The sequence below is a fragment of the Cupressus sempervirens genome, chromosome 5 (assembly GCF_028749045.1).
Source record: "Cupressus sempervirens isolate cs-2001-9-10 chromosome 5, ASM2874904v1, whole genome shotgun sequence".
Classification (NCBI taxonomy): Eukaryota; Viridiplantae; Streptophyta; class Pinopsida; order Cupressales; family Cupressaceae; genus Cupressus; species Cupressus sempervirens.
This window is the reverse complement of record NC_143122.1, coordinates 91,873,470-91,945,558: the sequence shown is the minus strand read 5'-3', so window position 1 is coordinate 91,945,558 and position 72,089 is coordinate 91,873,470.

The window sequence follows — 72,089 nt, the reverse complement described above, 5'->3', positions numbered from 1 at the left end:
CAGTAGTAAAGGGGTCTGGACCAATATTTGTCAGCCCATGTGCAGAGAGAATGGACCACCCATAATATTTCCTTTTAATTGAAGAATATCCAAATGTCTTTATCTTAATTTAAAATTCTAAGCATCTTTTTTACTATTGCATGGTTACACATCAGAAAGGATATAATGCGGTATATTCAAGTTGAGGGCGTTTCTAGTTCCTCAAATTGCACCCTTAATGTCAAAATTGGATTTCTATATATATTCGGCTCTGAAATAACCGCTTCAAATCTTCATCAACAATACTTTACAAAACAAGTCCTTGCACCCGTTTGGAATTTGGAGTCTCACTTTTAATCTTTGCGTACTAAAAAGGTAAAGCAGATTTAAAGATTCCTTGGTTTTGGCTGCTTTTCAGTACGTCCAAGGAAACTCGCTTGCGTACAAGAGAAGTAAATTAAGATTAAGACATTTGGATATTCTTAAATTAAATGGAAATAATATTACGGCATTTCTTTTATTAGAGTGAGATTGAACATCTGGATATTTGTTTAGGTCGGTTGTTGAAGTACATTGAAAAGTACTGAAAATGTACCATTCGATTTCCATTCCATAGAATTGTGGGAAACTCCCAAGATATTTCTGACCTTAAGATTGTGTCACTTTAGGCAAGTTTATAATTATTATTTATTTGTTTATTTATTCATTGTACTAATTAGGTAAATATACTAATTAAAAGTAATAATATAAACAAGTGTCACATAGTTGCATGTACTTGTCTTAAAATATATTGCAATAAAAATAGTTATAAAAATAGATGTATAATGTTTTTTTTTATGTATTATAACATTTTAATATTATAAAACATTTTATAAAAAATATAATATAACTTAGAAATATATCAGTTTGATATGTATTTTGTGAAATAAATATTTTTGTTTTTACCTTAGTAAAATATTTAATATCGACAAGAAATGGAAAGATTGACTTGGATTATGAGTGGTATTTCATTTTTTTAGCTCTGCTAGGGTTTTCTTGCTTCATGCAAATTTTTAGTTTTTTTTGCCTACGGCCCTTCGCCTGCACTCCCCTTCTGTCGGTACTTGTCATACCGCATTTACTGCGAAAGCTTTAGGTTAGGATATAATGGCTCCGGCCAGCGGTGAACCAATTGTTTCTGGTGTTCACGCCGCTGCTTCGGACTACCATGGCGCCGCCACCGAACAAACGCTCGCGCAAGTTTGTCCCGAAGGTTTTCCACGAGGTAATCCTGATATTGTCCTTCCTTTGCAAGAATTTGATGTTGCATGTGACTGGTTAGAACAACATACCTTGATAGGGTATTTTGTTGGTAGGACTCCCCCTGAAGCTATGCTCAGAGAATGGGTCAACAAAAGCTGGACTCCTCATGGAGTCCACCTTGACGCTGTGCAAAACCTTACCAAATTTTTTAATTTTATTTTGCTTTGCTAACCTGTCGCAAACAGATGTGATTTTTACCAACGGCCCTTGGTCTATGCATTCCTCTCTGCTTGTTTTTCAGAAATGGTCCCGAGACTTCTCTGTCTCGGATGATAAAAAGCTTAGGGTTCCTGTTTGGGTCAAATTCTCAGGTCTACCCTTGCCCTGCTGGTCTTTTATTGAGTCTATTGCCCAAGCCCTTGGCAAAGTTGTTACCAAGGAGCCAGAGAAATTTTTTAATGCTCGCCCTCAGCGGCGTGTTTGCATTGAAGTTGATCTTTCTAAAGATCTCAAGGATTCTGTGAAAATCCAGATTGGTGCTCAAACCTTCTCACAGAAGGTGCTTTACTTGAACCTACCTAACACCTGTTATAGGTGCCAGTCTACGGAACACAAGATCAGGGATTGCCCTTTGGCTACGCCTAGGGTCAAACCCCAGTCTAAAGCGACGCCTGTCAAACAGGTCGAAGGAAAAAAATAATAATGGGTTACTGTTGGGCGCAAGGGCAAGCCTACCTTGAATCCTTTGGCTCCCAAGCCAACCTATGCGGAAGTTACCGCAATTCCTCCTGTTTCCACCAAAGTGTCAGCGCCTGCTAGTGTGGAGATGCTAGTAGCTTCCATTGCATTTGTTCCGGTTTCGCAGGTTTCAAACCCTGCTGGTTCGTAGGGGATTAAGGCGACTGTCAGGGCCTCATCCTTGGCTGGGGCTCGTTCTCCTCTTACAGTCTCTTCCATAGTACCACCAGCAACAAGGCGTTCTCGTAGTCCTCCTGGACGTGCAGAGATATCAGGGGTAAAACGGCAGGCTGTAAGTCCAGAGGATTTCCCGTCTAACTTCCACCCGATTTTTACCTTTTTGCAGAATAGTTACTCCTCTCTAGAGGATGAGAATGATATGGAAGAGTTCTCATGAACTTCCTCTCTTGGAATGTTCGAGGTCTTACAGACCTCCCCAGAAAGTTCTATATTCGGGATACTCGTCATATATTTCGAAATTTAGATTTTCTTTGCCTGCAAGAAGTTAATATTTCTGGTTTCATGCCTTTTGCTGCATGTCGTGTCATTTGGCAAGATAGCATCATATTTTCTTCTTACTCTCCTGTCACCTCGCCTTCATTCTGCTATTATCTTACACAGTTCTGACCCCACACACCGTATTATTTGGCTTTTGCTTTCCATTAACAATCATTCTTTTGGAGTCATTAATGTTTATGCCTCCAATGATGCTGTGGAAAGGGCACAAATGTGGGTTTGGCTTGCTGACAACTTGCTGCCAGCTACATGGGTCCCGTGTGGGGACTTCAATATGGTTGAAGTGGCCTCTGATAAAGATGGCATTCTGCCTTTCTGTTGGACAGCTGGGGAAAGAGAAGCCTAGTTTTACATGCGTCATAAATTGGGCCTTTTTGATCCCAATACTAGCCGCTGCCATGATAGTGGGGCCTAGCACACTTGGTCCAATTTTCGAGCCAGTCCTGACCGCATATTGAAACGTCTTGATCATGCTATGATCTCGGTGCAATTTTTTTTTCTTTTTCTGAAGATCGTGATCTGCCTGTCATTCCCCTGACAGATGTGACGTTGTCAGACCACTATCGCATTTATTTTGGCATTTTTTGGTAAACAGCTATCCCCAAAGTGGCCAAGTCTCAATTCTTCCTCAACACATTTGTGTTGTTACATGCTTCCACCATCTCCCACATACAACGTGTCTGGAATTTGAAACCACGTCCACATTCCCATCGAGGTTGGATTCAATGGTGGAATGACGCCATTACCAGAACGACTCAATTTTTGCGCATCTACGGGCGTCAGCTGGCAATTTTCAAAAAACGGTCTTATGACGCCAACACCCTTGCCCTCAAAAAAGCCTCTGAAGCTCTCACCTTCAACCCCTTTGATGTGGATCTACAAATTCAGCTTACCAAGCTTCGCAATGAAAAGCAAATTGTTGATAACTATGTTGCCCAAGGAGCTCAAATCAAAGCCCATCTCCACTGGTTGGAGGTTGGTGACAAAGCCTCGAAGGAGTTCTTCCAGGCTCTCTGAGCCCGTCATACCAATGTTGGGATTAAAAAGATAAAATAGAGAACTGATGTTCTTTCCAGTCTGCCTGACATCTTGCAAGCTTTTGTTCTTCACTATCAGAACGTCTTTGCTTCGTAGGGCCATTCGGTTTCTCAGGAGGAGGCTCTCAGAAAGTGTATTACTGTTACTCCAAACCGCCTCGTGGTTGAGCAACGCGCTTTCTATGAGCAACTTCTTTCCCTCTAAGACCTTAAAGAGGCAGTTTGCTCCATGGTAGATCACAAATCCCCTGGGTGTGATGGATTTCCCTGTGAATTTTACAAACATCTTTGGGAGCAAATTGGTCCTGATCTGCACAAAGTCTATCTTGAAGCATACCATTCTAAAAGCTTAGGAGCGATCATAAATAAAGGCAATATTAAATTCATACCTAAAGCTGGTGATCCTGAGGACATCTGCAACTAGAGGCCCATCACCCTCCTGAATGTGTCTTATAAGATCATTGCTAAGGCGCTCTCTCTCAAAATCCGTCATAGGCTTCCTCTAATTGTGCGGCCTGAACAAACTGGCTTCATCAAATTCAGGTACATGCTTGACAACATCATTGCTCTATGGGAAGGTATGGAATGGGCCCGTAAGTCCAAGTAGCAGGCTATCTTTTTAAAGATAGATTTTGCTAAAGCCTATGATCGCATTGAATGGCCTTTCATTTTGGCTATGCTTCAGGCTCTAGGTTTTGGTCCCAATTTCCTTCAGTCCGTGGAGATGTTCTTTAGTGACGTTAATGCTTGCATCACCATCAATAATTCGCAATCTGAAGCTTTTCGACATTTTTCGTTCCATCAGACAAGGTTGTTCGATAGCTCCAGCGCTTTATGTCCTTGTTGCTGAAGGTTTTGGTTATTTACTTGCTCACTCTGTGTCTTTAGGACTAGTCCGTAGCATTTCCTTGCCTGATTCTTCCTCCCAGTTAGTCAATGGTCATTTTTCTGATGATTCTTTTCTTACTCTTCTTGAAGATGAAGAAAACATCAAAAATGCTTTAAATTGTCTAGACACTTTTTGTCAAGCCTCTGGCTCTGCCATTCAATGGCATAAAACGCTTTGCTACTGACAGTCTTTTTTGCCAACTCCACCTTGGCTCAACCAATTCCAATGGAAATGGGTTACTCATGGAGAAATCTTCCTCTTTCTTGGCATTCCCTTTGCTTTCCAAGCTTCCCCTGTGGAACTTTGGAATGTTGTGCTTACAAAGACTAGCAAAAAGCTTGATTATTGGATCACTAAGCCACTTTCTCTTGCTAGTAAATTTCAGATTTGTTCTAAGATTTTCGCTGCCACCCATGTGTATTATTCTTTTTGTTGGGCTCCCTCCAAAGCTTCCTATCTCAAAATAGAATGTTTGCTCAGAGATTTTTTTTGGGCCTCTGGTTCTGACCATCATGGTTTTCACAGAGTTGCTTGGGATTTCTGTTGTCTCCCAAGGGAATCTAGGGGTCTCAGCCTACTTTCCACTTGGAAGTAGGGCCTTACCCTCTATGCTAAGTGGATTATTAGAGCTATTTCTAGAGATGAAGCCTAGAAAATTCTTGTTAGGCATTGCATCTCTTTAGGCTTCCCCGCTAACAGACCGGCGTGGAAGGGGATTGGTTTTCAGACCCTTCTCACTATGCGTGAACCAGTGGTCATACAGGGCTCTTTTGTTATAAAGAGTATCTAGAAAGCCTAGGAAGCTGTTAAACCTTGGCTTCGTTGGGCTGGTGATGAGTTTCACAATGGGTTGTCCTTAAATCAACAGAATATTTGGTGGTCTCCCATATTTGCCTTCCATGGTACTCCTCTTGCCAAGACTCAAGGTGCCAGTGCTCTGCGTTTCTTTAAATGTGGCATCTGCACTACCAAGGACATTTTTTCAAGAGTCACCATGAATTTCAGGTCATGGGAGGATATGCAAGTTCAATACTGCCTTGTTCATGCCGATCGCCAGACTTATGACCTTCTGTTGTCTTCCATCCCTGTGCACTTACTTCATAAAGTGGGGATTCAGTTTGTTTGTCCTTGGTGGTATGACTGGAAGTGGTTTCCTGCCACTCCATTTACCAATTATAAGCCCAATATGGGATACAGATGGCTTTCGCCCGACCTTCTGATGGTGGAAACGCTTAATCAACTGTGGCATTTGCATTCTTCACTTTCTCAATGGAGAAAATAGTTCGACACCATTTGGAGTGCCATTATAGAACCTAAGATTGCACACTTTGCTTGGTGCCTTGCCTTCCAAGGTCTTCTCCTGGGGCCTCAGATCAAGCACATTAGGGTTCCTGATCCCAGATGCCCCTTCTGTGGCCAACCTGAGTCCTTTTTGCATATTTTTTGGTTTTGCAAGCGTGCTCAGAATTATTGACACTGGATTCATGATTTTCTCAAGCCTTTCAGGCCTGAACCTTTTTCATGACACGTGATCCTGCTGGGTGGTTCCCCCAAATTTCCTCGAAAGTTCTACCAGATTTGGCATACTTTCAAGATGGAAATTTTGTTTTCTCTATGGAAAGATAGGAATGCAGTTTTATTCACTCACAGTTTTTTGGATGTTAACATTGCAATGTACACTAAGGCATGCATTTGTAATAATGTCATTATGCAGATATAGGTGCAAGCTAATAAAGTTGCCCTGAAGGTTGCCAACTTACAAGAATTGTTAAATCATTAGGGCAATGCTCCTTGCACCATTTCTAGAGTGCCTCCAGATGCCTCGGTCGATGCCTCCTCGTCTCGCGGTCACCGTTCCCAACGCCAATCCTCTGGCCGCCATTCACACACGCCACGCTCTAAGGGTCCCCGCCACCACTCTCCCAGAGGTGGTCATGGCGGTTGGAGGCGCTGCTCCACTTCTCCACCACGTGGTGGTTCTAGCTGGTCCCCAACTCCCCCCCCCTGGGTGGGCTTCTAGCTGGTCTCCGACTCCTCCCCTTGGATGGGCACACTCTGGCAAGTTTTCTTGGCTGGCCTTGGCAATTTCTCCTCCGCGGCCAGACAAGAAGGATGCGGAGACTGCGACTACCCCAGATTCTGTTGATGCTGCTGACAGCTGGACTGTTCCCAGTCCGCCTCACAATCCCACTGATGTGTGGGGATTTCCTGATAAAGATGATCCTCCTCCCTCTGTTGGTACTGCCTTGTCAACCTGAGGTTGTTAAAAGTGTTTTTTTTTTTATGAATAGTTTATAGTTTCTGGCTGAGGCCATGTTGTTTATTCCGGCTTCGACCATTTGAACTCATTCGCGAGGTGATCCTATATCCCCCGGCCCCCTTTTTTGTGAATTGTAATCTTAGTAAATTTTATTAATTGAAAAGGACTATTCATAAAAAATAACAAAAAATAAAAATTTAATATCATATGTATTAAGAGTTAATAAGAAAATAAATTTTCATTGTAAAAGATAAAAGTAAGTAGAAGTAATCACTTCATTAGAAACATAAAATATTAAATACTAATAAATGTGTACTTTGTAAAATAAATATTTTTATTTTTTACTATGTATAATTTATATTAAAATATTATGATTAATGAAAAGAAAAATCATTATAATTGGTTAATAGTTTATAAATTAATTTATTGATTGTTAAAAGTAAATGCAATATAATAAATTATTAAAGAAATTTTTAAATATATTAAAAGTTAATAAAAAAGTAATTTCTAATAGTAAAAGATTAAAATAATTATATGTAAATGTATAAATAACTTCATTAAAAACATAGAAATATTAAATATTAATAAAACATAACAACCTAAAATATAGCCGAAAATAAATCAATATGGAGAGCATCCAAAAAAAAGGGGTCTTATAAGACCAAATCAAATGAGCCAATCATTTTTGAGAAAATTAGATTCAATAATAAATTATATTAATAAATTAATATATAAACTTTTTTTTAAAATTATAAATCGATTGATCAAAAAAGGAGTACAAAAGGAAGAGGGGGAAGCTTCACCCCATCAAGTTCACAGTAAATAGCCTACCAACTAAGGTATACAACCAACTTTAAGACACAATTATCAAGAGAAAATATACAAAAAGAGGAGATAACAACAGTCAATGAAGAACATCACTAAGAGCATCTATCTAGGAGATCCAACCTTGATCCCCCTCCATCCAAACAACATTCTTTCTTTCCAAGACATGAGCAAAGAAATCAAGTTGATCAAAGTAAGGTCCTCTAGTTTCTTTGATTTCATTAATCAGCTTCTTAAGAGCTTTATCAAAAGCACCCTAGTTATTTGCTATGTTGGCCCTCTGAAGACCATTCTTCATTTCATAGATAAACATGGAAGTGTGACCATCATGAAGAAACCTTTTCAACTTTCCTCTCTCAAGCCGCATCACATAGCAAACCTGCTAAATAATTTTAAAATGTATGAGGATCCAAAAAAAGGGGTCCTATAAGACCAAATCAAATGAGCCAATCATTGTTGAGAAAATTAGATTCAATAATAAATTATATTAATAAATTAATATACAAACTTTAGAAATGTTTGATTAATAAAAAATAATTCATTATGATTGGTCTATAGATTATAAATTAATTCACTAATCCTTCAAATTAAATGCAATAGTACTAGCCTACGACAAGTACAATAATAACAAGTGACATATAGTGGCTTGTATTTGCCATAGAATATAGATAATAAAAGTTTGATAAAGAATTATTTAAATAAAATGATTATGTAGGATTAAAATAAAGTTTAAAATAATTAAATTAATATAGAAGTATGTTATAATAGTGTTTTTATATATTAAATATAATTTTTTAAAAAATGATGAATTAGTGTTTAGAATATTATTTGTAGAAAAATTAATTTTTGAGTTTTAAAAAAATGAAATAGTTGAATAAAAAAATATGAACTAAGAATTTTTAAATGACTTTGTTAAGTTTTTTGTTAAGATACTTATTAATTACATGAATTAAATTTAAATTGGTAAAAATATTTAAATGAAGTGAGACAACATTATTTTGGAGATTAATATTTAGGATGTAGGACCTTTACTTCCTATTTAAATGGTTTTGGGACCTCTTTCTTTATTAATTTTTTGTTTTTTTTCTAAAATATCTATTTTTAAATTTTTTTTAATAGAATTGTAATTGTATTAACTATTTAAAAAATAATTATTTAATATTTCTAATATAAAAATAAAATAACTATCATTATTTTTAAATTGTTTTTTTTAAATTTAATTAAATATACAAATATTTATGTAAAAAAACTTTTATAACTAATATTTGAAAACAACAATTTATACGGTTTAAACATTATCTAAGTAATGGAAAACAAAGGTTCATGAGTTAGAGTTTTATAATATTTTAATCACTTAGATTTCAACATCTTTGATTGTTCACATTTCGATACCCAAGAGTAGGCATCTCTAAACATCCTGGGCTAGTAATAACATTGTCTTAAAATTTTGAAAGCTGTAACTGAAGATGAGAAATGTCCACCACACGCTTCATCATAAAAGGACCTCAACAACTTCTCTTGCTATTGTTTGTCTACACATCTGAGGAAAGTACCATCTATAGCTTTTTAAAACAATTTGTTATCCCAGATTACATATTTTGCAGCTTTCTGTATATGAGCAATGTTAGTACGCTAATAGAAACCAAATTTAAATAAAGCTTCTACAAACTAAACAAAATTCATAAACTTCAAGATAGACTAAGATGAGCTCTCAATTAAGAATATGAGTCATTAATGGGCTCTCTCAATAAGAAGCTCTCTTGTTGAGTGGCTTTGTCTAAATAGATAGGATGTATGCTCAAGCTTATGCTTCAAAAAGGGCTTCAAATGGAGTTGGAATTTGGGTGTGAGTGTATGGTTTTGATGTAAAATGGCTTCTTAAAATGGCATTATGACTTTACTTCATGGATTGTGTTATTTTGCAAAGGGGAAGGATCCAATTTATAGGCAAGAGGCTTGAGGGATTGAGGGCTAAGATGCAAGGATGGGAAAAAGCTCATGGAGGGTTTAGATTACATGAGAGGAGAGCACATGGATTGTGCTTCCTTACAGCCAATCAAGGAGTGACACATGTCATAGGGTGAGAGGATGGAGGAAAGGGGAAGGATGAGTCAACAAAGGAGGCTCAATGGGATAAAATTTTCATAAAGACCCTCATAATGACTTGTAAGAGCAATAAAAGGGCTTGGAAGAGTCATTTATGACCTAGTGGGCTTCATAAAGTTTTATGGTTGAGATATTTTGAGGGAGATGAGAGAAATTTTGACTTGGGCTTGATTAGGAGGGTTTTAAGCTTGCTTAGGATTGTGCAAATGATTAGAGGATGGATTAGGATGGTTTAGGATTAGCTTAGGGATAGGCAAGTGGATGGCATTTAATGAGGGTGGGTGAAGGAGGAGATATTTGTTAACTTTGGCTTGGGTTAGTAAGTCTTAACCCATGTTTAGAGAATGTGACAAGGTTAGGAGGGGATTAGGATTAGGTTTAAAGACATCTTCTAGAAGAGTTTAGACTTTGAATGAGGATAAAGACTTTCTAGAATAGTCTAAAATTTCCTAGGATGAGGATGAAGACTTTCTAGAAGAGTCTAGAACTTCTTAGGATGAGGGTAAATTAGATTTTTAGCAAATAAATAAAGTTTTATTTATTTCAGGGTTTGGGTTGAGGAGATATTTATTAAAACTTTTTTAATAAACATGAGGATTAATATTTAATCTTAATTAAATATTTTGAGTTGGGATTAGGGGTAGGAAATGATGAGATTAGCCTTTAATCAAAATTAAAGAAGGATTAGAAGATTTTGGAAGAGGTTAGTGGTCTTAAGGAAATTGGCCAAGTTTTGGGCAAAATTTTTTTTTTAAATTTATTTTGGGTTTTTTAGTCAATTTATTAATTAAATAATTAATAAATAAGGAAATAATGTTTAAATAAGATTTAAACATTTTTGGGAGGGATTCCTCAATTAAATATTTTTAATTAAGATAAAGGGATTTAATGGCATAAAAATAAATAAATAAATAAAATTATTAATTAATTAATAAATGATGATGTCATTAGGAATTTTTCAGAAAATAAAAATACTTTATTTTCTAAAAGTTTTTAGGTGTCTACATTTTGCCCCTCTTTGATGTGATGCCGCAAGTGGCATGTCATCAAAAATAAGAAAATAAGATGCCCAAGGCTAGAGCAGAAGAGGAGAGGATGGACTGTGAGATGCCCCCTCAAGAAGGCGACAGGGAGAGAAAGCGAGACTCGATGGCTTCTTGAAAAGTACAAGAATCTCGAATGAGCAAGGAAACTCAGATTGGAAAAGAGAAGGGGCTAAATTAGCTCAAAATCTCATTATGGGAGAATGATAAATTAGAATCAGATGCACAAGAGGAAGCAAGCTTAAGACTTTAGGGAAGGTGGAGGATGAAGGAGTGGAGCGCTATAAAAAGGAATCTAGGATAGGGAGCTGGATGAGGGGATTATAAAGCTGATGCAATAGGATTTTAAAGAGTCAGATTGGCGAAAGATGGGTTTCGGAGATCCCTAGGACTAGGATTGTGGATCTCAAAAGATGAGGCTTGGTGGATTGATTTGGATAGGTGGATCCCTAAGACTAGGATTGTGGATCCCTAAAGCTAAAGGTGAGGAGTGATTCAAAGAGATACTGATGCATAAGCTGGGGTAGGAGAGACGGATGCTGGATATGGATGGGGGATAATGGAGATGAAGGGAAACCATTGAAGCTTTTTTAAGCAGGGGGATACTTTAAAGAGAAGTACCACCATGTAGTTGAGCACTAGATTTGCTATAGGATTGTTGGTTAATTGCCAAGGTTACCAAGAACATCAAGGCCTTTTCACCAACTATCCAGAGGAGTGACAGACTAACTCAAAACAAACACACAAGGATTGCCCCAGTATCACACATGAATCCCAGAGGAAGCAGTGTGGAAACGACACTGGGTAACCCACAAGCAGAAAAAAAAACAAGCAAAAGACATGATCAAGACCCTACGCTCTGATTGCCCCATTCGTAGTATACCATGATATGGAAGATCGTGGCAACCTTGAGGAGGGAACAAGGAGATTGCTTGGAAAAGATATTTCAAGACCCAACAGGGAAGAGTCCAAATCAAAAGAAAGCGAAAACCCAAAAGAGAACCGTTTGCCAATGAGATGGGTAGGACGAGGTACTAACAGACCAAGATCAGACATGAGGAAAGCTATATCCTACAAGGATCTATCGGAGAGCACCTAAGCTGGTGGATCTGGATGAGTGATGCATCTGGCAAGCTGAACTAAGAAGGATAACACTTTGGTGACAGGAGATCTAGCTAAAGGATGCATTGGGATAGCTAACCAAGGGTTGTGCGATGTGTGCAAGATGCTGATCAAGGATGAACTGACACGAACGTTGGATAGATATAATGGTACTAAGCTAAAGAGGATGTACAAGCTGACAGACCAAGATATTTACAAGTGGGCTAATCAAGATATGGTACAAGCTAAGGAACCAATGATAGGTATGATATAGATGGATAAAAAGCTCAGGATGAGAGGATAGCGGGATGGCTCAAGTTGGTGCAAGAGGCAAAAGCTAAGGATGAGGTGATAACGAAAGATATGGATTTGAAAAGATGCGTCCAATGATGATGATGGTGACAATGCTAAGGTTGGTGGTAGCTGAATGGATAGATGGTGCTAGAGTGAATGGCTAATGAGAGGATGACATTGGATTTTCATGAGGATAGCCTAGAGCGGGATAATAATGACAAGGGAGGATGGACAAGACAAGATCTCCAAGGAATAAAGTGCCCCCATTCAGAAGATGACATGTGGAAGGAGGTCTTACGATGGATTTGATAGGATTCAAGCTAGGATGAAAAAGCGGAAGGCACTAGGGAGATGGATGATAGCTGGGATGATTGGCTGAAGCTGCAGAATATCAGTGGATAGTGATAGATAAAAGCTGGAGGATGAAAGATAGGTGGATAAATTGGAAGATGGAGCTGGATGGCAAGATGTGACCAAAAGCATGAGGATGATAGGCTAAGCTAGGGATGGATGGATTGCGTATGATGCTTGTTTGCCAAGTTTTCATCATGGTACTTGTCCAAGGCGCTTGAATTGCCAAGTTTTCACCAGTGGACGCTTTATTTTTCTTTACTTTTTTTTTTTTTTTGACTTTTTGACTTTGGACTTAGCTGGAATGATTTTGGCTTTCTTCAGCTATTTTTGGCTCATAGATGTTGGTAGGATGGATGAAAAAGGATTGGATTGAACAAGTGGAATGGTGGGTGGGAGTTTGACAGATAATGGATGCGAAGACATAAGGCTTATGGGTAAATGGATGAGGAAAATGGAAAGATCATCATTGGCACACACCTTGAGATTTGGATGAAGGATGGATGGATGAGGCTTTTTGAGTAGCATAAATGGATGCCAATTGAGATTTTTCTTTGAGATGCATTTCTTTTATGAGAATCTTGGGTATCCACATGATTTTTGACTTTTTTAGCTTGGGCTTTAGTGGCCTCTTGACTTTTTCTTTGATTGGGATTAAATGTTTCTTGTTTTGAACATGTATTTTAGAAGGGACATGTTGAGACTTGGATTTTTGTGGATTTTTGGATTTATGCTTTTGTATTTTGGCATCCAATATGCTTCTATTAGCCATGGGATGGGAACAAGAGCAGGGAGGAGATGGAGGGATAATTGATGGAGTGATAGGGTTTAAAGGTTGTAAGGGATTCAAGGGTGAGTGCCTTTGATGATCTAGCTGGTGGATTTGAGGGGATGGAAGGATAGATTGGAACATAGGATATGGATGGATATAATTTTCCAAAATGAATGGAGGGAAGGAAGGATATGGACCCAAAATAGATGGAAACGGGGAAGGTGTAGGTCCCAAAATAGATGGAGGGGATAAAGGATTCATATTAGGTATGCAAGGACCCAAAATGGATGGAAAGGGTGTGGGATTTAGATAAGGGATATATGGACCCAAAATGGAGGGTTAGAGATAAGGAGTAGGATGAGGGCCCAAAATAGATGTGGAATAAGCTGGATGGGAACTTTGGGGTGGAGATGGAAGGACTTGGGACCATGCAGGAATAGCGAGGATACCAACATATAGAAATACATTTTCATTTCTTTTTTCAATATGATGTTCTTTATTTGGAACACAAGATGTGAGTCCATTACTAGCTGAAGGAGTTGGAGCTTCGGATATGATAATTAGTTCTTTTTCAATGGATCTATCATCATGGATTATGGGAGATGTATGATCATGAAGCAGAGGAGATGGGAGGATGGGATCTTGAGTTGGGTGGGCTGAGGGAAAGGGATCTTGAGATGGAGTAAGTAAGATGGTAGGATTTAGATATGGAGGGGATGGTAAAAGTGGATCATGTAGGGGAATAAGTGGGATGGCGGGATCTGCTATTCTGTCAGAGAATATTTCAACATGCTTTTGGACAAGATCTTGATAGGAATGGATGGGAGTGGATGCATGAGGTTCATTATATGGGTTTTGGATAATGCTTGGAGGAGGAGATGTGGATGGGATTTGGAGTGATTCGATGGGTGGTGGGATTTTGACGCTTGTGGGAAGTGGAAGGATTTTAAGAAATTTGATGGATGGTATGGGGATGGTAGCTATGGGAGATGGAGGTGATACTATAGATGGGGAAGCTTCATCACTGACTACTTCACATGGTTGGATTAGATGACATGGCTTATCAACTATTGGAGGCAGCTTTTCTTGTATTTCCTCTAGGAGATTCCTTGGAGACTCGTGTGTCAGAGGTGGAGGTGGATTGACAGGAATAGCTAGTGTGATGGGGGTGGAAGATTGGAAGCCTTTTTGATTGGGTGATGGAGGAGAAGCTGGGATATCAGATGGCATGACTAGATAGTTTGGAAGAATATGTGGATTTTGGGGGATGCTAGGGGGAATGTTTCTAAGGCTTTCAATATACTCATCATAGTCAACAAGATTTTCATCATCATTGGAATAGGAGGTTGTGGGAGCAAGGACAATACAACCGAACACATCATGATAGGTTTGGGATTTCATGTTTTGATGATGAGTCAAATGGGGATGGGGTCTTGCATATGGATGAACACGGAAGCTCATGGTTGGATTTGGATTAAACGCAGATTTTGGATTGGCTGATGAAGGATTTTCTAGGGAGAGTCAAAGCTGTATGACAGACCTAAGGAGGATTGGCTGGAGATTTTTGGCTTTCCTGTGGATGGAAGATTTCAAGGGCATGTTGTCAAAAAGTGAGAGTTTTGCTTTCCTATGTGCTGGATTGGTGGAGATTGTGTCAACTTAAGGATAGACTAATGATCCTATGGGCATGACACGAGATTTACCACTTGTGGATCCCAAACTTTAGCTCAAGGTGATGAGGGATAACAAGTGACAAAGCTAGATTACCCTAGACAAAGCTCTATCAAAGGGATAACCTTGGTGAGGCTGGTGGATTGGTCGGATTGATTGGATAGCAAATTCTAGCAGAATGAAAACAACTCTCTAAAGGCTTGGGTGTGATTTTGGATTGGGTTGCTAGCTAGCTGGGGGGATGATTTGGATGGACTTTGGATTTGGGATTGTTCTAAAGCAAGGAACTAGATAGATTCGGTTGCAGCGGGGGAGCTTGGATGATTTTTTGATGAGGCAGTGACTACGCTAAGTATGCCTTGAGCTAGGAGATTTCTGCTTTTTTGGGATTTTGACCAAAGTTGGCAAACATTCATTCAAAAGAAATGAACAAACAAGTAGACAAAATTTTGGAGCAAGCACGTCAAATACACCAACATCCTAGGAAGCTTTCTACAAGGATGATATTTTTTATAGCTAGGGAGTCCTCGATATACGCAAGGTATGTGAGGCCCAAATTCGTAGATGAAACCAAAAAGATGTCACACAACCGAGAGGAGCGGTAACCCACTTCTCCTCTTTCACTTCTCAAGGGTATAAAGTTCCTTGAGGCTTAGCCTGAGTGACAAAATCTTGATTCTAAGAGAGGTGTCTTTGGATTCACCTCCCGAATTTTATACTCCGTCGGAACGCTGGAGTTGAGATCGTCCCAAGGGGTGATGAAATCCCCAAGTAGGCCTCCTAAAAAGTGTAAAACAAGACCACATACATGATCTTGGGCTTTAAAAGACACGCATTTATTCTAATTGATGATTTAGATTTTGTAAGCTATGATTGAAGACACTTGTGATTATGGCATAGAATGTTCATTCCAATTTGACAGCATCGTCAGCATAATGAAAGTCGAGAGGTCGTCAACATAAGAAATGTGAGCATCATTGAAAATGCGTGCAAACCATGCAATTTTCATTGATTGTTAGGCATTCAAGATTGAGTGTGAGTTTGTTTTAAGCCCAAAACAAAGATATGTGAAACTCTATTGCCAAGCGAGCGCCCGGAGGCCCTCCACGTCAAGATTTGTCCAATTTTTATGCCCAAATGAAGTGTGAGCGAGATTAATGCGCATTCAAGAAATTTTATAACTTAGAAAAACCACTAAAGACCCAAGTGAGTGGAGTTTGATCTTTGTGGAGCACTTAACACCCTCTTAGGTAGACCCATCCCCATAGATGGCGCTGAGATTGCAACCAATGGTTAAATTGATGGGTGATTAAAGAGGGTGAGTCCAACTACAAACTTACTAAAAGAGTCTTTATTAGTTTTTATAACTTAGAAGATTTCAAAAATGTGGATTCTTTTTATGCCCCAAAAGATGATTATTTGATCTATGGCATTCAAGATTGGATTTGTTGTTTTAATCATGCATTCATAAAAAAAAAATAAAAAAATTTGATTTTAATCCATGGCACTCAAGAGTGATTTTAGCAACATGCATTCAAAGACAAGTGATTAAACATTCAAGTTTTTTCCTTTGAGCATTCAAGATTGAGATTTTGTGTGTTGTTTTAAGAACTTTGAAGTGCTTTGTTTTAACCTTAGATCATTCAAGATTGTTTTGGACTCAAAAGTGAAAATGACTCTTTGGACTTTGGTTTTCATTCAAGATTTTGTGTTCTAGTTTGCATATTTTAAGCCCAAAAATGATATTCCTAGATTGTTTTGATGCATGAAAAACTTAAGAAACATTCAAGATTTTGCAACAAGACATTTGTTTGGAACAAATAACAAAACTTTTAGGACAATTTTTGGCAACCATTTAGGACTCTTTGTTTTCATGAGATTTTAAAAAAAAATTTAAAATATTTTCAAATGAGGTTCATTTTATCCTTGATTGATGCTTTGAGTTTGATTTAGATTTTAGTGTGCACTTAGTGTTGATTTTGAACCTTTTGAAATGGAAACTTGAAGTTCTTTTTAAATTTCAAAAAATGAAGTGTTCCTAACTTTGCATGAATGCATCTAAAACCTTGATGTTGCAAGGATGCAAATGATTGGATTGGTTTAGTTTCACTTGTTAAAAGACTTTTTTTTTTTGTTGCAAATTTTTAGTTTTTAATGGATTTAAGTATGATTTGGGGGTTCATTTTAAGCACTAAAAATAAGTGTGTATGATTTTGCTTCCTTAAAAAAAAGTGGCCAAGATCTTCCACAAGAAGAAGAAGTAGTAGTAGATGGAATAAGAAGAATATAGACAAGAAGAGGAAGAAGAATTCCAAGTTCTTTGTCCACCTATAAGCTTGAAAAATCTGCAAACACTATGAGATAGATTATGAGTTCCTTTGTCTTTTTCATGCTCATGTGGACCTACAAAACCAATTTATACAATCCTACCAATCACAAAAACAAGAAAAATTAGCCAAAATTAGCAAATGACATACAAAACTTGACTAAAAAAGCTAATGAAGATGACCCATGCGGAGTCCCACCGGGCGTGCCAAAATGTATATGAGCAATGTTAGTATGCTAATAGAAACCAAATTTAAATAAAGCTTCTACAAACCAAACAAAATTCATAAACTTCAAGATAGACTAAGATGAGCTCTCAATTAAGAATATGAGCCATTAATGGGCTCTCTCAATAAGAAGCTCTCTTGTTGAGTGGCTTTGTCTAAATAGATAGGATGTATGCTCAAGCTTATGCTTCAAAAAGGGCTTCAAATGGAGTTGGAATTTGGGTGTGAGTGTATAGTTTTGATGTAAAATGGCTTCTTAAAATGGAATTATGACTTTACTTCATGGATTGTGTTATTTTGCAAAGGGGAAGGATCCAATTTATAGGCAAGAGGCTTGAGGGGTTGAGGGCTAAGATGCAAGGATGGGAAAAAGCTCATGGAGGGCTTAGATTGCATGAGAGGAGAGCACATGGATTGTGCTTCCTTACAGCCAATCAAGGAGTGACACATGTCACAAGGTGAGAGGATGGAGGAAAGGGGAAGGATGAGTCAACAAAGGAGGCTCAATGAGATAAAATCTTTATAAAGACCCTCATAATGGCTTGTAAGAGCAATAAAAGGGCTTGGAAGAGTCATTTATGGCCTAGTGGGCTTCATAAAGTTTTATTGAGATATTTTGAGGGAGATGAGAGAAATTTCGACTTGGGCTTGATTAGGAGGGTTTTAAGCTTGCTTAGGATTGTGCAAATGATTAGAGGATGGATTATGATGGTTTAGGATTAGCTTAGGGATAGACAAGTGGATGGCATTTAATGAGGGTGGGTGAAGGAGGAGATATTTGTTAACTTTGACTTGGGTTAGTAAGTCTTAACCCATGTTTAGAGAATGTGACAAGGTTAGGAGGGGATTAGGATTAGATTTAAAGACATCTTCTAGAAGAGTCTAGACTTTGAATGAGGATAAAGACTTTCTAAAATAGTCTAGAATTTCCTAGGATGAGGATGAAGACTTTCTAGAAGAGTCTAGAACTTCTTAGGATGAGGATAAATTAGATTTTTAGGAAATAAATAAAGTTTTATTTATTTCAAGGGTTTGGGTTGAGGAGATATTTATTAAAACTTTTTTAATAAACATGAGGATTAATATTTAATCTTAATTAAATATTTTGAGTTGGGATTAGGGGTAGGAAATGATGGGATTAGCCTTTAATCAAAATTAAAGAAGGATTAGAAGATTTTGGAAGAGGTTAGTGGTCTTAAAGAAATTGGCCAAGTTTTGGGCAAAAAATAATTTTTTTATTTATTTTGGGTTTTTTGGTCAATTTATTAATTAAATAATTAATAAATAAGGAAATAATATTTAAATAAGATTTAAACATTTTTAGGAGGGATTCCTTAATTAAATATTTTTAATTAAGATAAAGGGATTTAATGGCATAAAAATAAATAAATTAATTAAATAATTAATTAATTAATAAATGATGATGTCATTAGGATTTTTTCAAAAAATAAAAATACTTTATTTTCTAAAGGTTTTTAGGTGTCTACACTTTCATCTTGAGATCTCTTCGTTGTTTTGTAGTTAAGTCCTCTGGACATTCTCCATATGTTAGCAGATAAGAAATATTCTCAAACCATGAATCATAGAGACCCACAGCTAAAACCAGTTGCTTTTCTCCCAATTCCTTTGATTCTTCAAGGATCTTGTTTTCTACAATTGCCTTGCACAAGACATTTCCTCTTACCAGCTTGGTAGGTTTGATTTCTATATCACACTCTTGTGATTTTGCTATCCATGCTCCTTTGACATTGCAACCTACATCTTGTTGTGTTAACAAACTTTTTACTGCTACATCTGGGACAAAAATGACAGAATGGGAATGCAAGATATAGAATCAATTTTTTTTTAGTGCTTTGACTATTGCAAAAGCGTGCTTCTTAGTCTATGAATACTTAAATTCATGGTTTTTTGAGGGTATGCTCATGAAAGCTATTGGGGCTTGTACCCCTTCATCATTTTTTTGCATAAGTATTGTAGATAAAGTATGTTCAAAAGCGTAACAATAGAGATTGAAATCTCACTTGTAATTTGGATGGCATAAAATTGGAGCATTAGCAATAAAAATTTTTATATTTTGAAAGGCCTACTTTCCCACCTCATTCCATTTGAAATTTGAATTTCCCTTCATCATGTCCACTATGTGTTTAGTGGTTTTTGCAAAATCTGGCACAAACCTTCTAAGGAAATTCACTTGCCTAAAGAATGATTTGACTCCTATTTTATTTGAAGGCAAGCTTAACCTTTGAATGGCCTGCACCCATTTGGGATCAATTCTAATACCTTCTTGAGATACTATATGGATGAGGAGCTTTTCCTCTATCACACAGAAAATGGACTTCTTTGGATTAAGTGAGATTCCATGTTCTCGACATCTTTGTAAAACTTTCCTCAAGTCTTCCATGTGATCTTTCCTCTTCTTCGAAAACACAGTGAGGTCATCCAGATATATAACTATAATTTGGTCCTTCAAATCAACAAACATTTTTCTCATACATCTTTGGAATGTGGCACCAGCATTGATGAGCCCGAAGGGCATTCTGTGATATGCAAATGTACCCCAAGGGGTGGTAAACACCATCTTATGTTAGTCCTTCTCTTCTACTTCAACTCAATTGTAGCTTGAAAACCCATCAAGAATGGACATAATTTTAGCTCCAACCACTGTTTGTAGTAAGTAATTCATATTGGGGAGAGCAAAATTATCTTTCAAAGATGCCTGGTTTAAATTGCAGAAATCAATGCAGATCCTTATTTCTCCATTCTTCTTTCTGACTGGTACTATGTTAGCTATCCAAGTGGAGTGATGAATTGGGTAGATGATTCTCGCTTTCAACATCTTATCTACCTCTTGAAAAATGGCATCTGCTACCTTAGGATTGTAATTCCTCTGTTTCTACTAGAAAGGGATTGCATTGAGTTTCAGGGGAATCTAATGTTTTATTTTACCCCCGCTGTAACTTTTGAAGTCTTCATAACTTTAGGCGAATACATCTTGATATTCTATGAAATTTTTTTGGGTAGCTTCTTCTTTTCTGGTGAACAACACTTTCCAATATTGATCATTTTGGGATCATGTGTATTTCCAATATTCACCCCCTCATACTCTCCAGTGGTAGGTGACCTTTCTGCCCTTTTCTGCTCTATGTAGGCATCATGTCTATCAAACAATTTTTCCAAAGCCACAAAGTATGAGGGAATGATATTACCTTGTAATTGAACTTCATCATTTTGGCCCCTCTTCTTCTTGACATCAAAACTTTTATGACTATCATCCTCGAGTTCATGCTTAGAACTGGACTTGTGATTTTCCAGCAATAGCTGCAAACTCTTGTCATCTTCAAAGACTTGCTAGGACTCTGCATTATCAGGAATAGAGGCTCGATATACTATCTCAATTTGATACTTCTTATCCTTGAACTCTAGATGAGGTAGCAACAAGGAAGAAAAAATGACCAATGAATATGCTTTATTATTCATCTCCCTTGGGACTAATTCAATAGAAAAAGCATCAAGGCCTTCTATTTCATCCCAAAGTCTATTTCTTTAATTCTTCAACTTGTGATTCTTCATGGAGTATTGTCCCTTAATATATCTTACAATGAGCTTTACATCACCTTGAGCCTTTAGGATCTTTATTCCCTTTTCCTTCACAGCTACTATCCCTAGTAGCAGGGCTTCATACTCTGCAGTGTTATTTGTATTTCCAAACTCCAATTTGAAAGCCATGGGTTCAGGTTCTCCTTCAGGGGGTATTAACACTACGCCTATGCCAGATCCTCATGAAGAACAACTTCCATCGAATTCCAAAGTCCATATTCATGATGACTCTTTCTCTTCACTTAGAGCTCTCATTTTTGAGTCTTCTATTTCTTGCTCATTTAGAATGTCTTTAGTAAATAACATGTAATTGCCAAACTCTAGTTCTTGATAAAGGATTTGAGCTTTAGGGTCATCTGACTTTAAGATAGTAAATTTTTCTTTTTCCTCAGGCTCCAACTTGTCTTTCTTACTCCCAATAGGTATAAGTGCTTGAGACCAATCAATTTTTATTTTCCCCCCTAAGTCTCTACAAAACTTCTGCTTAAGAGTAGACCATAGCTTGCTGGAATATTTGTGACTAGGATGGTCAATAGTAATTTCTTTTCTAGATGAGAGGCCTGAGTGACTTGAGCATCTTTGATTTGCCCAAGTAAAGGAACTTGCTTAGCATCCATAGAATAAAACCTTCCATGCACTTTAGTGAGAGTGAGACCCAGGGCTTTAGCTATAGAGAAAGGCATCACATTATCTAATGCACCTGAATCTATTATGCAATTTCTTAGTTTACACCCATTGATATATAGTGAGATATAAAATGATTCAAGTTTTTGCCCAGGGAAAGTTGCTAAAATAGTAGAATTTTCTTGATTAAATAGGCCAGATGTAAATGTTTCATCTTCTTTTTCAACAGTTATATGGTGATTCAAATCTAAAGCATTCCCTTTACATCGATCTACCAATCTTTTTAATTAAGAAGGATGAGACTTCAAATAATCTATAGGGAAAATTTGAATCTTTGATTCTTCATAGAATTGAATGAAATCAAAAGGCATTTTAGCCTTACCCATTTGAGATGTAGATGCTCCTTGATCAGTGTGTTCATTATTTGAGGAAGAGATATGATCATTTCTTGTGGCTTGGTTGGAAGCTTGATTTTTTGACTTCTGACCCCTAGCCAACACTGTGTATGAGGTTCCATCTATAGTCACATAGCATTCGCCCTTTGGCTCAGATTCTGACTCATATTCCAAAAATAAATGTCTAGAGTCACCATTTGAGTATGAGTCTGACTCAGAGCAAGGAGTTGCAATATTCAACTCATTGGTGGATAACAACTGCATCATGCGAGCAGTTTTCAAGCAGCTTTTGCCATCATGATCCATTTTTAAATGAAACATGCACATATTTCCTTTCTTTGGTGCTACCTCAATCTGCAACCTGGGTTGTGAACTTGTAAGCTATTCGAATTTTCTATCATTATTCCTTCTTGGTGGATTTTGATGGTTTCATTAGTAAGATTGATTAAACCCAGGTAATTATCTCTGCATTACTATCAATTCATTTGACAATTTTTGAATCATTTCATCAGATGATGTGGTATTACTGGGACTTCCCTTAGTTTGAAGTTCTCACTTCCATTTTCCCATGGAAATCAAATCATCTTCAAATTATATTGCCTTCTTTTGTGTGTTTGCTGAATCCATGGGCTATGCTCTTCTCAAATCATAGTTGACATTTGGGGGCATGGCACTTAGGAAGAAGGTTTTTAGATTACCAGCAATGGGTCTATCAGCAGTTGGAATCCTACTAATAATCTTATTGAATTTAGCAACAAAATCTCTCATACTCATGGTGGGTTGCTTTTTAATAGAAGTCAATTGTGTTAACAAGACATGTTCATCTGCAGTCTTAAACCTTGTTTCAAAGGCCGTTCTCATTATATCCCAAGGCCAGTGATCGAGCCATCATCTAGATGATAGAACTAGTCTATTGCACTTTCCATCAAGGTTTCCACAAATAATCTTATAGCAACATCCTCATGTCCAACCCCTAAAATGTGAGTAGCTACAAAGAAAGCCTTAATGTGTTCATCTGTAGTGACCTTCCCATCACCTGGAAATTTAGGGAAACTTTTACTTGAATTGGCTAGGAGTGGATGATAAGTTGCTAATGCTAATGGTCTTGTTGCTACAACCCATGGAGCAGCCATGATTGTTCTTGCAGTGTATGGAAAAAAATTAACAACTAGGGGAGCAGTAATTTCGTGTAGGGCCAATACCTAGCAAGTAGAATGGGAAGTACTACGGTTTTGATTTCTAACGAGGGAAGGTGGTCTACTTTGACTCTTCTTTTCACCTTTCCACTTTGGAAAGTCTAAGATGGGAAAACCAAGCTCTGTGAGCTTATCAAAAATAAGATGTTGCCCATCTTGTTCCTTGGTACTTCTGAGGAACCTTGTTTGTTCCAGAGTGCTAGATTAGTTTTGTCTTTGAGCTGCCTATCTCAATTGTCTTTCAGCTCTTCAGATGTCCCTCCTTTGAGCAGCTCTTTCTAAAGCTTCAACTCTTCTTTCTTCTTCTTCCAATATTTGGCTAGTGTTCATGTTATGTTCAATGTTCCTCCTATGTCTCCAAATAAATGTATTAAGGGATGAAATTATGTCTTCTTGGGCGTCTTGAAAACCAAGGTTAGGTTGGAGCACTGGAACAATGTTTTCATGAGGTAGTACCATTTTTCCTCATGATATAGGCTTTTTAGTCAAGCGACTATTCATATCCCTAGTAGAGTCACCAAAAATATGTTGGTAAACGAATTGTTCTTTTTTATTCTAGTCCTTGAATGCCCAAACTATGAACAATATCTTATTACAAATAGTTGAAAAGGGTCTTCTAAGAAGACTAACTTTTCTCTGAATTGATAGGTACAACTCCCTATTGTAGATTTGCAATGAATTATGTTTTTTTCCTAAACTTATATGGGGTATATTCTTAACATGAGAATAGAAAAGGTGAAACTGAGCCAGGCCTAAATAGGGTCTAACTTAGGCAAAAAGTGATTTTTGAAGAATTAATTAAGTTCTTCAATCCACACATCTTATGAACTCACAAAAATTAATGAATTAAAAATGGCATAACAACTAATACTAAACTAATTCTACTAGAATCTAAGCCACAGACAAAGAAAAATTTAACTAAAAGGAAAATGACTAGAGGATTTCTCTTTGAACATGCAATGACACTACATATCACATATATTCACTACTTCAAAATAGGGGAATGAAACTTTGTTCGTTCCTTGCTTCAATCTTAGATAAAAGAGAAAACATGCAATCAACCACTAATAGAAATGGAATAGAAAATTATTGATATAAAATACTCTGCAATTGACTCCGCAACATCAAGTACTTCACACCAAAAATTAGCCAACCTTTCATTAATCTTTCAATCTCATACATATACAATTTTGAGATGACCGTTACAATGGAAGTTCAATTAGTTCATCTTCTCAAGATTGAAAAATGGCAAGGCACCAATTTTCCATGTTTCAATAATTACAAAAGAAAACAAAAGAAAATGCAGAATGTGAATCACTTTGACTTCTTCCCCTTTTCTACTTTTTCTCTGTAAGCCTTGGCAGCAACTATGATTGGGATGAGCTCTTCATGCCTAGACACATGGATATTGGTATACCTTAAGAGCCATTTAGAATGCTCTCTAGCCAACTCTTTCACAACATTTAATTTATTTGGCAGTTCCTTTTTGGCCACATGTATGCATCTGCTAAGTGCCTATAGTTCAAAAACTCTATCTTGACTATGGAAATTTATATCAGATAAACTATCCTGAAATTTGGAAAAGTTATCCTTCATGACATTGATTCCAATAAGCATTTTTCCCTGGTTGCTAGTCTAAGAATCTATATGTAGTCCCTTCATAAGTTCAAATCCTTTGTCTTGCGTCTCTTTCACTTTATCCTCTATTTCTTTAAGCCCCTTCTCTGTAGACTAGATCATTTCAGCCTTAAACTGCATGCTTTGAAGCCACTCAAATAGAGGTTTGTCTCCCTTTGACAAAATTTTTGCTTCAACCTCTTCTTTAGCCCTCATATGGATGATCATCTTCAAGAGGGAGATGCAATCCTCACACTTCACCCTTTCTCCAACCAGTGTATTGTTATTTGATATGATGTTATCTTTTTATGTTTCCAACTTGAAGATAACAATTACCAATTTTCTCTACAATAGTGGCTCCTTCTGATTTCAGCTTCTCAATCCATTCTTTACCAATCTAACCAAAATGTTTATCTTTTAGGAGTTGAGAGATGAGGGCTTGAACCTCAGCAGCAGTAGGATTTTGGGTCACTAATACTATAGAGATGGCTGCCAATGGAAAGACTAATTATCTAATGAACCTATTCAATTCTTCTATCTCAGCCTTCATTTTGGTCTTGGACAATTTTAGACTTTCTAATTGTAAATACATCATTAACTTTGACATATTTTTCATAGCTATTCTGTAATTGTAAGCATGGATAAAATTCATAGCTTTTCACATCATCAGGGAGGTTCTCTATTCTGGGAAGGCCTAGCTACAATTGTAGAGAAGCTAGCATATAAATTAGGAAAGAAGACATGTAAGAGGTGTTATAAAATTTTGCAGTGCTAAGGGCTCTAGATAGATGCTCACTTACCTCATAGGCCCAATCAACATAATGTGTATCTAAACAGATAATTTGTGCCAGAAAGAAATATTGTTCAACAAAATTAAGTGCTTCTATCTCACCTTTCAATCTGTACAAGAGAACCAGAATATCTATGATCTCGGGCTTGAGATCAATGCCAAATAGAGTTTTAGGAACCTTACTCTTGGCACCCCATGGCTTTTGAAACTAGGATCTCATAATTTCTTTTCTCCATACCATTTTCTTCAAGGAGAATTCAGAAATTGCTCCTCCTACTGTTAACTTAGAAAAATCTTCCTGTTCTGGAACTTAGAGGCAGTTTACTACAGTTTGCCTATCAATAGAGATTAGAACTGTATGATCAGGCAGAAAAATTTGTTTGGTATCCAAGTTGTAGTGATTTATGCATTCAACAATCAACTCGAGAGCTTGAACCGCCATCGAAAACCCAACTGCTTCAACTAGCCCACTTCCTCAGAGCTTCTCAGTTATAGGATGAATTGGCTTCGACCTTAGCCTCCTTTGAAAATCTTGCATGTCATAGAAATAGTGGAAGGTGTCTGAGAAACTCTACAATGTGGACTTGATTTTGTTTAGCCCATCAAACCTGACGAATCTAGTTACTATTCTATCAGAGTATAAGATAAATTAAAAATTTGAATCTAGATTAGGCACAAGGAATTGAATTTTCAACACAGAAGATTTGAAAATGTTGCACAATTTTAATAGCATAATAGTTCAATAAAAAGTGGTGATTTGTAAAACTATTATGTTTCCCTCTGTATAGGAATTCTAATCCATCCATTAATTTTTAGGATCCATGTCACATGAACACATTAAAGGATAAATCTGTTAGATTATTAAATGCAAGAGTTTTTAACGAACATTTCCATGTCTTTTCACTATTTCCATTGGCCTAACAGTAACTTTTCTTTATTTCATATTTACCTTTCCATTTTTCACCCAGTTTTGGAGAATTAAGAATAGAATACTCTGTAAGGAAAAATCCACCTAGCCAGATTCTACTCAAAACACCTTTTCAACTATGGGTAGATTGTTTCCATTAACATCTTAAGGTGTCTTGTGTGCAATTTGTGGACCCAAATTTCTTACAAAGAAGATTTCTTCATAAATACGAAAAATCACCCTCGTGGGTTGAAAACCCACCAAGGAGAAGGCAATTTCCATTTTCCTGCCCATGCTTTTATTTCACTTTATCTTTTAAGTTAGTGTGCCCTTTGGTTTCAGAAAATCTTAAAAGGACTATGAAATTTGAAGAGGTGCCAACCTACATGTTTTTCTCTTTCACAAATGCCTTCAGCGAAAAATTGATTTTATGGGTTGAAAGCCTACCATGGAGAGGTCATTTTAGATTGGTTTGCTTAAGATGATTCTAAGCACCATGATGAATCCTGAATACCTTCCAAGGCATAATACTGTAATGAGACTAAGGATTTTCCATAAAAAAAACTCATTTTTCTCTTACTTTAATCCGCAAGACTCATTTGTTAACCTCTGTGGAAAATCACCTTCATGGGTTGAAAACCCACCGAGGAGAAGGTGATTTTCATTTCTCTGCCCAGTCTCTCTTTTAACTTTAACTTTAGAGCTAATACTTCCCTTGGGTTCAGAAAAGTCTGAGAGGAGTGTGAAAATTAGAAAGGGACCCATTCTTTGTTTCTTCTCCTTTACAATTTCCTTGGGTGGAAAACGAACTTCACGGGTTGAAAACCCACCGAGGAGAAGTCAGTTTTGAGTTTTTCGCTTGAGATGATTCTGAGCATTGTGATGAATCTTGAATGCTTCCTAAGGTATAATATCATAGTAGAAGAAGGAATTTTTTGTAATATATCTTGTTATCTTCTCCTTTTGACCAGTGCATATCATTTGGTGCTCTTCGAGGGATATTGCCTTCATGGGTTGAAAACCCGTTAAGGAGAAGGCAAAGTTCAAATTTTTGCATCTTTTTATTTTCACAAAGAAACTGATGAACCGTGAGCAGCTGTAACTCTTTGAAAATAATCTTTGCATTTGCTGTGAATCTTCAACGGACTAGGTACTAATCTACCCGCGGAAATCCTTCAACTTCAAAGGGGAAAAACCACCCAGCTATAAAATGTGTAGAAGGGAAAAGTGTAAAATCTGATGAAGACTCCCTATCCTTAAAGGAGCTCAAACCTAAACTAAAACATGCCTAGGAATTCACTAAAACACAAGTCCACTTTGCTAACAAATTGGAATTTGAAAAGTGGGGCAACAGATTGTTCATTTTGATCTAAGTTAGAACAAAATAATATAAACATGAAATGATTTCAAGTAAAATTTGAACAAAATATATATGATTTTCCCTTCAACTATTAAAAATATGTATGTGGCTTATATGGAAAGGAACAAACCGCAAACCTTGAATTCCATGATGGGAATGAATTTTCATTCTTTAATCAATTTATCGATTACAAACATCTATAAATACAAGATGGTAGTTTCCTTTTCATAACTACATTAAAAGCCTAACTAAAATACACAATACATGATATTATTTTGGCCCACTACCTAAAAAAAAGGAACTTCTTGCATCATGGTTTTTAATATATTCTAGAAAGTTAGCAGCTACTCGGAAACCACTGACATCCAAATGTGGTTTCGATCCTCTAAAAGTGTTACTTACTGCCTTTATTTTAAATCTTCCACTATCGATTACTGAGCTTTATGATTTACAAAACCAAACTAATTATAGTCACTTCACCTTATCATAACTAGCACTTGCACCCAAAGTAGTTGCAAGGGGTACGCCGATAGGGAAAAAAGTGCAAGTTTGCATTAGATGTCTTCGGACATTTTTTATTATATGTTTAAAATTGCATGCCTAACATTCCAAGATATTAAAAGGATTGAAATCATGTAGGCTGTAATTTCTCTTGCTCAAAAACCATGCCATAAATGGATACAAAGGAAGGACGACAGTTGATTAAGTAAATCATTCAAATAAAAGTGGGAAAAGATAGTCATTTTGATTGCATGTTATTATTAGTTTCCTTCTTCTAGGTTTTGAATAATTTGGTGTTTGTATTCTCAAGCACCTTCAACTTGTGTAAGACAAAAGTCATCCATTTGAGGTAAGATTCATTTTCTAGCTATAGAATCAAAAGGAGTTCAAGAATATTAAATGAAAGACGTATTCTAGGAGTATTCATTCAACATTCTACACATAAAACCTTATTTTGAAAACTTGTGGATGAAAGCCAAAATACAACATAATTCAAAACCATAAGAAATAACATTTGATTTATTATTGTTTGCCATGGTTTCTTTAGTCAAGACAAGTTATATTTAATATGTTATTAAAGCTACAAACATGGTAAGGTTTGTGTTATGCACTATTGCCCACTCAAATAATAAACATAGGTATCATGTGTTATTTAAAGTATATTCTGTTATAACTTGTTTCCATTTTTAGATATATGCAATGTAGACCAAGTAGAAGAGTTAATTTATCACTCGAATCAATATAGTTTCAACATATAAACCCCCATAAGAAAGAAAACAATCTATTATTTCTTTTGTTATTAATTAATTTTTATTTAAATTAAGTGAATATTTCTTGTAAAATTTAAAAATCAATGAATTTATAAAATAGTTTTAAAATTAAATAGCAGAATGAAAATGATTTTTTTATAAACATATAGTAGAATAAAAATGAAATACTCTTAATGAACTACTTGTTTGATTGTCCTTACACTATTTCTTTAGTGATATGGAAACTAGTGTTGAGCCAATTACTGGATAGTTTGGTTTGAAGGATTAAGAATTGTAGAATTTGATCCTTAATTTCCTCTTATTTATTTTACATTATCATTAATATTAAATAAAAAATTCATACAAATGATAATATGATTAGAACATTAAATTTCTTCTCCAAATAAAAAAAGTCCTCCAAAATAAATCAATCCAGAAGAAAAGAAAAGAAAAACTACCTTAACCCTTATTTCATCTAAATTACCTTGTATTACATGATGGAAATCTAATTTCTAATCTTACTTAATAGAAAATAGATTTAAAAGTTAAACTACTATTTAATGTTTTATCAAAAATTATAAAATAAAAAGTTAAGTCATCGACATAAAAAGATTACATATTCCTTGTTGTTTGCAATTTTGATGAAGTATCATACTCTTGAAACTATGTGGTCTTTGTAAAATTTTATACTAGATGTAAAAAGATGGACTTTTCATTGATTGTAAGGAACATATGTAAAATTATTTATTTCTTTAAGATATGTGAGGAAGCCACAAGAGGAGCTTTGTGAAATCTTCTCCAGAAATACTTGTCATTATCAAGACCAACACAACTACACTTAGAATGATATCTTGACTTGTATTGATGAGGTGTATGATAAGCTAGCACTTGGGATAGACCATATTTCCATAATAGGAGATATTTTCCACATCAAGCCAAATTGTGATATCGCCATCATGATTTAACTACCTAGTTTTTGAGTTAAACTTATTGACCCATTTTTCATGAGTACCAGTTCACAAGAACCCATCTCTCATGAAAATGAATGGAACACTTACCACTCATTGGATCTAGGTGATGCTCACATAGGTGAAGCACCAGGACCTCCTAAGAGGTCACTCATTCTAGATCTACCCCAACTCAAGCACACTTAACTATGGAGTTCCCTCCATGGTTAAACCCACTCTACTTGCAACCCCATTTTCAAAACCTTCGCCAAGTGGTGTTCCTTGTGAACCATTTTTTATAAAGAGATTAAGCTTATCAATTGATATGTAAGAGATATTTTCCACAAATCAAACTTTGATATTGCTATCAGGATTCATTTTTGTAGTCTTTTAGTCAAACTCATTGACCTATGTTCCATGGGTACTTGTTAAGACAAACCCATCTCTAATGAAAATGAATGGAACACTTGGCACTCATTAGATCTAGGTAATAAGGAAGGCTTCCCTATTGACCCTTCTTTTTTCCCCTAGTTTTAGATGATTACAAGAAAAATAAATTTAAAAAAAATTTGAATATTCAAATTGGTGCATGATTTTTTGACTTAATTCTCCAAACTTGGCTTGGAAATTTTTGTGTCCTGGTGATTGAACTATTTAAAAGAATGCCTTTTCAATATCTTCAATTCATTTTTTTTGTTCTGATATGACAAGAGACTTGAATCCAAAAACACCCCATTGAGCTTCCCCATTTTTTTCACCTATCATCGCTCAAAGATAATGTAACTATATTCCCCATTTTGCACTAAAGTTTTACAAATTGAGCTATCAAGATTTAAAATTGTGTTGAACTATAGGTCTCAAACTATGGGTCTCAAAGTAAGTTGCTACAATTAAATGGAAGGCTCTTAAATTTAGTAACTGTAAGTTTTTTTGGGTGTGTTATATGAAATGGTGTTAGTTTATTCACGGGAAGGATTTTGGATCTCACTCCCACAATGGTTTCACATGCTCTTTTCTATTTTTTCAAATTCATAAAGAGGTGAGGATGGCTTTGTTGTCTGAGAATGAAAATTTGTTATTGTCTTTGACTATATCACTTTAACATCTTTCATGTTGGAATAATCAAATGGGAAGAATACTTGTGAGAGGGGGAGGGGGAAGGGGGGTGGTGAATCAGAAGATCTAAACTTTAACCTTAAAAATTTTTAACTAAAAATAAATTGCATGCATGTAAAAATATTAGTTAAGCATAAAGTAAATACATGCATCAAAACACATAACACCAAATTTGGTAACCCAGAAACCCTCCAAAATGAGAATATAAAACTGTGGTGGGGATGACACCCACAAATGTCATTGCAGCAATAATGTTTCGGTTTGCCCTGTTAAAGGCTTTACACTGTATCAATAGTGACCTGTTTAAAGGATTTACAAACACTTTACATGAAGTGTCACCCTGTTAAAGGATTTTATCATCTTGTCAAAGGTTCTACAACCTAGCTATTAAGCTAACCTATCAACATAGGATTTTCTTGCTAATACAATTGCTAGAGAGTACTATGTTAATAAACCTGATAGCTTGCAATCCTTGATTGCTGAATTTAGGAACTTGATCTGCTCTCTCTGATCTTGATCCTCTTAGATCTGATATTTGTTCAATGCCCTTGCTTTGTTTTGATCAACTGGATGCTGCATGTTGTTTTGTTCCTCTAAGTCTTTTCACACTTCCCTCTAAATTTTGCTATAGTTTACCCATACACTTCATTCATCCACACATATAGTGGGGTTTAATCCTCCTTTTAAAGACTTCAAGACTTAGGGTTAGGTATGGATCTACGATCCATATTAAATCTTTATTTCCTACTCATTCCTTGCACTTTTCTTATTAGTTGCATGCCTTCTCCATTTTTCTTATTGGATACATGCAGATTACATAGAAAATATAAAAGGTTTGTTCTTATCCTTAATATCCTTCGAGATTCTTCTATGTTAGCTACAAAAATGATTTACATCTGAGTTTGTGAAGTTACAAACTCATATGTTGATTCTGTGTTACTCAACACATACTAGATCACTAGTGCTTGGCACATGTATGATTCTAGCTTGCTCAACATCAATTGTGACTCGACACTTATGCTCTGCTTGGCACTTGATCTTCACTCGGCATCTAAAGATTGCTCGGCACCTGTAGTCACTCGAAACCTATGGGAATTTTGGCTAGGCATATATAGTGTCCTCGGATTCTATATGAAAATTGGTTAAGTATGTTGACACTCAATTGTCAAAACTATTCTGAGACCAACATTTCATCTTGGATCTTTTGAGCATTCAAGGACTAGTTTTTAAAATAATTTGATTTGGTCTACTAAAATAAATTAAAATCTACATAATCATCATCTAAGACATTCACAAAGTTGCTTGATTATTTAATGACCCTTTACATGAAAAATAAGCTAATATTTTTGAGAGGTTGACCTAGAGATGACATCTACCTCAACATTAACAACTCTTTATGTATATTCTTAAATGGTGGAAATCTTAAGGGTATAAAAGATATTATTGAATTTGAAAAACAAAAAAGAAATGTGCATAGGTAATATAATAAAATAGATGCAACAAGTGATAAATTCATAGAAATCAATAGGCAAGAAGAAACTGGACCTAAAACACACCAAAAAAAAGATCATATCCACAACATCATGCACAAACTACATGCAAACCATGGATAATGCAAATTAACAATGGTAGTTATGCCAAATGGTTACAAATGAATATTACATTATCATCATTCAATCAACACTCTCCAATAGGGAAAATCTTAAGTATAATACTCCATTATGGAAAAGAAAACTGAAGTGCATCTAGTCCATTATAACAAGTCTCCAATCCTCAAACATAGCAACTAAAATTGGGAATTTACATTAATGGGCTCAAAATTCAAATATAACTATCTCTATTGTTCTTAATGTCCCTTAATTGTATATAAACACTATTAAATAGATTATTAAATATAATTAATCTCTCTAATTACATCTTGGGCATCTATTTACACCTTCAAGAGCTTGTTGAATACACAAAAACACACATAAAATTTTCAAGACTAATGAAATACTTATTCTAATATTCTTCTTCCTAATATTTTACATCATAAATACATCTAGGAATCATAAATGAATATTTATGGAATTAAATCTAATGATCATAATGCAACACGATACTAGCTCTATTCTTATTGGTTTCCTCCAAAATTTTGACTATCAACCTTTGATAAAAATACCTTACCACTTTCTACCATATCATACATAGCTTACTAATACACATCAATATGACCATTTATTCATTTCACAAGGGTGTGCTCTTGTACTATTGGATTGCACTTTTTGGTCAACTTTGATATTGAAATAAACATCTATACTAGATCTTCACATTTAATAATCATAGTAGCAAAATGATTATGAATTTGAAGATAAAATTTATTAATCATTTTTGAGATTTTTTCTATAGATTGTTTATTTTGTATGATTTACAATTTTAATATTAGATAAGTTTGTTCTATCATTTTTGTCTAGAATTTTGGATTGGGATCTAATTTTTATATCATATTTTTTACTTTAAACATTATAATTAATTTAGGTTAAAAGTTTTAAATAGTCAAAGTTACTTTTTGCAAACATAATTTTTCCATTTGCACCTAATGTTCAAATTGCACCATTTAAACCATTACATTATATCAATATGAAATATTAAAGAGAACAAATTTTCACAATCCATTATATTTTATAAATAATTTTGGATTCGATTGTGTTAAAATTTTTACCATCAATGTTTCAAATCACACTACGTGATCATCATCAGGATGAAGAGCAAGAGAAGCAAAACAATTGATCACATTGTTTTGCTTCTCTTGCTCTTCATCCTGAGGATGGATCATGTAGTGTGATTCAAAACATCGATGGTAAAAATCTTAACACAATCAAATCTAGAAGCATATATACAATATGAAATATATTGATTGCTTTCATTCTTTAGCCAATAATGTTAGATTTCTCTATCAGATTTGGTGTCCCATTTTTTAATGATGGACTATTGAGCCATCCTTAAACATCACAAACCAAGAAATAAATTAAACTTGAAAAATTATGTCAATTTTGACTATTTAACACTTTTACTATAATATATGATGTCTAAGCCTAATGAAATTATTGCTATATAGAAAGTCTATCTAAAAATGTACATGATTATTCCAAAAATTGAAGAACACATCCCATTTCTAATATAATTAATTGTGTGTTCTAAACCAATTTGATTTTTTTGTATGATTTTTTTCTTTCTTGAATTTTAGAGACAAGTCAATTTTAAAAAATAATAATAATAAGAAAGAATTTGAAAATCATTAAATTGGTGTGATTTTGATATAAGTTGAAATTAAGAGAATTTCACATCAACATAATGTAATTTTCTCGAGGCAAGATTGTGTCAATACTTCTAGATAGACCTAGAAAATGACCCTAATATCACTTGGCCATCATCCTATCGATTTCCTCTTAAGATATCTTACCTTGAGAATCAACCATAATCTCCTGTATCCATTCATAACTCATTTGTATAGTTTGAATTATACATTGGATTTCAAAAATCTTTGTTAGTTGTTTCCATATGTGACTTACAAAGAGAACTTATTTATTTGAACACCCTAACTTTAGGCTTATCAAAATTTTATGTGAAAATTTCAAATTATTCTCAATTTTTTACCAACAACTTATTTGATGAGTCATCTATCTATAACTAAGGTTTCAAGTCCAAATCATAAATTATGATGCCACATCAACATGTTTTTCATCAAGCTGTCAAAAACAACCCAAATAAAAAGTGAAACTAATGGTCATGGAAAAGGGTACCCATATTTGCATAGTTGATGTTGCATCACATCATTGGTTTCTTTTTACAACTAAGGGTACATTTCATTCAATTTTGGGTAGTCATCATTGTACTAACAACTTTGAAGTCACAACTATTGTTGCAATCTTGTCAAAAAAATTGGACATTAAGTCAATAAATATGGATATTAAATCAATAAGTGTAGATATTGAGTCAACAACTCCTATCACAACCATTGGAGCCTGTTCAAGTACCGGGTCCTTTCCCCTAACCACTCTAAAGATATATTTTGTTTTTTGGTTATTAATGAAGTTATTGGAGAATTCGTTTAATGTTGAAGGTTCAAAAAGTGGTCATTTCAAAGTGTCATTTGATGTCTATTTAGAGATACCCCATTAATGGTGCGCTCAAAATTTCCAACACTAATGGGCCAAAGTCTTGGTAGTTGTGCACAAATGGGTCAATTATATTGGTACTATTTGTAGATTATGTTGACTTGCTATCTTTAATTAGTGCCATGTACTTGCCCCTCCAAATTGAACTTCAAATGATCTGTTGGAATTTTTCCCTTTCAAATATCAAGTTTGTTAGCAAATCTTCAAGATAAACTCTATGCCAATAGTGAACTTAAAAATTCTATTTTCAACTTCAAGAACAACTACAATTGGTTGAAGGGAATATTTCTACTTAGTATAATGGTCATGTTTGCTTGAAGGTTAATCACAAGTTTTGTCTAGGCTTAATTACTAATCAAGTAGATGTATAGAGGATTAGTTTAGTTCTTATTACTTTCTTGAATTGCAGTTGTTGGAGGGTGAAACTAATGTCAATGTTTGATGGAAATATCTGAAGTGCTTGATTCTATTATAAGCCATGGCAAAGTTTCCTTCTTCCTAGTGTAATTCATGGAAACAATCTAGTTTTTGTTGTTGTTTATGTTGTCATGACAATTGGTTCTTAGTTGTTGTAATTTATTTGTTTTCATTTAAAGATTTGTAATATTTATTTTTCTTATTCCAATTACATTAATAAAAAATTGGTACATATGAAACTTATTTAATACACTAATAGTTATCATTTTTTTTCACTCTTGTGAAATTAGTAACGAGGGGTTGGGTGTACAAGGAATGCATGGCTATTGGAATGCACTCGGCTATGAATAATTTTTGCAAGATCAGTTTGTGTAATATTGACTACAAGATCTTCTCTAATGTCTTGGTCAATAGACTAAAGCCCCTTCTTGAAAAATGTAGTGATACCAATAAGAAAGGCTTCATTCTTGGCAGACATATCCTAGATGTTATATATGATAGCCACACATGAAATAATTCATTACCTAGACGAGAGTCGCAAGTCAAGTATGGCCCTCAAAATTGATATTTCTAAGGCTTACAATAGGGTCAATTGGAATATCCTATATAAAGTGTTGCAAAAGCTTGGATTCAATAACAGACTTATCTCTATTGTCAAGACATGTATGCAAATTGTTCAACACTTGATCCTTGTCAATAAGACTAGAAAAGGTTTCTTCCCTATGGGAAAAGAACTCAGATAGGGGGACCCTATTTCCCCTTACCTCTCCATTTTTTTGGCAAAGGTTCTTAATGAGGATTTATGGTTCTTTCCAACACTTGATGTATTCAGGGGATCAAAGCTTCTATTGAAGTTGATGAAAGATCAACCCCACAACTCCCAAGAATCACCTACATGCAAACACCTATAGCTATAAAATAGAAATCCCAAATCAAATTGAAAAATAGAACTCCTAACTTTGACAGTAAAATAGCTATAAACAAAAGCACCAAAACAAAAAATAACATACACCACTGGAATGGGCTCGAAACCAGTTTTCCAACGATATCTTGTTTGCTAAAAAGGGAGTCTTGATGAGCAAGTTACAATTAAAAAACTACATGTAGATCAAAAAAGCACTGTAAGAGCAAAGTAAAAAAATTTACCACCTCAGGATCCATGCCAAATGTCTTGGAAAGTGTATTTGCCAGTACAGAAATTATCTTAGGAAAGGTGCCAATTTCATACCAAAACTATCTTGGGAAGCATGAGAGTCTGTACCAAAAATCACCTCAATTTGTTTGCAAAATCTTGATTTGAGTGCCAAAACTTTTGGTTTGCATGTCCAAAGTCCTGATTTGTGTGCCAAAAACTTGATTTGTGTGCCAAAAAATCTCAATTTTTGTGCCAAAAAAATTGATTTCCATGCAAAAAATCTTTAAATCACCACCTCACCCGAAATGTGCCCATTCTAACAACAATATTTGTTTGCCTTAGATTTCAACTATGTCTAAATTGGACAAATTTTATATGAAAATAAGAGTTTTTGGGCATTTTGAGCTCAATGGTGAGGGCCGTTTGGTCTCAAAGTGCACTAAAAAAAGCTGACCCCCCAAATCCAATACAATGAAACTTTAAAAAATGAAACCCTTTGAAAAAAAAAAAACAAAAAATCTGAAAGCCAAGCCAATGCTCTCATAAATAGAATAGAGGCATGAAGATGTGGAGCTCTAATACCATGTTAAAGTTGATGAAAGATCAACCTCATAGCTCCCAAGAATCACCTGCATGCAAACACCTGTCACAAAAAGAGAGAATCAAAATCTATGGATGTTGAAATTCCCAAATCCATAAATTAGACATTCTTGATGAGCAAAAAGAGAAATTTCTATAATCAAAAGTGAATGAACATACAAAGAGAGATCATCCTTATAAAGGAGATCAAAACCCTAAAAATTAAAACCTAGGTTGCATGATAATTATTAATAAAATAATTAATTATTATATGCCTAAAGTTTAGATTAAGAAAAATAGAGATAATAAGTGACTTAATAATTAAATCAATATGATTTAATTAATAAGAAAGTACTTTATTAATTTAACACCTTCTTCCACTTATCCCCCCTTTGTTCTTTAGTAGTTCATTGATGAAACCTTCCTTTATCAAGGTTAATCAATGGTGAAAGCCAGGGAATGGAAGAATCTTCTACAAGACTAGGTTATTGCATCTAGCCAATCCGTCAACTACCAAAAAAGTAATATCTATTTCTTCAACACCACAAATGACTTACAAATAAAATTTTGTGGGATCCTTGGGTGTTAGAGCACAAACCTTCAAAATAATTACCTTGGACACTTTCTTACATTTAAAAGAGGTTCCCCCTCTTTCTAGAATGGTATCCTAAAAAAAAAAAATATAGAAAAAAGTAGCTGGCTGGAAAGACAAACTTTTGAGTAACGCAGGAAATTTTTAATTTCTTACAGCTTGCTTACAAGGTATGTTGGCTTACTTCCTTTCCATTTTCAAGATTTCCAAAACTATGGCTAACAAAATTTAGAGAATCATGAAAATGTTTCTTTGGACTAGGATGAAGGAAAAAAGAAGGTTGGCACTTGTTAACTAGGACATTATTTTCTACCCCAAATCTCAAGGTGGGATTGGTATTAGAAAAATTCTAACCTAAACAAAGATCTTTTGCAAAGATGGGTTGATATCTTGTAATGGGCAATGTCAACTGGTGCAAAATTATGCAAGCTAAATACCTTCATCAACAACGCTTCCATAAAAACCTGGGTTCTATTGATCCCCTAGGTGGATCTAAATTTTGGAATTTCATCATTATGAGTTGTTTCTTATTGAGGGATGGCCACAATTAGCTCATTAGCGATGGTATAATCATAGGCTTTTGGGATGACAATTATATGAGAAGAAAACCTCTAGTGGACACAAACATTGTCCCTCTTGTGAGCCATGCCAAGTGGGGGATGCGCCCATTTGTTGTCTATTTCTTTAGTCACAAGAGAGGATGTATGAATCTGCTATAATATTTTTTACAAGATAGGTTACCTTAAGCCTTTGGCCTCAGATATGTATCTCATTATGTCTTGGATTAGGTTCCCCTTTTCCCTAAGGAGGATAAACTCATAGGTTCCCTACAACCCCTAGGGAGTTCTCTACCAAGTCTTCTTATCTTTCTCTACTCAACACTACTTGGTCTAAGGTGTGGAATGGTGTAGAGGACCTCCCTTTTTGGTTAAATATTGGCTTAGATGTTGTTGAGGGCTAGTTAGGTGTCTTGGTGTGAGTCTAATAAGGTCCAATGGTCTTTGGATCAAAAACTTGTCCTAATTTGTTTGTAAGGAAAAAGTTGCTCATAGGGTCAAAATATTGTCAAATGTTGTCAAGTGGGTCAAAAGTTGCTAAGATTGAGAAACTAGGGTACTTAGTCTCCTATAGGGTCCTAAGGGTCCTAAATAAGGCCCTAGGATAGTTCTAGGAGCACCCACTTGCGCAAAACACCCAAAAAACAAGAAATGCTAAAAGTTGCTGACAACTTTCAAAAGTTGCTCAAGCAACTTTTGCAAGAAAGTTGAAAATGAAGAAATGGGCTATTGTAACCACCCATGCTCTGGTATTTGAGAATGGGATGAATATTTTTGGAGTTTAGAATGAGAATTATTTGTAGACCACACGTGTGAGCAAATTGTATGGACATTTTCTAAGTTTTCCCTTGCATTCATTGTGTTTTTGCACTCTTGTACGAATGTGTATATATTGGGCTACATGATCTGACTCCATGGAAATGTAGAGTTTTGATTTATCTTTCTTTTTCATTTTCAATTTTGATTCCAAGTTGTGAGTTTGAAGAGTTATATTGTAAAATAAGTGTCTGGGTCTACAATGTTCATTTGTAGAGTTGCAGTCTGTAAAATGGCTCTAACCTAACCATCCATGGTTGAAAATGAATAAAACTTGGTGGAATTATAGGTTAGGTCCTGTACATAGATTTTTTGTTTCCATTTTTCTTTGTGGAACTGATCTCCTAATTTTGAAGTGGTGCCCTATGCTGACTGCTTGGAGTAGTTGAGTTAGGATAGTGCGAAGATGTGTTTAAAGAGCACACCCATGATCTGATACAGCCAATTCAATGGCTTGGATGGAAGATCTAGAATTCCTTATTAAAGGAACAAGTGGTTTTAGGGGTCAGTACGAAGTTTGAAGACTTCTAGGAAGCATTTTGTTGAGACTGGTCTAGAGGCCCAAAAGATAGCCTAGAAACTAGGGCCTGAGAAAAATTAGGGTTGTGGGTGATTTGAAGCTCTATAATTTGGGATTCTTGAAGTACTAGGTGATATATTTTAGAATCATATGGTCTTTTATAGGTTTGTGTGGAATAATTTGTGGTCAATGAACAAAACAATGAAAATAGACCTAATGCAAATTAGGCCTAATTAGCCCTACTTGTGGATAGTGATAAAAAAGTGATTGCTAATATGTCTAGAAGTATTTGAAAGGACTAGAAGGTAATAGGAGGTAAAAAATACCCTAGTGAAGACCTATTATGTGTGTGGGAAAGATCCTAAGAAAGGGTTCAAAGTTCTGGGGGAAGGAATAAGGTGAACAAGGGCTAGTAGGACTAGTCCCTAAACAAGTTGATTTTGTCAACCCAACTATACCTAGGAGGAAAGTTGGACTAAGGGTCTTGGAGACCAAGGTTGGTGTAGAGAACATAGAAGGAAGGAACCATTGGATGGTTCAAAAGGCTAAACCCTAGTTGGAAGAACATAAACACTAGAACTCTAGACCCTCTACATCATGGAATGACCACCTCATCCATAAGATCAACTTCTTCTGGTGTGGCACCATCCATGGGAAAATCATTACCTTGGATAATATTTAGAAATGTGGGTTCCATATCCTAAACCACTACTACCTCTACAAGCGTGACTTTGAATCTATATCCATCTATTTAGCCATTGCAATTCTCCTTCTATTGTTTGTCAATAGGTTCTTTAGAAGCTTAGGATTATGTGGGTTGTTCAATGAACTTTAGTATTTTATCTTGGATTGGAGATGCCCTTACCGTCACCCTCTTTTTAGATAACACTTTCTTTATATTCCCCTTGAGGTTTGTTGGAGTATTTGAAAGGAAAGGAACAACATGGCCTTCAGGGACCAAGAATAATCTGCTAAAGAAGTGTTGTGCATCCTCTAAAAGATCATCCATGAGAGTCCCTTTGTCCATAATTGGAAACCCCTTACTAATGCACCCTCACAATGGGGCCTCCTCCTAGAACCTCTCCCATTAATTCCACGAGTATGATAAGTGAAAGAAAATGGTGTGGGATAACACTCATTAGAAACATCCCCCCCACCCCTGCCCAAGTAAGCTCAATTTTGATGGTGCTACTAGAATTAGGCTAGTAGTGGGTGATGATACTCTATGAAATCATAGAGGTTCCTCATCTCTTATTATTTGAGAAATATTCTTAACAATGCTTGGAACTAGGATGAGAGAATGGCCTCCTTTAGGGGATCAAGTTCTCTTTATCTCTTGGAATCCACAATATTAAAATTGAGGGAGATTCATAGCTAATTTTTGAAGCTTCTAAAGGCATGTAATCCCTTATACAAATCTAGTTGGTTCTTATACACCATCATACATGACACTCAAAGTCTCATAAATGAGTTTGATAATTTCAACTTACAACACATCTATAGGGAAGGTTATTTTTTGGCTGACCACCTTGCCTCTGCAGGTATCAGTTTGGTCAGTATAAGATGTTGGAGATTAGTGTGTTCTCTTCCTAGTGGAAATCTCAATCTTATGAATAAAGAACCCCTCGATTTATAATGAATTTCAATTATATAGGTAGTTATGGTTGATCATGGGGCTAATGATTTTTTGTGGGATCCTTACTCTCTTGTTATCTAGATTTAATTTTAATTTCTCACACAAGAGTTTAAATGGGCCAAGTGTCTATAGTAATCATAAGGTGGAAAGGTTTGGATCTCATCATTTTAAAACTCTCTTGGAGTTGATATTTTTTTTACTTTTTGGTAAGTTTCATCAAAAGACATATTTTAAAATGTGTGATATTTGGTACCTTACACATGGGTGTATGCTTGCACAAGTGGATTGATAGGCTTGATTTGGATCATGATTTTAGTTTTAATTATATTAATTACACCTTTCTACATAATTTATCCTACCTCAATTTTTATTCCCTCTTCATGTTTCATCTTGTAGAAGTTGTATACCCTTTTTTCTTAGTGTTTCTGACTCCTACCCTTCTCTACAATTGGTTATTTTGTTTCCTAGTTACCATGGGTGGTGACCATGTTAGGATTGAGCCCCAAAACATTAATTAATGGAAGAAAGATGGGATAATGTGGCACATTTGTAAGGAATGTGGTATCAATCAGCTTATGGAAGTCTTAAATGGCTTTGACAAAAATATGTTGAAGTAGTTTGTAGGCTCTTACGATGAGAGGAGGGTAACCATGGGTGGTATCTCTTTCAAGGTAAACAAGGAAGTGATTTTTAAGGAAATGGACCTCTCCACTATGTTGGTAAACAAATTTTCCTTCTTCTATAAACTCTGAAATGCCCAAATTTGAAAGAGATGATCATCTACCAATAGTTGGATAATCCATCATCAAGTTGATATATTTCCTCTAAATTGAAAGGTACAACTCCCTTATGAATGATATTCAATGAATTTATTTATTTATTAAACTAATTGGGTATGTTCTTGACTTGAGAATGGAAAGAAAAACCAAGCTAGTCCTAGACAGAACTAACTCAGGCAATGAGTATTAAATCTTGAACTTAGCCAATCCCAGAAATCCACACATCTTATGATTCCTCAGAATTGGTAATACAATAAAGTATGAAATGGAAAAAGATATGATCAAATTTAACATGCAAATGAATTTAACTTTAAACAACACATAGAGATATCTCCATCAAGTTTAAGCAACACTCTGATTGCTTCTAGTTCATTGTATTGAAATAAAGAAACAAAACTATATTTTCTCATTGATCTAATCTAACTTCAGAGAGGTATTCAAAATCACACATGCAATGGCATAGTAAATTGTTGACATAAAACACATTCAATCTTGTCTCTACAAAATGAATTACTTCACACCAAAAATTAGCCAACCTTTCTATTGATTTTCAAAAGAATACATATAGAAATCAGAGATGGAATGTTACAAAAAACAACCAAAATGATTCATCTTTTATACTAGAATGACTCACAGCAAGAAGCCATTTGTCCGTTACAAAAGGCAGCTTCAAATGTTGAATACCAATTTTGCATAGTGTGGTGACAAATCTTGGGGGGATCACAAAGGTCTTCTTGTTCTTCTTCAAAATATCCCAAAATGAAAAATGGTATTTTTCTTGGTTAATCGCTATAACACATAGCAATGTCTTATTTTCATCGCTTATTGCCACGATGTCTAACTACTCAATCCAACCTCTAATGGGATCATTGCTATAGGATATAGCAATAAACTCTCTTTTGTGTACCATGAGCTCTGTCTTCACATCGTTATGACTTATGGCAATAACTTCATCATCCATCAGTATAACTAAGTTTTTCTCCTATGCATGGCAATGATCGCTCAAGGTTGTGGCGATAGACACTTCTCATCACTCATCGTTGTAATCAAGTTTCATCTCCTGAGCTTAGCAATAAGTTTGATCTCTAACTTATGATGATAACTTCATCTATCATCCATCCTCATCACCTATTTCTATACCTCAAAACCATTTCTGTGAGCTCAACTAAGCCACTTCTCTATAACCCATAGCGATCATGAGTTTTACTTTTGTTTCACCTTATCCTTATAACATATAGTGATCTTAGTTTCTTTATCATTGATGGACATAGAACATTATCTCCATCTGCAATCTACAATCAATGTTTACCCATTGCTATAACATATAATGATCTATTTTTCATAATCTATCTCTTTATCCCCATATCACATAGCGATTTCATTTTTCTCATCGCTAATTTCCATAACATATAATTGCTTCCTTTGATCATTGATGAGCTTATCACTACAACATATATCAAAGACCTTATAATTTACTAATCCTGAATATCAATTTAAGTTATGCCAATACAACCATCGCTAGTCGCTATAGCATATTCTCAATATCCCGCATAAGAATGAATCTGCCACTTTCATGATTTTCAATGTCTCATGCTTTCCTACAGGAGTTTGGTCCAATGCCTCATTTATCTATCTGACTTGATCTCATTGATACCTAACTTTTTCTTCATTCTTTGATACTCTTTTGTCTATGTCAAAAAATCTACCTTCATGGGCTAAAACCTGTCGAGGAGAAGGTAGATTTGAATTTCCTGTAGGAGTTGCAATATGAAGACTAGGAATTTGAATTTCATCTTCGAGGAGATGCATTATGTTGTGAGTGATTAAAATATGATCTTTATCAGGTTAGGTACTAAAAGTTACCCATTAAGAGACATGAATTTAGGATAACCCACCTGGTTCATTGGAAGAGAAGGTGAATGAGGGAAACCCGACAAAGACGTCCTAGCCTAAGGAAAACTAGATCTAGACTCATCATAAGATAATCAGAAGAATACCACTTTTAACTCAACATCTAAGGTTCATTTTCTTTAACATGTGGAGAAAAAAAGTGGGGCCAACAATTGGCTTTGTCTGGGGAATTGGAAATTTCCATGTCTGAGTTAGACATTCTAAATCTCTAGTTTTGAAAAAGAACAAACAAAAGGCGGCAACACAACAAAACAAAACAAGGAAAAGGAAAACAAGGAACAAAGAAGAAAGAAAAGAAAACTAACTAGGGAAACAAAAATAGGAACTAAATGTAACTATAATACAATACAGGGGTTACTTGTTTTCAATTAGAAACTTGGTATAACTTCAAATCTTGACCATTATAGGTCAAGGGTGGTACTTCACCATCTAGATATGCCAACTTGAAAGATTTTCTCTCAAAATCTTGATGAATGGAAAATGGACCCTTCTAGAGTGTCTCAAATTTTCCATGCATACCTTTAGGTGCTCTTCTCTTATCCCATAGCAACACCACATCTCCTACCATGAACTTTTGGGGTCTAGTTTTCTTATAAAACAAGTTCTTTACCTTCATCTAGTGTTGTGTAATATGATCAACCATTTTCTCTCTTCCTTCCTTGAGTTTTCTCAGATATAAGATATATTTCTCAAGGCCATCTCTGTAAATGCCATCTTCTATTACTATTCTCAACTTGTCAATAGCCAATTGTAATGGTAGGGGGAGGCTTGCCTCAACTCCATAAACAACTTCAAAAGGGGAAATTCCAATCACCCTCTTCGGAGTCACTCTGTTAGCCTAGAGTGCTTCATGAATTTTCTTGTGCCAATTTTTGTGGTTATTTGACACAAGCTTCTTCACAATGTTGATCAAGTTTTTTTTGTTGGACTTAGCTTGACCATTCCCTTACGAAAAATAGTCAGATGAGTGAATAATTGTTATGCCATATTTGAAACAAAATTCAATAATCTCAATGGAGGAAAAATAAGATGCATTATCCATCACTATTTTTGTTGGGACCCCAAATCTTACCATGATGTTCTCTTTGATAAACTTGCACACTACTTTAGAAATAGTTCTTTTCGTTGCCTTTGCTTCCACCCACTTTGTGAAGAAATCTGTAGCGGTGATTATGTAGGTATGACCAGCACTAGATGTGGGGTTTATAGGACCTATGAAATCAATATCCCAATGTTGAAATAGACCCTTAATTACTACTGGTCTGAGAGGTAATGTCGCCAATTGGGATCTTCCTGTGAACATCTTGCACTTCTCACATTTGGATACCTAATGGTAGGCATCTTTGAACATTCCAAGCCAATAGTAACATTGCCTTAGTATATTGAAAGTAGTGAGCGAAGAAGATAAGTGTCCACCGTAGGCTTCATCATGGAATGTCTTCAACAACCTCTCTTATTGGTTCTTATCTACACATTTGAGGAAGGTTCCATATATGGACTTCCTGTATAATCTATCCTCCCAGATAATGTATTTGGCAACCTTAAGCTTCAAATCTCTCCTTTTTTTTATATTAGCCCTTCAACTTATTCTCCATAAGTTAAGAAGTGTGCAATATTTTCAAACCATGGATCATGTAGACTCGTTGTTAAGACTAATTGATTTTCTTTAGGTTCTTATTGCACTTGATTTTATGCCATAGCTCTGCACAATGCATTCCCCCTTACCACCTTTGTTGACTTGATCTCTATGTTGTATTCATGAGTTTTCGCTATCCATGTCCCTCTATTGTTACATCCCACATCTTGCTAGGTCAATATGCTTTTCACCACTATATCAGGAACATACACTACAGAATGAGAATGCAAGACATAGAATCTAAAATTCTTCAGGGCCTTTACCACAATGAAGGCATGCTTGTCCACTTGGGAATACCTCAACTTGTGATCTTGTAGGGGTATACTCATGAATGCAATAGGAGCTTGGACCCCTTCCTTATTTTCCTACATAAGAATGGATCACAAGGTATTCTTGGAACCATAGTAGTAGATCATGAAGTCCTTCTTATAGTCTGGGTGGTACAAAATAGGATCATTAGATATAGCTTCTTTAATATATTTGAAAGCTTGTCTTCTAGGATCACTCCATTTGAAAATTGAATTTCCTTTCATCATATCCACAAAACATTTGGTGATCTCAAAAAATTCTAGAAAAAATCTCTTGAGAAAGTTTACTTGACTAAAGAAATATTTGACCCTAGTCTTATTAGATGGAAAGCTCAGTTTTTGAATAGCTTCGACCCATTCTAGATCAATCCTTATACCTTATTGGGACATTATGTGACCTAGTAGCTTTGCTTTGGTCATGCAAAAAATTAATTTTTTAGGATTTAAGGAAATCCCATGCTCTCAGCATCATTGCAATACTTTCCTCAAATCTCCTATATGATCCTTCCTCTTCTTTGAAACCATTGTCAAGTCATCTAAATATATGACAATAAGCTTATTTTTCATATCTATAAAAGAGAGTTCCATACCTCGTTGGAAAGTGGTGCCAACATTGATAAGGCTGAGGGGCATTTTGTGATATACGAAAGTCCCCCATAGGGTGGTGAAAGTGGTTTTATGCTAATCTTTCTTTTCCACTTCAAATTGATTGTAGCCTGAGAAGTCATCAAGCATAGACATCATTTTTGCACCTTCCACCATCTGTAATAGGTGATCCATATTAGGAAGTGCATAATTATCTTTTAGTGATGCCTGATTTAGGTTTTGAAAATCTACACATATCCTTATCTCTCCATTTTTCTTCCTAACTGGCACTATGTTAGCTATCCAGGTGGAATGATGGATTAGGTATATGACTCTTTCCTTAAACATTTTATCCACTTCTCTAAATATGACATCAGCAACCTTCAGATTGTAGCTTATCTGATTCTTTTGAAAAGGAGCAACATCTATTTTTAAAGCAATTTCATGCTTGAATGTTCTGTTCATGAAAATTTTTAAATCTTCATAACTCCATATGAATACATTTTTGTATTCAAGAAAAAGTTTTGTAACTTCTTCTCTTTCTTCCTACGTGCAACATTTTCTAACATTAATCATTTTAGGGCTCTATTTACATCCAATGTTCACTCCTTCATATTCACTAGTGGTAGGTACTTTCTTTGCTCTTTTCTGCTTGATATAAGTATCATGGAAATTGAACAATTTTTTGAATGATACAAAGTAGCAAGAATAGTATTACCTTGTAACTGGATGACACTAGATTCCTCTTTCTTCCATTTTCTAGGGTGATACTCTTGACAACCACTTGAATCATTTTCATAAAAACTCTCTATATTCTCTAGAAATAGTTGTAGGCTCTTATCATCTTCGAATACCTATCAATCTTCTACAATATCAGGCACAGATGGTTTGTGTATGACTTCCACATGATACCTTTCATCTTTAAATTTTGGGTGGGGTAGTATTGGGGATGCAGATGCTGCTAATGAGTCTACCTTTGAATTCAAATCTCTTGGCATAGACTCTATTGAGAAGGCATTCAATCCTTCAATCTCATCCCACACTCTGTTGCAGTAGTTTTTCAGTTTATGTTTTTTCATATAATACTAAACCTTTACCTAGCAGACAATCAATTCAACATCCCCTCAAGCTTTCAAAATTTTCATTCCCTTTTCTTTCGTGACAATTATTCTGAGGAGCAGGGCCTCATACTCAATTATATTATTTGTGTTCCCAAATTCTAACTTGAAAGACATAAGCTCTGGCTCACCATTCGGAGGTATCAATACAATTCATGTGCCTGAGCTAGAGGAAGCGCAACTTCTATCAAATTCCAATGTCTAGATCTATGATGTTTCTTCCTTAGTGAAGTTCTAAATTTTTGCTTCTTCACCTTCATGTCCATCAATATTATCATTAGTGAATAGCATATAATTTCCAAATTCCAATTCTTGATATAGGATCTAAGCTTTGGGATCATCTGATTTCAGAATGGTGAATTTAGCCTTCTCTTCAGGTTCCAACTTAACTTTCTTGCTACCCACCAAAATTATAGCTTGAGACCAGTCTAATTTTATTTCTCTACCTAAACCTTTTTAGAAAATTCTGCTCAACAATAACCTATAGATGGTAGGAATATCAACAACTATGATAGTCAACACCGATTTCTTCTTTGGATGAGTAGGCAGGGCTACCTGAGCATCTTTGATTTGTCCAAGCAATGGGACTTGCTTGGAATCCATAGAGTAGCATCTACCATGAGCCTTGGTGAGAGTGAGACCTAAGGCTTTAGCTACAGGGTATGACATATTATTATTAGAAGCTCCTGAGTCTATAATATAGTTGTTCAACTTATAGCCATTTATATAAAGGGATACATAGAAATTCTTAGGCTTTGGCCAAGAAAGGTGGCTAGAACAATAGGTTCCCTTTGTTCAAAAAGATTGGATGTCAAGGATTCATCTTCTAAGGTTGAGGCAACATAATGATTCATATTTATATTATCACCTTTACAATGGTCTATGAATCTCTTTAATTATGTGGGATTAGATTTCAAATAATCTATAGGAGAAATTTGAATTTTAGAATCTTTGCAAAAATTAACAAAATCAAAGGGACTGTGTTCCTTACCCAATTGAAGAATCTTCATTCCTTGACTAGAATCTTTAGTACTTGAAGTAGATGGATCATGGGTTCCTGAAGGAGAATTATGTACCATGGTTTTTCCTTTTTGACTTCTAGTGAGCATGGCATATGCAGTACCATCTACAGTAGCATAGCATTCTCTATGCCTTTTTGAGTCAAACTCATACTCTAAAAATAAATTTATAGAGTCACCAATTGAGCATGAATATATTTCAACCCCTGACATTGAGTTACTCAATTTTTTAGTCATCAAAAACTGCATTATGCAGACTACTTCTAAGAAACTTTCTCCATCATGGTCCATTGTTAGATGAAATACACACATGTTTCCTTTTTTAGGGGGTGCTTCTATAGCCAATCTTTGTTGTGGACCAGTCAATTGTAGGGTTCTAGCTTCATTATTTCTTCCATCATTATTCCTTCCAGTCTAGTCTTGGAAATTCTACTGATAAGGGTTATTGAATTTGGGAAGCTGTTACTAGTCTTAGTTTGTATCTTGCATTTCCATATTCTCGCGAATATCATATCATCTTCTAATTCCACAATCGTTCTCTGCATTGCTTCAAAATCAGTAAGATGGGTCCTTATTAAATCAAAGTTGATATCATGTGGCATGACACTTATGAAGAAGGTTTTCAAGTTTCCTGTAGTAGGTCTATCTACCACAAGAATCCTATTAGTGATTTCATTAAAGTCAGCAACAAAATCTCTCATGCTTAGAGAGGGTTGCTTCTTGATGGATGTTAGTTGTGCCAAAAATGCATGTTCATATTCAACCATTTTGAACCTTTCTTTGAAGGTTGTTCTCATGTTGTCCCAACTTTTGATTGAAGCATCAACCAAATGATAAAACCAGTCAGCTGCACCTTCAGTCAAAGTTTCAACAAACAACCTGACTACTACATCTTCATGTGAAATCCCTAGGATATGTGTTGTTGTGAAGAATTTTTTGATGTGTTCATATGTTGAAACTTTTCCATCCTCTAAGAATTTGGGAAAGTTCTTTATAGAACCTGAGGGGAGCAGGTGATAAGCTGCAAGTTGCAGTAGACCAATTGCAGTGGCCCAAGGAGCTGACATGACTATTTATGTAATATATTGTAGAAAATTAATAATAGGAGGAGCTACTACTCCATGTAAAGTTAGTACTTGGAAAGTGGTGGACAATGGAGTCTATGTTTTAGGAGGTGATGAAGGTTTGTTTTTACTCTTCTTATCACTCTTAAGGTGAGGTACTGCTAGTAGAGGAAAACCAAGTTCTGTAAGTTTGTCAAATGTAGGATCTTTTCCCCCTTGTTTCTTAACACTTTTGAGAAACCTTTGTTGCTCCAAAGTGTTGGATTAGTGTTTTTGTCAAGCTTCACACTCAACTCTTCTCTTTTCTCTATGAAGTTCCCTTCTTTGGATTTCTCTTTCTAGTGCTTCTACTCTTTCTCTTTCTAGTGCTTCTACTCTAGCTTCTTCTTCTTCAAGCAATTGATAGCATGTCTATAGTGTTCAATATTCCTTCTATATCTCTAGATGAATGTATTTAAGGAAGAAATTATGTCTTCTTGGTCTTCTTGGAAACCTAGGTTAGGTTGAAGCACATGGAATACATTTTCATGAGGTAGCACCATCTTTCCTCATGATATATTTCTTTTGGTCTAGCAACCATTCAACTTCCCGAACGAAGTCGCCAAATTTTTTTTGGTAAACAGATTGTCCTTCTGTAAACTCTTGAATGCCCAAATTTGCAAGAGATGATCATCTACAAGCAGTTGGATAATCCATCATCAGGTTGATAGATTGCCTCTGAATTGAAAGGTACAACTCCCTTATGAATTCTATTCAATGAATTTTTTTAATTCTTAAACTGATTGGTTATGTTCTTAACTTGAGAATAGGAAAGGAAAACCAATTAATTCCTAGATAGAACTAACAAAGGCAGTGAGTTTTAAATCCTGAACCTAGCCAATTCCATAAATCCACACATCTTATGACTCCTTCACATTGGTAATGTAATAAATTATGAAATGCAAAATGATATGATCAAATTTAACATGCAAATGAATCTAACTTTAAACAACACATAGAGATATCTCCCTCAACTTTAAGAAACACTTCGATTGCTTTCAGTTTGTTGTATTAAAATAATGAAAGAAAACTATGTTTTCTCATTGATCGTAATCTAACTTGAGAGAGGTATTCAAAATCACACATGCAATGGCATAGTAAATTATTGGTACAAAACACATTCAATCTTGTCTCTACAACACGAAGTAATTCACACCAAAATTTAGTTGACTTTTTAATTGATTGTCAAAAGAATACATATAGAAATAAGAGATGGAATGTTACAGAAAACAACCCAAATGACTCATCTTCTATAATAGAATGACTCATAGAAAGAATCCATTTATCGGTTACAAAAGGCAGCCACAAATGCTAAATACCAATTTTGCATATGTGGCGACAAATCTTAGGGGGTCACAAGAAGGCCTTCTTGTTCTTGTTTGAAAACTCCTGAAATGAAAAATGATGTTTTGCTTGGTTTATTGCTATAACACATAGCAATGTCTTATTTTGATCGCTTATCGCCACAATGTCTAACTACTCAATCTGGCCTCTGATGGGATCATCACTATAGGATATAGCAATAAACTCTCTTTTGTGTATTGTGAGCTCTATCTTCACACCACTCTGACTTATGGTGATAACTTCATCGTCCATTGGTATAACTAAGTTTTTCTCATGCACTTGGTGATGATCGTTGAAGGTTGTGGCGATAAACACTTCTCATCATTAATATTGTAACTAAGTTTCATCTCCTGTGCTTAGCAATAAGTCTGATTGCTATGACTTATGGTGAAAACTTCATTGATCATCCATTCCTCATCGCCTATTGCTATATCTCAAAACTATTTCTGCGAGCCCCAATAAGCCATTTCTCTATATCCCATAGCGATTATGAGTTTTACTTTTGTTTCACCTTATTGCTATAACATATAGTGATCTTAGTTTCTTTATCATTGATCGACATAACACATTATCTCCATTTGTGATCCACGATCAATGTTTACCCATTGCTATAACATATAGTGATCCATTTTTGCAATCTATCTCTTTATCACCATATCACATAGCGATTTTATTTTTCTCATCGCTAATCGCCATAACATATGATTGCTTCCTTCGATCACCAATGAGCTTATTGCTACAACATATAGAGAAGACCTTATAATTTACTAATCCTAAACATCATCGTAAGTTATGCTGATACAACCATCGCTATTCACTATAGCATTTTCTTAATATCCAACATAAGAATGAATATATCACTTTCATGATTTTCAATGTCTCATGCTTTCCTGCAAGAGTCCAATGAAATGCCTCATTTATCTATCTAACTTGATCTCACTAGTACCTAACTTCTACTATCATTCTCTTATAATCTTTCATCTATGTTGAAAAATCTACTTTCATGGGTCGAAACCCTTCGAGGAGAAGGTAGATTGGAATTTCCTATACGAGTTGCAATATGAAGACTTGGAATTTGAATTTCATCTTCAAGGAAATGCATTATGTTGTGAGTGTGTAAAATATGATCTTTATTGGGTTAGGTACTAAAAGTTGCCCATTAAGAGCCATGAATTTAGGATAACCCACCCAGTTCACCGAAAGAGAAGGCAGATGAGGGAAACCTGATAAAGACCTCCTAGCCTAAGGAAAACTAGACCTAGACTCATCATAAGATAATTAGAAGAATACCAATTTTAACTCAACATCTAAGGTTCATTTGCTTTAACATGCAGAGAAAAAAAGTGAGGGCAACACACTACAGACCAAAAGTGGGAAAAATTGATTAAAGTTCTTGGCATTGCTAGTCTAAACTGATTCTTCTATGAGGGAGAGGAACTTGTGGCTTTGACCAAGAAGAACTACAAAAACCCTAGGAAAATAATTTCCTCCTTTCGTGAGGTATTTCATGCTAGAGAGAAGGTTCAATGTTTTTTACTATTATCATCTTCCCTTTTTGATCGCTTTCACAATCACAATTACATTCTCTTTTGTTGTTGAACTCTTTGGAAGATAATGTTAAGGAGGTCAATGAGACCAAGAGTACTAGAAAAAAATCACTATGCTTCACCAATGTTAGATCTTCCACCTCTACTACTTCTACCTAGTTTTGTGTTTCCCTAATCAAATTTGTGTGGAAGAAGTTCCCTAAATTCCTTCCTCAACTTCATGTCAATAATTCATGCCCTCATTATAATTGATTCCAATAGAATAAGGGTCATATGGCCTTAAAAATATCATTGGTCTTGGTATTCTAAGAGGGATTGTGTCATTCTCTTAAAAAGGTTTACTAGGTCTCATTAAAATCCAATTTGTTTTATTCTAGTAAAGGACAACTCTCACTTGATACTTGTGCTCTATGTTGATGACTTGATCATAACAATGAATACTTCATCCATCATTGACTATGTCAAGTCTTCTTTTCAGGACATATTTTCTAAGACAAACCTGGGTTTAATACACTAATTTACTTGTATTGAGATCATGTTGGCATTATATTGTATTTGTCATTAGTGACAACACTTATTCAATTTTGAATGGTTACCAAGCTCATCACTCAATCTAAAGTTTACACTGAGCATTTCTGAATCTATTGAGTGAGTGTGTAGTCCAGCAGTGGCTACCAAGCCTACAGTGTTCATCGAGCTTCATAGTGTTTACCAAGTCATCAGTTTGTGTAATGGAAGCCAGTATTTACTGAGTGAAAGAAAGGTAAACAAAGGATTCATTATCTACCGAGTGACACTATATCTACAAGGTCTCCAATGGTTACCAAGTTCCAAGCTTTGTTGTGTGATTAGTATGTTCTAAGCTTCTACTTCTAACAAGTGCATGATGATGTCGAGTAATGCAGTGGATGTTGAGCATCAGAAAGTCACTAAGTTGTCTTGAAGAACTTGAGTTTTCTACTGTTTGGCCAACTTAGTAATATTTTTGATAAGTAGGAGATAATTTCCACAGCAAGTCAAATTGTGATATTGCTATCAGAACTTAACTGTGTGATTTTGAGTCAAACTCATTGACCCATGTTTCACGAGTAGTGATTCAACATGAATCCATCTCTCATGAGAATAAATGGAACACTTAGCACTCATTGGATCTAGGTGATGCTCACAAGGGTGAAGCATTGGGACTTCTCAGGAGGTCACCCATCCTAGCACTACTCTAGCCTAAGTGTGCTTAACTACAGAGTTTCCTCCATGGTTAAACCCAAAGCTTGCAACCCCATTTGTAAAACCTTCACCAAGTGTTGTGCCTTATGAACCATTCATTAGAAAGCCCCTTAAGCTCCTTTGTAAAAAATGGGTCAATGAGTTTGGCTCAAAATCACATAGTTAAATCCTGATAGCAATATCACAATCAGTAATATTTTGTTTAGTTGTGTTTTAGCCGACCTTGAAATTGTAATTATTGGAATGGTATATATGTAATATATTGTATCATTTGCAATATAATAATAATTATGAAGAAGGAATGGACATGTAATGTTTTGAGAAGAGTGATTGTGAATCAACAACAAAGTAGAGTATTCAGCAAGGTCAACAAGGAGCAACAAAGATTCATCAGTCACAAGAGGTGATATGTACTTCAAGGATCTAATCAACAATCAAGTTGTAAGTTAGACCTATTATTTCATCCTAACAGGTGAATCAATTTTCAAATCCTTTAACAAGGTATACTTAACAGTCTTTGTATAAATCTCTTAACAGAGTGCATACTTCATTGTATGTTTATAAAACCTCTAACAAGGTGGATCTAGTAGTTCAAATTACTCTTGACAAGGCAGATCATCAAAAGTGATCAATGTAAGCCCTAAAAGGCCAACTTTATATTGCAGTAGTGAAGTTTTGTGGGTATCATCCCCACCCCAGTTTAACTTTCTATTTGGAAAGTTTTTGGGTCACCAAATCACTATGTTCATGTGTTATGAATGTTTGTTCTTTCATACATGCAATAGATTAGATGAATGAATGGTGAATAATTTATATGGTTAAAGTGTTGAATTGTTTTAAAGTTTTTGAGGTTACTGATTCACCCCTCTCGTCTCAATAACCTAGCTAGTCTTGATTATTTTGAACAATTGGTATCAGAGCTTTTTGATTCTCAGGATAAAGCTTGAAGACTTGAGAAAAGATCAAGGACAATGGAAATATTCAAACTTGAAAAAGCCATTGATAATGAAAAGCTAGATCTAGAAATGGCCATAGCTCAACTCAAGGAAGCAAAAGAGCATCTTTCTCAATCCCTAAAAAGAAGGAAGGAACTTGCAAATCAGATGAATGAATTTAAGTATGTTGAAGAAATGATTGAAGATTTTTTCCCTTCAAGCAATTCAAATGAATCAAATGAGGCAATCAAAGAACTCGTAGAAAAGAATGGTTCCCTGCAAGAAGAAGTAAGAATTCTAAGAAGAGAACAAGAAATTCAGTTAGCAAGGTTATGTTAAATCTTGGAGCAAAGAAAAAAAATGAAAAATGAGATAGATGGAAGGAATAATGAAATTCAAAGTCAATCCCTTTAGCATGAAGATCTTATAGATCAACTTTCCAATGCAAATGAAGAAATCATGAGTCTGAGGTTTGAAAATGAAAGAATAAGAAACAATCTAATTTCTGAAAGACAAATTAATGAAAGCTTACAAAGTGACCTGAGATCTGAAAGACAAATCAATGAAAGTTTGGAAAATTACCTAATCACTGAAAAGGAAGTCAATGAGAGAATGATGAAATCCCAAGAAGACATGAATTAGTTGAATCAACAAAATGAGTAGAATCTTTATAGGCAAAAAGGTAAAGCTGGTCTTGGACACAAAGAAGAAGGTGAATCCTCCGAACAAGGAACTCAAAGGAATCAAAGACCTACTTACGATTACTATGGTAGGTTAGGTCATACATCAAACAGATGTTGGAGCAATGGAAAGGAAAAATTCAATGGTAAATGTTATAACTGCAGTCAGCATGGTCATAAAGAAAATGAATGCAAGGAGAAACCAAAATTTGAAGGTAAATGTCACAAATGCAAGAAACAAGGTCACAAGGCATCTGAATGCAGATCTAAACCACTCAATCCTGCTAAACAAATTATCAAAACAATATTTGGTTGGGACTACAATACTTGGTGTAGATGTCACGATTGTGGAGAATATGGACACATTGGCATAAATTATGCAAGGCATCATTTGAAAAAGAAGGATACAATAATAATATGTTATACATGCACTGAACTTGGTCACATAGCCAAGAATTGCACAAATATAGGAAGAATTGAAGATGAAAAGAAAGTTAAAGCTGATAATATCAGAGAGAAAATGAGACAATAGTGGATTCCTAAATCTACTGAGCAGATCAGTTCAAATGATGGCCATGTCACTCAAGAAGTGGGTGACTCCACCATTTCCAATTAGATTTATGAAAGAGAACTAGAACTGTATCTTCAAGTAATGTCTCAAGAAATTCCAAATGAAAGAAAGCAAAAGATCCAATCAGTATATTAGATACAAAGGGTCACAAGAAATCAAGTCATATCGAGCAAGGTTAGACTCAACTAAGCTAAGTTAGGAGTAACAAAACTTTTGTCCAATCACCGAGTCGCAATCTTTCACCGAGCAAGAATGACTAGATGACAATTTCTCAAGCACTATGTCATCACAACTACCTTTGTACCTAACATTAATGGTGAATTTTCATTAAAAAAAAGGCAGAATTTGATTTCATTTTTCACCACGATTTTAGTATACTCAGAGCTAAGAGATTTCCAGGTGCACTCAAGCAATTCCAAGCGATTTCACGCGAATTTCCAGTGAAAAAAAATTGTTCAAAAAAATTCTTTCACTTATCAAGTGGCGATGGAATTTGAAAGCACTAGCAGCAGCAAGACAAAGAAAGGATCAGAGATGTTGGTGTGAAGCATTGAATGGAAAGCCCCAAATTTCAAACTGGTGCCAGCAATTGTGAAATCACTCGACCTAATGGAGCTCAGTTGCAAATTCCACCAAAAGTACTCCTTATGAACAATATTCTTACTCATTTCAAATGTGCTGTGCAAGAAATTGGAACCCTAGAAATGGATAGTGCCCTAGGTGAAATGCGTGTGGATGGAACTCTTAAGCTTGAGCATAAACACCTAGAGGAGAAAGGCTTGACCCACATTCTGCACCTACCAAGAAACTTTCAAATTAAATGGATTAGATATATTTTAAGCTGAGTGCATAATGGTCAGTTGTGGTTAGAGCAGCTAGTCTTGATAATAAAGAAGATGATTCATAGAATCACAGGTCTCCCTATGCTCAATAAGGTTAAAGTTACTAAAGCCCTAGGTCAGGATGAGCTTCAAAAGAAAACCCTAGCTGAATGGGATGGTAGAGGATTAAAGATGAGCAATGTATTTGATGTGGAACTTAGGTTTAGTATCCATATTATTGCATATAAGATTATACAGCTCTAGTCAACTGAATAGTGTTCCATGTGAGGCTGTGGACCTAGCATATAAGGTTGTAAAGAAGAATTTGGAATTTGACCTGGCAGATTTAATGTTGAAAAAGTTGAATAAGAATATTGATAGCATCAGAACCTTAAAGAATAATCCATGTAAATTTGGTTCTTTGTTAACTTGTTTGTTCTTTTATGTTCAAAAGTTTTTCCCTTCCAAAGGCTCAGTGGTATGGAGAAAGGACACTCCAATTTTGTACAAGATTAATGAATTTACTGCAAAGATGGGTGAGAATTTTGACAGTATAATGGACAACTATTTTGAAGTTTTTAAGGAAAAGATGAACAATAGGTTCCAAATTCCATCAAAATTAGTTGAAGACTACAGAGATGATGTGTGTTTCATGGTTGACTATGATAGAGTATACATTCAGGCAGTTAGGCCCTGAGTTGCATGGGTGAAACCTCTTCCTTATGAGGTCAATATAGATGAAACCAAGGACATTATTGAAGCACTGGTGAATGAGCCAGTAGATCCAAAGCAATCTATTTTTGGAACTTATGATGAATCCAAAGTCAAAATTGAGCTTGAAATCAAGCTACCCCAGGCAATTAGCAAAGGCAAGAGGAAGATAGCCAAATTGAAAACTGCATCTAGCCCTCTAATGCTTATTGAAGGTAAAGGAGAGGATGAAGAAGAAGAAGAAGAAGGTAAAGAAGGAGAAGAACAAGAATCAGAAAAGGAGGTAGAGCCAATCAAGAAGAAGGGCAAGGTAATCATTACCAAGCCACCCAAAGCCTCCACAGTTGTATTCACCAAGAGATCAAAGAAGAAAGGAGGTAGTGAAGTTGTATTTAGTAAGCCCCCTCTCACCTTACAAGAAATATTGAAACAAATGGAAGAAGGTGCAGGCATTGCAAAATTCAAAGCATTAAAATTTGAAAACAAAATAGATGTAGAAAAGATGCAAATTGAGGAATTGGTATTCTCCAAGATGGGAAAATGGAAATATTCCCCTGATCAAATTGCCTCTCAAATTTCTAATGAGTTATTAGCAAGATTACAGCCTAGATGGGAATCAACTATGCAAACTGCTAAGGACATATATGAACAATCTTTGAGACAATTGCTACTGAGCCTTACCAATGTAGATGTAAAGGAAGCAATGAAGAAGAATGAAGACAAGATGACAATTAGATTTCATACTTGTTTAATTTTGATAAAAGATATTGAGCATATAGTTAAGGATGCTACAAACATGTGGAAGAACATCTATCATTTGCATAAGCCCAGTGATAATTTTGTAGAGATAAAAGATGATAATGATAGTGACAAATGATGAAGAAGATAAGACTCCATGTGTCACTTTTGATGTGGAGGACTATCAGACACTAAAGGATGATGATGAAGAAAAAGAGGAAGAAGTTAATAAGGAAGATAGGGATGGAGGAGATGAAGAAGATGATCCAATAAGGATAGTAGCACAAGTTATAGCCTCCCTTCCTCATTCTCCACCTAAAACTGCTACATCATCAAGGTTGGAGTTAGCTTTAGTAGGACTGATTGCATCTACATCAGATATATCATTTGCTCCTACCACATCACAACTCCAAGTATCTTCAATGGAAGTATTAGTTACTTCATCTACTAAGCTACAATTCTCTTCATCAACACCCAAGAAATCTACCTCAGTAGTATGCAGAGCTACCTATCCTCAAATTGTATCAACTTCTACTACACTATGTATAATAAGTTTGCTAGTTTGCTCTACAGTTTTTTCATCCATAGCTTCAACTACACCAATTTTTGTTCTAGTTAGTTCTTCAATTGTAAGTATTCTAGTTGGTACATTACCTAGCGATACTTCATTTTTGGGAAGCACATCAATTTTGGATACAATTGGTACTTCTCTCAGTCTTTCTCTAGTTGGACCAATTCAAGTTTTTTTTGCTAGTCCAACTTCATCAACAATTGTTTCTGTTTCTAAATATAAGGAAGTAAGCACTAAAGTAAAACCAAAGACTCCTCTAAAAATTTTGCTTAATGATAAGACAATTGATGAAGATATAGACTTGGATAAAGAAATTTGTATTCTTAAGATAGATTTGGATACTGCCATAGTTGAAGAAATGAGACTGGTCAGTCAACTTTTGGAACAAAAGGCAAGGCTGAAATAGCTTAGAGATGAGAGAGATAGAGAGTTCACTATAATTGAAAATGCTAAAAATATAATTAATGAGGCTATAGGTGTTGATATTGACTCATCTCAACACATATTGTTGCAATTAGAAGAGGCTATGAATAAGTTCAATGAGGACACTTCTAGCCAAGAGAAGCTAATAGAAAAAGTAGAGAAAAAGTTTGATAATAAGGTGCTTGAGCACATTGCAATAATGCAGGTAGAATTATCCACAATTTTGAGCAATCTTGAACAATATTTCACCAATGTAACATCACTTTTTTCAAGCTATGTGATGTTACCAAGTACACAAAATAAATAAAGGTAAAATTGAATAAAATTGATGAGGATCTGAAGGCTAGCGCTCAAAACCTACAGCTTGACTATAGTTCAAGCTCATCTCATCACATGAAGGTGAAATTTTTGTTAGAAATATAGGCAGGGCTACTTAGAGAGGAAGCTAGGATCAGGTCTACACTAATTGACATCCAGAATATGATCCTTCCAGTTATGGACCATATATAGGAACATATTCCCTATTCAAAAACATTGGTCCAAGACAACAATTTTTCCATAGCAAATCATATGATTAAACTTTCTACTGAAGTTCAAGTGGCACTCTCCACTTGCAAAATTTCACAAGAAAATTGGGATAAGACATTGTCTCTTATTCTCAAGGTACACTCCACATTTCTTTCACATTTTGGTGTCTTTGTTTAACTATTTTTCATATCTCTTTGGCATTATTGTCAAAGAGGGGGAGCAAGAGATAGTAAAAGTCAAGGGGAATAAGAGACAAGGGAGACTACAATAGATTGATATATGTACAGTGATAAGCTATGTATATACCATGCCATATGTATGGGGGAGATATGTGAGACATGTAAGAAATGTATATACAATAGGTTTACAAAGATCAATTTTTGAAAAATCATAAATCTGTATGTCAGTGTACACAAGTCTTGATTCATAAGTGTTTTTGTCACTTATGCCAAAGGGGGAGATTGTTGGCATTATATTGTATTTTTCATTAGTGACAACACTTATTTGATTTTGAATGGTTATTGAGCTCATCACTAAATCTAAAGTTTACATCGAGCATTCCTGAAGCTACCAAGTGGGTGTGCAGTCCAACAATGTCTATTGAGCATACAATGTTCATCAAGCATATAGTGGTCAACGAGCTTCACAATGTCTGTCGAGTCATCAGTTTGTGTAATGGAAGCAAGTTTTTACTGAGTGATGGATGTGTAGTGTTTACCAAGTGAAAGCAAGGTAAATGAAGGATTCAGTATCTACCAAGTGACACTATATCTATTGAGTCTCCAATGGTTACCAAGTTCCAAGCTATGTCGTGTGATTAGTATGGACCAAGCTTCTGCTTCTACTGAGTGCATGATGATGTCGAGCAATGTAGTGGATGTTGAGTATCAGAAGGTCACTAAGTCAGCTTGAAGAACCTGAGTTTTCTACTATTTGGCCGACTCAGTAATATTTTATTTACTTGTGTTTTAGCCAACCTTGCAATTCTAATTATTGAAATGGTATATATGTAATATATTGTATCATTTGCAATATAATAATTATTATGAAGAAGGAATGGACATGTAATTTTTTGAGAAGAGTTAATGTGAATCAGTAGCAGAGCAGAGTATTCAACAAGGTCATCAAGGAGCAGCAAAGATTCATCAGTCACAAGAGGTGATTTGTACTTCAAGGATCTAATCAACAATCAAGTTCTAAGTCAGATCTACTATTTCATCCTAACAAGTGAATCAGTTTTCAAATCCTTTAACAAGGTAGACTTAACAGTCTTTGTATAAATCTCTTAACAAAGTGCATACTTCATTGTATGTTTATAAAACCTCTAACAAGGTGGATCTAGCAGTCCAAATTACTCTTAACAGGGCAGATCATGAGAAGTGATCAATGTAAGCCCTAACAGACCAACTTTATACTACAGTAGTGAAGTTTTGTGGGTATCATCCCCACCCTAGTTTTACTTTCTATTTGGAAGGTTTTTGGGTCACCAAATCACTGTGTTCATGTGTTATGAATGTTTGTTCTTTCATACATGTAGTAAATTAGATGAATGAATGGTGAATAATTTATATGGTTAAAGTGTTGAATTGTTTTAAAGTTTTTGAGGTTACTGATTCACCCCTCCCCTCTTAGTAACCTAGCTAGTCTTGATTAATTCCAATAGATCACACATTCCTTAGTATGTATCACTCTTTCTCAACCCAAGTATTCTCTTGATTTCTCTATTTTGCATGAGTGATTTCAAGGATTCATGTACTCCCTTTGTTTCAAGTGTCAAGATTGAGGCTAAGTGTTACACACCACTTGTTAGAGCTAGATTGTATAGAAAACTTGTTGGAAGCCTCATATACTTCACACATAAATGTATTTTCATATCCGTTATAGTTAAGATGATTTTTCATTTTATGCAAGAGACACATCAGCTTCATTGGAAGGAAATGAAACAATTATAGTACTACATATAGGACAAACACACACATGGGATTCACTAAGTAGAAGGTACTCAACTTGACTTGGTTGAATACATAGATTTAGATTGGGCTAACGATGTCAATGGTCATAAGTCTACTTAAGGTTTAAAAAGTTATCTTCACCCTGGCCACATATTTTGGCAAAGTAAGAATTAACATGTTATTTATCTCTCTCTCTCTTTGAACAAGCCTAAGTATTGAGGCATTATTAATGCACATATACAGGATATTTGACTTGAGTATATCGTGAAGGAGTTTGGTTTCTACATTCCATGACATGCTATTATTCATTGTGACAATCAATGTGCTAGACAAATTTTGAAGTGAACTCTCATTTGGGGTGCAAGATATTTCATCAAAGGGTTCACTTGACTTCTCCATTCTTTCTTATTGGGAAGGACCTTTTCCTCACATGAGGTTTTGTATCTCCCTCATCTTTTGTTATGTACTTATATGTCTTTTTTGGGAGGGATTTTTTCCCATGAGGTTTTCACTAGTTATTCTCTTCATGAGAGATTACATTACATTTCTTTTTAAATTTCATATTATAAATAGGTACTTAACATGACCTAGTAGCTGGGAGCCATCATGCATTATCATCTAGCATCATGAGCTTAAGTGTATTTCCCTAAGTTTCAATTAATGGGGGGAGTGGGTTAGTATAATTAATAGTTATAATTACAATTTTCTTAGGCTTAAGTAGGATAATGCATTACATAGTATTTTTTCATGAAGTAACATATGAGTTTGAATTTCATTTTAGCATGTGGTGTATGACAATTACACTTTAGGTGGAGATAGTTGTTATCTCATTCCACTTTATGTTTGAGATCCAACTTTACTAATCTTATTTTTAGAGTAAAAGGTTAATTTAATTTCATGTATTAAATTACCTTTACTCCCTTCTTAAGATTTACCTTTATGCACTTGAATTTCCATTTAATAACTAATTAGTAATTATTAAATGTCATTTACCTCTTAGGGTTTCCCTTTTAGGTTTTTGATCTCCTTCATGATAAGGATTGATTGGTTGTAAATTCATTCATTATGTTTTGTACAAATAAATTCAATCTTCTTGTTTATTAAGAAAGCCTTCTCTTGCTTTGCCTTTCTTACTTCCTTGTAATAGGTTATTTGCATGAAGGATATCTAGGGATCTATGAATTTGTTCATCATCAAATTCTACATGGTATCAGAGCCTTGCTTGTGGCTACATGTTCTTGTTTGAAGAAAAAAAAGAATGAGGGTTTGATAGGATAGATCTAAATTTGTTTAGGTATTATCTATGAAAATAGGTGGGTCTCTAATTTTTGGATCACTTTGAGGTGAAACAGACCTCACGTTTGGATTTAGAAGGCATCGAAACTCCCATTTTCATATAAAATTTGTTGATTTTGGACAATGTTGACCTGGGAGGCAAAAACAATTTGCATACCAAGACCATACGACCTTTGGCACACACTTTGAGGCAAAAAATTCATCAAAATTGAAAAAATAAAAATAAAAAATGTGGTTTTTGACCTCTAGCGGTTTAAAATTTACTACAGCGGTTATTGAAACCACTAGCTGCAGAGGCTTCACTGCAGTCACCACTAGCGGCCAACTGCTTTGGTCGTCATCACACCACCACTCTACTTGACCTCCAATTCCTAGCCAGCAGTCATATGGAGGGTTGGGGGATTTAACTATTAGCCCCTTTTCAATTTTTCTTTAAAGGGGTTTGTCATTTTTTTGGTTTTATGAAGGCCCTGGTAGTCTTTTTGCTCTAACTTGAGCATACTAGGGTATTTTTTCGATCCAAAAGAAGCATTAGGAAGATGATTCAGAGATGGAGAAAATGGTACAGCTATTTTTTGTATTTTTTTCCATTTTAGTACTTGTTTTTGCACTCAAAGTCTGATGATGTTTTTAATCTTCTAGGGGGTGTAACTTGCTCATTTTAGCTCCGTTTTTCGATCCAAAAGAAGTGCCAAAAAGATCTTCTTGATCCCTATCCATATTATTCATTATTTTCATCATTATTTATCAAATGTACATGTTATTCTCAAACTGAAGCCTTTTTTTCTCTCTTCTTATTTATGCATTCCTTCTAGTAGTTGGGGTTCAACTTTTTGTATTGTAGGGGGTGTTTTGTATTATTGTTTCTATTATTTACATTAGTAAACCATAAATTTTTCATAAAAAAATATGACACTTTCTAAAACAATGGCTAATACCTCTTATTGTCTAGAACTTATGACCCCTCATAACTATCACACATGGAAGACCTTGATGACACAACTTCTCCACTCAAAAGGGTTGTGGTCTTGTTTAGATGCAATGCAACTAGGTTTACAAAGGCTTTTTGAGGTCATATAGCATATGAACAAGATGGATGAGGCAATAGGGTTGATTTCTTTACAGGTATCTGATTGTCTACAATTTCATCTTGATAGCTGCAATACCCCTCTAGCTATGTGGGCCAAGCTTGATGGCTTGTTTGGTACTATGAATGAGTTTAGGGCACTTCAGATTGAGGTAGAGCTTACCTCTCTTGTACTAAATTCTTTTCCTTCCATTGAGGACTTCTTGATGAAGTTTAAACAACAGAGATCTTTATAGCAAGGTTGTGGGAAAACCAAGATTGACACTGAGTGCACCTACCTTATTCTTTCTAATCTTCATGGAAACTTTCATATTTTTGCTTCTACCTTCTATTCCACCCAAGATGCTTTGGGTAATAGATTTACCATGCCATCCTTTGAGGTTTTCTGTGATTGTTTGACTCACGAGAAAGATAAGCTCTCTCAATTGGATTCTCTCATAGGCTCACACACTTCTGCATTGGTAGCTTGGCCATCTTCTGGGATGAAGGAGAGAAGAGACATAAATCACATTCTATAGAGTCTCAAATTGATTCTAGCCCTCACAGTTCATTAGGGCTACCTCCTCCTAAGGGGGGTAAACCAAAGATAGAAAGACCAAAGTGTTCTTATTGTAATAAGCCTAATCATGATGAGTCATATTGCTATGAGAAGAAGTTAGATGGCTATGCAAAAATAGGTTTTAGATTTGATAGCCCTCCTCCAGAAGAGCAACATTGATATTCCTTCTACTTCTCACAGATCTTCTTCATCATCATCATTTTATTCAAATGGTAAAGATATAGGAAAGGGTCATGCACTATGTGCAACTACTACTCCACCCTCTTCTAGATGGTTACTAGATTCACATGCTTCACACCATATGACATCTTCTCAAGATTTTTTGTCTTCTTTTGAGGCTTCTCCTACTCCACACATTTTGATGGGTAAAAACATTGTTATGACTGTATGTGGGAAAGGTTTTATTGGCATTGATGATGGTACATTCCATGATGTACTTTGTGTTCCATATTTTTCCTCTAACCTTATCTCTATTTATCATATTACACATAGTGGGATAGGGAAGATAGTTGGGTAAAAGCAAAAACCCGTGTCACTCTTTTGTAAAGAAAAAGTATAACTCTTAAACTTCAATGACATAAAAATGGTATTATTATTTGGAATTTTAAAATAAAGTAAACTAATGAAATGTGTAGAAATGAAAGACATTTAGGATTATAATTTTTAATAATTATTTGGAATAAGAATTGATGTATTTTTCTAATTTTTATAAATACATTTTTAGTTGCTAAAAAATATTGAAAATTAGGGGTCTAGTTCCCACCACAAAAATATATAGAAATAAGATTATTCCCATTTGATCTCAAACTATGTTATAGATAACATATATAGCTATAACAATCAAAAATAAAAATTGGCATTAGACCTATATTTTCTCTTTCATAATGATTCAATTTTCAACTCTCCTAAAATTGATAGTTTTCATCTCCCACCACATTTTTCAAAACAAATCTATTCTAACCAGAATAAAAATTATACATTCTAGAAGAGGACTCTCTCCTCTAGAACGTAATATAATTTTTAATTTTTTTATGTATGATTTAATATTTTTTTCTTTCTCAAAATAGACATTTTTTTTAGTGTTAAAATATGTGCCTGTAGAATTTTTTAATTACAATATACTATATCTAATTAAAATACTATAAACTCTATATGAGAATATTCTTGACTCTATAAAATGGTGTTTATATGTTATTAAAAAAATATAATAAAAAATAGTAAGAGTTATTGAAACATCATTTTTTCTAAAATAATTGTATTTTTTTAGTAATTGTATACAAACTAGTATAAAACATGCATTAAATAGACATTGCCAATTGGAAATGTGTGAGACCATATCTAACTTAGCTAGAATGAATTTATCTAGATCATATGTTTGAACAAAATTGATTTTAAGATAGAAATACTCAAATTTTTTCGTTCTAATAAGTCATCCTAAAAGGTGACTCAACTTTGTACTTTTACCCAGTTGAGTTTGCACAAGATTTAGTGCACATCAGAGATAGTGAGACAGACAATATTATTTCTGTAGGAATTGTTGATCATTCTTCTTTACTATAGTCCTTTCATTTTTGTCTACCATCTCCACTATCAAAGACTCACTCTCCTTTACAAGAGACTACTGAGGTGAAGTCAGGTCACTTGAACTTATGTGTTGTTCTTGAGACCAGTGTTGTGACTTCTACACCTCCACCTCCTATTCAGATTCCATCTATTGCACAAGATTTCTCACTAGTACATTTGGGCCCACTTTTTGACCTTTATTGGTCAAAATTTTGACCCAAATTTTGACCAAATTTGACCAACCCATTGGTCAAAAATTTTCTTGTCAAAATTTTGACCAACCTACTAGTGGAAAATCTTCCAAAGCCATGGGTCAAGTTTTTCCACGAAGTGGTCAAAATTTTGACCAATGAAGGTAGAAATTTCGACCAATTGATGTGGAAAATTTTGGCCAATAAAGGTAGAAATTTTGACCAATAAGGGTAGAAATTTTGACCAAGGTTGCAAGAAAATTTTGACCAATGAAGGTGGAAAATTTGACCAAAGAAGGTAGGAATCTCAACCAGTGATACCAGAAAATTTTGAGAAATGAAGGTAGAAATTTTGACAATTAAAGGTGGGAAGTTTTGACCAATGAAGGTAGAAAATTTGACCAACACCTGTGTGTAAATTTTTTTTCAAGCATTCTATAAAATAGTTCACATGCCTTGTGTATGATATGACATTTTTAAATATGTTTAAGTTGTGATTGTCTTGGTGGACATGCATGCAAAATTAACAATATCTGATTTCCATGAACCATTTGTAATGCAATTTCATTTTGGATTTGATTGTGTGTGTTTTTTAGCATCATCATTTTAGATCACTCTTTGTAATCCATCATTAGCTGGATGAGAGAGTGCAGGATGCATGCAAAATGTCATATCATATGCAAGGCATGTGAACTGTTTTATAGAACGCCTGTAAAACATTGATAGTAACTAATCATACAAAATTGTGCGGGCTCTTTGTATTTTTTGTGATATGATATTCAGGAAAAGGATGAGAAAATAAACTCTATATAAGCGTGTAGGATCTCCATGTGCTCTACACCCCATAGGTAAATCTAGTCTAATAAAAGAGGCAATCAAAAACTAGTTCACTTTCCATTTGTATAACCTTGGGCAGGCTCTTAGCAACATGCTTGCATTGAACATTTGACATAAAGGAGAAATAGAAAAGCTCACAACCCTTAGGAAGACTTTCTTAGATAAGAAGTTTCTGAGCAAACACAAATCCTCACTAATAATGCTACTGCAATTTTCTTATTTAAATCCAAACAAAGTTGTATTATCTTGGGTAGAGGAGACTACTATTGTTTGTGGTTAAGGATCATTTAGGTCAGTAGAATCACATGCAAATAGGATGTGACATTGTAGTAAGAAAACTATAATAACAGATAGGAGCTTGCCTAGTGATCAGGGCTTGAGACTGGACATTGCATGAAGCATTTGTAGGCATTTGAGTCTCAAGTGTCACCAGCTCAAAATCAAACTGAAAAGGAAACTTGGCAAATAAAACTAAATAAAAATAGTCTTCTCGAGTAAATATCAATATTGTATGAACAATACCATTACAGTGCACTATACTTGGTACAAATATATTGTTGGCTGAGTCCCATGACATAATGTCAGTTCCTAGGTACGTCAATAGAACATATTGTTCTTTCCCATTCTATTGCATAATTTATTATTTTTAGTTTATTGATTGCTTAAATTAGACATGCATGCAAAATGGAAGCATAGATAAGTCACGTGAACTATTTGATAGGATGTTTGAACATAATGTGGTCATCAAAAGCCATGGTTGCTAGATATGTACAAACTGGGCAATGAACATAAGATGTAGCACATATTATACACTCCACAAAAGAAAACTTGCGTTTGATTAGAACTCTTATTTTGGCCCTCTACAACAAGATAGAGACTATTATTTTACTTTATGATCATAATATGTCTATTTGTCTTCTATCATATAAAATTAATTGCCTTATTCTATCTTCTTTTCTATAACAGATACTTTCACAATGATCTAAAATTCTCCCTAAAAAATCTATGTTGACATAAAAATATTAATTTGTTTCTGAGAATAAAAATCCCCACAACTATACTGAAATATGAATCTTAATACCTGTGCAACTGCTGGGAGGTGGAGCTTAGCCAATCATCTACAACTTTCATAATACAAAGATGATATGCAACAAAAATAAATATATTACAAATTGATGCTGAAAAACTTAAACCATAAGAATTTTTTTGTAGACTAATAAAGAAGAAAGATGAAGAATCAAAAACTTGAAGGATACAATGTTGATGCAGCTTCAAAAAGATCATCTGAAGGACATATGCTGGAGTTGAAGGAGCTTTGAGATTCATTACGATGGTCAAGAATGGGCTTATCTTCAATCTTTTGAAGATTGAAGATGAGCTCATTCTCGAGTGTAGTAATGAATCTCATATAATGCAATCTCATCTATGAAGCGTATTAAAAGCTAACAGATCATCTTTGCTAGCTGATCTCCCTTGTGAGCTCAACTGAAAGAGAATTCTTGATTGAAGAATAGCCTGCAATCCTTGAATATTCCACAAGAGCCATAGGAGAATGCCAAAGATAGTCATGATGCTAATAGGAACATCGTTACTATCTTCAACATTCTCCTATGGCTCTTGTGGTTCTAATCTTATAACATGAGGCTTCCTCTTCTTTTTTCAAGCATAAGGCTGATACGGCCCTGTAATAAGAAATAAATGGGTTTAGTTTGGATTATGTACAACACAAAGACAACCAAAATGTAATAGCAATTTTTAACAGAGAAATGAACTATATAAACTTATAAAGCTCATAATAATAATAGGCCATAAACAAGAGCTAAATTCTAAGTAGACAAAGTTTGGACACATGAAGCGTACCTGATTGATCAAAACCAAATCATTACCAAGCCTTTTAATCACTCCTTAATGGCACTTTCTCTATCACCAAGTTTGTAGCAGGGTTCTGTTTATTTTTCGATCTAATGTTAATATGGCATCTCCATCCAGAAATTTCTTCAGTGCCTGAAAGATTTATACATGAAGAGGTCAAAAACTCAAAATATTTCATGAGAAATAGAGCTCCAACACTGATAGTTTATACATCTGTATTTAGAGTCAAGATAAATTCAACTGAATATTCAAGATCAAACAAGTTCTTCAAAATATGAAATTTGAAATAAAACTATAATTCAAAAAATCTTCAACAATAAATTTAATGCAGCAAATATCTTCATTTCATGGTTGATATCTATGCAAGTTGAAGATTGTGCATTTAATATCTCTATTTCATAGTTTAGAACCTTAATGCAAGTTGAATTTTGTTCATTAATTTCTTTCTAGGTAATAATTCAATATTTCATGTCTGATTCATGTTGTTTATTAACCCCTACCTTGAGAAAATTATTTTCAATGATTTTACCATCTTCTATATCTATTTGCATGATTCTAGTAAAATCATGGTGATCCAATCGAAGAAGTTGGCTAAGTCTTGTAGTTCTCACTATAAATGGTTGCGGGATGTCTAAAAGTACAACAAGCTCCCCAATCAAATTTGGAGTTCCTTATTTTTCTAGAAGTTGTAAAATAATTATGGAATTCTATTAATTTTTTTGAATATTCTCTTATGTTCATGAATTCGAAATAACCATAATTGAAATCTCATACATAATCACAATTTTAATTCACAGATGATATTCACATTGATTGTAAAATTCTAAAATAACTAGAGCTATTTGTGCTAAGAAAAGAAAATTACTCTCTTGGATGTTAATGAATGTATAGCACCCAGTTCAATTAATGAACTATACATGAAAGTTAATGTTGATATTCTCTTAAATTATTGTTAATATTAAAAAATAGTGAGGACTATTTAATTGAAAACAATACTAGCCAGTTTGGTTCCATTTGCATGTGTGAATATATCTTGCAAACAAACGGTGAGATGGTAATTTAATGTAGATGTTATAAGTGTTGAGGTGGGTATGGTGGTGAGTAAATTAGAAATGGATCACTAAAGATAGAAATGTAGATAAGTGATAAGATGTTTTACATACCACTGCTCTAGAAACAATTATGTAAAATTCTCCAACAATCTGATTCTTCAAAATGATATCTACATTTGGTCAAAATTATTCTCTTTTCATCTCTGCAACCTTTAGACATGAAAATATACCTTATCCATTTAATTGTCTACAAGTCAATATAAAAAAAGAAGAAAAAAATACACATTGTACTAAAGGAATCAAAATTAAATATAAAATTATTTGTTAAAAAGTATCTACACTAGGCATGTTATGAAGAATTATATGTTTCTTTGTAGAGAAAACAAACGTGCAAACTGCAAAAGCATATTTCTTGAAACTCCATTGAAAAGGTAAGTGTTTTCAATAGTTGGTAGAAAGAGATGGTGATAGATGTTAGAACGAAGGGCTTTAATTTGCAATTAAGTCTACTAGGCCTAATTTGCAATTAAGTCTCCAGTGAGCATTTTTTTTTCATCCCAGATGTCCCAAAAGACTCTCATAATCACATATTTTGATACCCAGTTGGCCATATTTCAACATATCTCAAAATTAGATATTGGTGTTTTGGACCAACTGTCCCCAATAGATGAATGTCACTAGTTTTTGGCCTATTTGACCTCACTTTTACAGAACAAGTGTGTGACATATGTGGCTTCTGGCCCTCAAGCTTTCAACAGTGCTGTTGTTTAGCCCCAATCAAAAGAAATTACAACCAATTTGGTCTCATATACCCTATAACTATGATAGAACCAAATTTCTCTTACAAACCCTCATCTAACTAGGGCTTGCTCATTATATGACTCTCCAATGAAGTTTCAACTAAATGAAAGATGTTTCAGCATTAGATTAACATAATAGACTCATCCCAATCATAAAAACATAATGTTGTTCAAGAGGGATTTTAAGTTTGACTCATGGCTAATATATATAAGTTGTAGGTCAACATGTGGTATAATCTGAGCCAAGCTGAAAGTTCCAAACACTTAAACTATGGTTTAAGGTGATGTTTTAAATAAGTCATATTTAGACTCATGATGGGCTTGTCAAAGAGGGGCAAGTAAACAGCCCAATAAATAAAAGATGTTAGATTTTACTCCTAATTAAATCTTATCTAAAACTATATCTCAACACATTAGACTAACTCAAAAGATTTGATTAATATAAAAGTTCTACAGCTTCTGAGAAAATATTGCATGCAAAATCCAATTTTAGTTGTAACCAAATATGCATCTACAAAACTAATAAGTTCACAAACCTATTTTTCATGAGCAGTTTTTGAATTGACAAAAAAATAAGGCTATTATGCATTTCAAGTTCAGGTGGCAATTGAAAAGAAAGTAACTACCGAGCAACCTTGTGCAAATGAAAGCATATGTCTTCGGGCATAATTAAGGTAATCATCTTACACAGAGAAATTGAAAGTTCCTTCAACAATAGTTTTTAAAATAATAGGACCAAGCTTT